This window comes from Meles meles, chromosome 11 (assembly GCF_922984935.1).
Source record: "Meles meles chromosome 11, mMelMel3.1 paternal haplotype, whole genome shotgun sequence".
NCBI lineage: Eukaryota > Metazoa > Chordata > Mammalia > Carnivora > Mustelidae > Meles > Meles meles.
This window is the reverse complement of record NC_060076.1, coordinates 11,939,094-12,005,617: the sequence shown is the minus strand read 5'-3', so window position 1 is coordinate 12,005,617 and position 66,524 is coordinate 11,939,094. Positions and strand designations below refer to the sequence as shown.

Below are 66,524 nucleotides of genomic sequence, written 5' to 3'. Positions count from 1 at the left end.
CAGTACCGAAGGCTAGGGATCTAATCAACACAGACATTGGTAATATGTCAGATCAAGAGTTCAGAATGACGATTCTGAACATTCTAGCCGGGCTCGAAAAAGGCATGGAAGATATTAGAGAAACCCTCCCTGGAGATATTAAAGCCCTTTCTGGAGAAATTAAAGAACGAAAATCTAACCAAGTTGAAATCAAAAAAGCTATTAATGAGGTGCAATCAAAAATGGACGCTCTCACTGCTAGGATCAATGAGGCAGAAGAAAGAATTAGTGATATAGAAGACCAAATGAAAGAGAATAAAGAAGCCGAACAAAAGAGGGACACACAGCTACTGGACCATGAGGGGAGAATTCGAGAGATAAGTGACACCATAAGACGAAACAACATTAGAATAATTGGGATTCCAGAAGAAGAAGAAACAGAGAGGGGAGCAGAAGGTCTATTGGAGAGAATTATTGGAGAGAATTTCCCTAATATGGCAAAGGGAACAAGCATCAAAATCCAGGAGATGCAGAGAACCCCCCTCAAAGTCAAAAAGAATAGGTCCACACCCCATCACCTAATAGTAAAATTTACAAGTCTTAGTGACAAAGAGAAAATCCTGAAAGCAGCCCGAGAAAAGAACTCTGTAACATACAATGGTAAAAATATTAGATTGGCAGCAGACTTATCCACAGAGACCTGGCAGGCCAGGAAGAGCTGGCATGATATATTCAGAGCACTAAACGAGAAAATCATGCAGCCAAGAATACTCTATCCAGCTAGGCTATCATTGAAAATAGAAGGAGGGATCAAAAGCTTCCAGGACAAACAAAAACTGAAAGAATTTGCGAACACCAAACCAGCTCTACAGGAAATATTGAAAGGGGTCCTCTAAGCAAAGAGAGAGCCTAAAAGTAGTAGATCAAAAAGGTACAGAGACAATATACAGTAACAGTCACCTTACAGACTAATAATGGCACTAAATTCATATCTCTCAATAGTTACCCTGAATGTTAATGGGCTAAATGCCCCAATCAAAAGACACAGGGTATCAGAATGGATAAAAAAACAAAACCCATCTATATGTTGCCTACAAGAAACTCATTTTAGACGCGAAGACACCTCCAGATTGAAAGTGAGGGGGTGGAAAACAATTTACCATGCTAATGGGCATCAGAAGAAAGCTGGGGTGGCAATCCTTATATCAGATCAATTAGATTTTAAGCCAAAGACTATAATAAGAGATGAGGAAGGACACTATATCCTACTCAAAGGGTCTGTCCAACAAGAAGATCTAACAATTTTAAATATCTATGCCCCTAACGTGGGAGCAGCCAACTATATCAACCAATTAATAACAAAATCAAAGAAACACATCAATAATAATACAATAATAGTAGGGGACTTGAACGCTCCCCTCACTGAAATGGACAGATCATCCAAGCAAAAGATCAACAAGGAAATAAAGGCCTTAAATGACACACTGGACCAGACGGACATCACAGATCTATTCAGAACATTTCATCCCAAAGCAACAGAATACACATTCTTCTCTAGTGCACATGGAACCTTCTCCAGAATACATCACATCCTGGGTCACAAATCATGTCTCAACTGGTATCAAAAGATTGGGATCATTCCCTGCATATTTTCAGACCACAATGCTCTGAAGCTAGAACTCAATCACAAGAGGAAAGCTGGAAAGAACCCAAATACATGGAGACTAAACAGCATCCTTCTAAAGAATGAATGGGTTAACCAGGAAATTAAAGAAGAATTGAAAAAATTCATGGAAACAAATGATAATGAAAACACAATGGTTCAAAATCTGTGGGACACAGCAAAGGCAGTCCTGAGAGGAAAATATATAGTGGTACAAGCCTTTCTCAAGAAACAAGAAAGGTCTCAAGTACACAACCAAACCCTACATGTAAAGGAGCTGGAGAAAGAACAAGAAAAAAACCCTAAACCCAGCAGGAGAAGAGAAATCATAAAGATCAGAGCAGAAATCAATGAAATAGAAACCAAAAGAAACAATAGAAAAAATCAATGAAACTAGGAGCTGGTTCTTGGAAAGAATCAATAAGATTGATAAACCCCTGGCCAGACTCATCAAAAAGAAAAGAGAAAGGACCCAAATAAATAAAATCATGAATGAAAGAGGAGAGATCACAACTAACACCAAAGAAATACAGACAATTCTAAGAACATACTATGAGCAACTCTACGCCAACAAATTTGACAATCTGGAAGAAATGGATGCATTCCTAGAGACATATAAACTACCACAACTGAACCAGGAAGAAAAAGAAAACCTGAACAGGCCCATAACCAGTAAGGAGATTGAAACAGTCATCAAAAATCTCCAAACATGGAGAAGCAACATGGGGAGTTAGGGGGATAGGAGAAGAATAAATGAAACAAAATGGGATTGGGAGGGAGACAAACCATAAATGACTCTTAATCTCACAAAACAAACTGGGGGTTGCTGGGGGGAGGTGGGATTGGGAGAGGGGGAGGGGGCTATGGACATTGGGGAGGGGAGGCGAACCATAAGAGACTATGTACTCTGAAAAACAACCTGAGGATTTTGAAGGGTCAGGGGTGGGAGGTTGGGGGAACAGGTGGTGGGTAATAAGGAGGGCACGTTTTGCATGGAGCACTGGGTGTTTTGCAAAAACAATGAATACTGTTACGCTGAAAAAAAATAAATAAAATGGGGGGAAAAATAAAAACTAACAAAAGAGTAAAAAAAAATGTGTATTACCTTGAAATAAAAATGTTTAAATTAAGAAAATAAGATTAGTGGAAAAAATATCAACATTCAATAAACTTTCAAAATTACTCTAAAAAAAAAAAAAATCTCCAAACAAACAAAAGCCCAGGGCCAGATGGCTTCTCAGGGGAATTCTACCAAACATTTAAAGAAGAACTAATTCCTATTTTCCTGAAACTGTTCCAAAAATTAGAAATGGAAGGAAAACTTCCAAACTCATTTTATGAGGCCAGCATCACCTTGATCCCAAAACCAGACAAGGATCCCACCAAAAAGGAGAACTACAGACCAATATCCTTGATGAACACAGATGCAAAAATTCTCGCCAAAATACTAGCCAATAGGATTCAACAGTACATTAAAATGATTATTCACCACGATCAAGTGGGATTTATTCCAGGGCTGCAGGGTTGGTTCAACATCCGCAAATCAATCAATGAGATAGAACACATTAATAAAAGAAAGAACAAGAACCATATGATACTCTCAATAGATGCTGAAAAAGCATTTGACAAAGTACAGCATCGCTTCCTGATCAAAACTCTTCAAAGTGTAGGGATAGAGGGCACATACCTCAATATTATCAAAGCCATCTATGAAAAACCCACCGCAAATATCATTCTCAATGGAGAAAAACTGAAAGCTTTTCCGCTAAGGTCAGGAACACGGCAGGGATGTCCATTATCACCACTGCTATTCAACATAGTACTAGAAGTCCTAGCCTCAGCAATCAGACAACAAAAAGAAATTAAAGGCATCCAAATTGGTAAAGAAGAAGTCAAACTATCACTCTTCACAGATGATATGATACTATATGTGGAAAACCCAAAAGACTCCACTCCAAAACTGCTAGAACTTGTCCAGGAATTCAGTAAAGTTTCAGGATATAAAATCAATGCACAGAAATCAGTTGCATTTCTGTACACCAACAACAAGACTGAAGAAAGAGAAATTAAGGAGTCAATCCCATTTACCATTGTACCCAAAACTATAAGATACCTAGGAATAAACCTAACCAAAGAGGCTAAGAATCTATACACAGAAAATTATAAAGTACTCATGAAAGAAATTGAGGAAGACACAAAGAAATGGAAAAATGTTCCATGCTCCTGGATTGGAAGAATAAATATTGTGAAAATGTCCATGCTACCTAAAGCAATCTACACATTTAATGCAATCCCTATCAAAATACCATCCATTTTTTTCAAAGAAATGGAACAAATAATCCTCAAATTGACATGGAACCAGAAAAGACCTCGAATAGCCAAAGGAATATTGAAAAAGAAAGCCAAAGTTGGTGGCATCACAATTCCGGACTTCAAGCTCTATTACAAAGCTGTCATCATCAAGACAGCATGGTACTGGCACAAAAACAGACACAGCGATCAGTGGAACAGAATAGAGAGCCCAGAAATTGACCCTCAACTCTATGGTCAACTAATCTTCGACAAAGCAGGAAAGAATGTCCAATGGAAAAAAGACAGCCTCTTCAATAAATGGTGCTGGGAAAATTGGACAGCCACATGCAGAAAAATGAAATTGGACCACTTCCTTACACCACACACGAAAATAGACCCCAAATGGATGAAGGACCTCAATGTGAGAAAGGAATCCATCAAAATCCTTGAGGAGAATGCAGGCAGCAACCTCTTCGACCTCAGCCGCAGCAACATCTTCCTAGAAACAACAGCAAAGGCAAGGGAAGCAAGGGCAAAAATGAACTATTGGGACTTCATCAAGATCAAAAGCTTTTGCACAGCAAAGGAAACAGTTAACAAAACCAAAAGACAACTGACAGAATGGGAGAAGATATTCGCAAATGACATATCAGATAAAGGGCTAGTATCCAAAATCTATAAGGAACTTAGCAAACTCAACACCCAAAGAACAAACAATCCAATCAAGAAATGGGCAGAGGACATGAACAGACATTTCTGCAAAGAAGACATCCAGATGGCCAACAGACACATGAAAAAGTGCTCCACGCCACTCGGCATCAGGGAAATACAAATCAAAACCACAATGAGATATCACCTCACACCAGTCAGAATGGCTAAAATGAACAAGTCAGGAAATGACAGATGCTGGCGAGGATGCGGAGAAAGGGGAACCCTCCTCCACTGTTGGTGGGAATGCAAGCTGGTGCAACCACTCTGGAAAACAGCATGGAGGTTCCTCAAAATGTTGAAAATAGAACTACCCTATGACCCAGCAATTGCACTACTGGGTATTTACCCTAAAGGTACAGACGTAGTGATCCAAAGGGGCACGTGCACCCGAATGTTTATAGCAGCAATGTCTACAATAGCCAAACTATGGAAAGAACCTAGATGTCCCTCAACAGATGAATGGATAAAGAAGAAGTGGTATATATACACAATGGAATACTATGCAGCCATCAAAAGAAATGAAATCTTGCCATTTGCGACGATGTGGATGGAACTAGAGCGTATCATGCTTAGTGAAATAAGTCAATCAGAGAAAGGCAACTATCATATGATCTCCCTGATATGAGGACATGGAGAAGCAACATGGGGGGTTAGGGGGATAGAAGAAGAATAAATGAAACAAGATGGGATTGGGAGGGAGACAAACCATAAATGACTCTTAATCTCACAAAACAAACTGGGGGTTGCTGGGGGGAGGTGGGACTGGGAGAGGGGGAGGGGGCTATGGACATTGGGGAGGGGAGGCGAACCATAAGAGACTATGGACTCTGAAAAACAACCTGAGGGTTTTGAAGGGTCAGGGGTGGGAGGTTGGCGGAACAGGTGGTGGGTAATAGGGAGGGCACGTTTTGCATGGAGCACTGGGTGTTGTGCAAAAACAATGAATACTGTTACGCTGAAAAAAAATAAAATGAAAAAAAAAACGAGTAAAATACAACAGATTTGGAAAAGACCCAATATGAATTATTAGAAAATACAAATATTCACATTCAAAGTAAAGACTCAATGAATGGTATGGACAGTAACTGAAGAGAGAGGCTAGTTCTGAGAAAAATACCCAGAAAACAGTACAGAGTGACTAAGATGTGAGGAGAGGAGTCAAGAGTTTTGGGGGGAAAAATAAGGAGACCCACCATATACCAAGTAAGTCCAAGAAAAAAACTTAACGAGAAAATAGAGAAGAGGAAACATTGAAGAAATGGACTGAGAATTTTCTAGACTTAATTAAAGAAATGAGGCCTCAGATTGAAGAATCACAATGACTCCCAAACAAGATAAATTTTTATAAATCCTTGCATAGATACTACATTAGGGGAATTGCTATACAACAAATACAAAGATAAAAATTTTTTTTTACCTAACTGCTTATTTTATTTTATTTTTTTCCAAGTTTTTATTTAAATTTCAGTTGGTTAACCTACAGTATAATATTAAAGTGTAGGATTTAGTGATCCATCATTACATACAAAGATAAAATATTAAAACCAAGCAGAGAGAAAGGAAAGATTATCTATGAAGGAAAGAGCATTAGACTTTCTGACATAAGACTTCTCAGCAACAATAGACTCTAGAAAACCTCATACATCCTTATCCCAATGGGTTCTGTAGAGGCAGGGCTTCTCCAACTGTCCTCCAACCATGGGCTCCCTTGCTCAAATTTTCTTGAAGGCCTTCAGGAATTCTTAGAGTTGCTCTTTTGTTTCCAAACCCTTTTTCTTAAACTATCTTTTCATTATTGAGTTTCAATTTAATAATTCCAGGGCCTGACAATGAAATCTGTATGAGATTAGTTCTCAAGCTTTTTGAAACTCACTTGGTGGCTAATATGTGGCTATGTAAGCCTGTGGAATACACAAAATGGAAGCCCCAAAGCAAACTCACAATGTCTAGAAACTGGGATATATGATAGAGATGACATTCTTGGTGTTTGAAGAAGAGGTTATTCAGTTAAAGGTAGTACCACAACTGTATACACCTCTTGTAGCTTGTGGTTTACTCATAGTACACATCAGTAGAAAATAGAGCCACATGCATCAATAAATATAAGTCTCCAAATGATAATATTAATATATCATATATAATAATAACAAAACATAATATTAACTTTAATATTTAACTTTAATAATAACTGAAAAAATTAAATTTAATTTAAAAATAAATAAATAAAAATTTTTTTAAAAAAGGAAAAATATCAGTTCAGAATGACAGGAAAATGACATATATGAAGATTTAAAACATGAAAATATTGTGTTCTTTTAGATGTATATTCTAAAAACATACAAGGATAATGAATATTTCATTTGGCATAGTGGTTACCTTTGGCAAAGAAGGAAAGGATAGAATAGAAAAGTAGTTTGGTTTTTTTTAAGACTTTATTTACTTATTTGAGAAAGAGAGGGTAGAGAGAGAGCATCAATGGGGTGAGGGGCAGAGAGAGAAACAGACCCTCACTGAGCAGGGAACCTGATGTGGGGCTCCATCACAGGACCCTGGTATCATGACCTGAGCTGAAGGCAGACACTTAACTAACTGAACCATCCAGGTGCCCAGTAGCTCAGGTTTTAAGTGTTATCTGTAGCTGTCTATTTTTTTTACAAAATAAGAACAGAAAAAAAAGTTGAAACCAAAAAAGGTGAATGTTAAGTACTTTTTTTTTAAAGTTGGATGTTGTATATATGTAATTGTATTGGTTTCCACACATTTTTCTATATTGTGAAAATTTTCTTACTAGAATATATAAACAGAAAGGCAAGAATAGAAACTGAAACATAAGAGCTTCTATTTTCTTATATTTCCGTTATTTATTCCTTTCTATCTCATTCTACCTCAAATTAACATCCAGCTCAGTTAATTCAATCACACACACAACACAGAATCTAGAATTAGGTAATATCTATCAAGAACTGGGAGAACCAGAGGTTTATTTCTGAAACAATTTTCCAAAACCTTGTGGAAAAAAGGAAATGCCAAAATACACATGAAATATCAACTATCAGAATTATAATGAGCCAATGAGCCTAGATGTTTCTCTAAATTATCTTTCCCTAACCCCAGCCATGTTCCATGTTTCTAGTTACCAATCCTATTTCTCCGTCTTGCTGTAGTAAATTCTATAGTAAGTTTCTAATGGAAGTTCTTTCATTTGGGACTGACTCTAGAACAGGACTCTGGAATAGAAGGGAGAAATCTTCAGCAAGACTATAATAGACAGAGATGCAGGGCTCATAACTGCCTATATTTCTCCAGCTTCAGAAGCCCAGGACTAGATTAATCATAATCCCTGATTCATGCTGCAGCCTATTCATTGTCCAAGTACACCTGCTTGCTTGTTCCCCTAGTTTTGGATACTATTATAAACACCCATTAACTTGATTTTAACACAGAAACTAAAATATTGATTTTAATTCATATATGTGTATACATCATCTCACCCCATCATTTTCTGCCTAAGGTAATCAGCCTCCTGAATCTTGAGTTAATCATTCCCTTCCTTTCATCAATACATGTTTAAATTTGATATATATTTACTATAGGTATTCCAAGAATATTGTTAAATCTGAGATGATCTGAAATTTATAAAAGAGTAACAATAAATGAAACAAGATGGGATTGGGAGGGAGACAAACCATAAATGACTCTTAATCTCACAAAACAAACTGGGGGTTGCTGCGGGGAGGTGGGATTGGGGGAGGGGGAGCGGGCTATGGACATTGGGGAGGGGAAGCGAACCATAAGAGACTATGGACTCTGAAAAACAACCTGAGGGTTTTGAAGGGTCAGGGGTGGGAGGTTGGGGCAACCTGAGGGTTTTGAAGGGTCAGGGGTGGGAGGTTGGGGGAACAGGTGGTGGGTAATGGAGAGGGCACGTTTTGCATGGAGCACTGGGTGTTGTGCAAAAAGAATGAATACTGTTACGCTGAAAAAAATAAAATGAGAAAAAAAAATTTAAGTAATTAGGGGTTATTTGATTTTATGATAATCACTGATATTATTGGATATAGCTGTGACTTACTTATTTGTCATTGCTACATAATAGTCCCTTGTATGACTATACCACAGTGTATTTATCCATTCTCTGTGATGTGTATTTGTGTTGCTTAGTTATTCTTGCTACAGAATATGGGTCAAAGAAGACACAGTTTATATTTCTGTGCTCCAAGCTACCAACTCTCTTATATGGGCAAGTTCTTGACTTGTCTGAGTCATGGATTTCTAAGATGGACATGGAAGCTATTTTCACAAAGTTGTCAGAAGAATTAAATAAAATGCCTACTAGTGTTTACAAAATTTTAAAAAATGTGATCACCTCAAAAGATTCAGAAATTTCATTTGATAGAATTTGATACCTACTCATAAACAAAATCTCTTAGCATACTGGAAAAAAACAATAAGCAAATAAGTTTCATATAGTATTAATCTCTAGTAAAAGTCATACTTGGTGCATCTCTAAAATAATTTCACTGAAGTTTAGGAACAAGGCAAGGATGACTACATAAAAAGTCCTTATTCAGGGGCTCCTGGGTGGCTCAGGGGGTTAAAGCCTCTTCCTTCGGCTCAGGTCATGATCTCAGGGTTCTGGGATCGAGCCCCACATCAGGCTCTCTGCTCTGCAGGGAGCCTGCTTCCTCCTCTCTCTCTGCCTGCCTCTCTGCCTACTTGTGATTTCTCTCTGTCAAATAAATAAAATATAAAAAAAAAGTCCTTATTCAACATAGCTTTGTAAGTCTTAGCCAGTGAAGTAATGACAAGAAAAAGAAACAAAATATTTATTCAAAATTAAAAATATATATAATTTGTATTTCATAATCTATCAACCACTTACTCTAATTTGTATATTTAGTAAATTAAGTATAGTTTCCTTATAAAGTAATTTATTCAAATTTTTGCTTCTAAGGTTATCAACAGACAGTCCTCACCATATACAATGACCTGTAACAATGGTAGTAATAGTAGTAGTAGTAGTAGTAAAATAGAGAACATTTGTGGACCCCTTGCTACATGACTAACTATACAAAACACTCTACATGCATGATTTTATTAATCCTGTAGAAATGCTATTTTATTCTTATTTTTACACATGGGGAAACAGAGACATAGAGAAATTAAGCAACTTGCTTAATATTGCACAGCAAGTCAGTGGAAAAACTGGAATTTTAACACAAAGAATGGTCTACATCTCAGCCACTGCGTCTCTCAAACCTTCATTTTCCTTCCCTATCAATGGAATTATTAACCAGTATCTCCCATATTCCTGATATTTGTTTTTTTACAATCTCCTGAATACTGTAAAATTGTGAATTTTATCCTCCTTTCAGTGGTTAGCTCTTTTCTAAACTTTTTTTCTCCCTTCTTTGCCCATTTCCTTCCCTGTGGAGACTCTGCAGGAGCAACCCTGAAGAACATATCCAGTCCTAGAGCCTCACTGACCAGCTTAATGCCGATTATTCACAAATCAACATCTTCAAACCTGGCCAACTTCACTGCTACAGTAAAGGGCTGAAGGATTCATCCTATAGTTCTGGTAAGAAATGAAGCACATGATGAACTAGAGTATATCATGGAGGGTTAATAATATAAGTGAAAGATTCAGAGAGAATATGAGGACTGGAAGAGAAAAGGAAATGGAAGGACACTCAAAAGAAAAGCAGGAAAGGATGTGGAGGAGTATGGAGTGGGGAACAAAATGTAGATCTCATTGCTACAAGTCATTCACACTGGGGATTTTTAATAATTTAAAGAATAATTGCCAAAGAATATTTTGCTCTCAAAATACAATTGTTACTCCAAGCAGGGATTAGCAACCTTGGAACCTGTGCCTCTGGAAATATCTGAGAGGAAACAGAAGGGATGAAATTTTTAAAAATTAATTTAAATACCTGAGTTTACTATGGTCTCCCCAAAATAATTTTGGCTAGACCAACTGCAGAAGGTAATCACAGGGTCCAGAAGATCACTCATTTATTTATTCATCCATTTGTCACTTAATTCATCTGTTCTACAAGTAATGATTTCTTACCTATGATGACACATTAAGACAAGCCACACAATAGTTCTGCATGAAGAAACCACAGGGTGGAAAGAAGGGAAGATAAACTTTGAATGACAAACAGTATGATAAGTGTTATGATAATATAAGGAAAGGAGTTTTGGAGCTTATTTGCAGGATATCCCATCTCAGTCTAGGTAAGATCAGGGATGGGCTGAGGTCATGAGAAGGTTTCTAGGAGAGAGCAAAATCACAAGAGGGTGTAACACATAAAGACTCCCTCAGCTGACATCAAAAGTGCCCTCCATTTTATTCAGAGAACAGATGGCATTCTGAATGAATAATGTGAAATAACTGTGTGCACACACATACGTGTGTGTGTGCACTGTGTATAAGCTCTAATTATATAATAAAATTTCAGAAAATAATTATTGAAAAGCAGAATTTACTCTCAGTTGAGAGTTTCTCTTAACCTTTACTTCAGGCATCTAAAAATAATTATGTACTGTCACAGAGAGATGACTGGGAAGAAAAGTGAGAGTCAGAAACATGGAAATAGAGACAGTAGAGGAAAGACAAATAGAAAGATAAAATGAAGAAAGAATGCAAATTGGTGGGGAGAGAGAAGAGAAATGCATGATGGAAAAAGAGTAGAGAGAATGGATGAATGAAAGAAACATAAGGAAAAATAGGAAGAATTTTGATGTGAGAAGAGCAGAATTAAGGGTGGGAGTTTTTTTAATGATTGTGGCATAGATAATGAGCAGAAAAAAGTTTTTGGTTTTTTTTAGAAGAAAGGAGAAAGGCATGTGGATAATGAGTGAGAGGAGGATAATGTGGGACAGGGCAGAAGGAGAGAAAAATAGAGTGTCATAAAATGATGGCTATAAAAGAAAAGTGAAGGCAAGTATGAAAAATGGAACACCAAGAATAGGAACAGAAAGGCGAGCTGGTAAAAGAGATTGTCAGCGTGGAGAGAGAGGAGAATGGCTGTGATGACATAAAGCACGAAGGATAATGTTAAACAAAATGGGTTCAGAGTGAGAGACATCTAAAAGACAGAGAAATACAAGAATAGGTCAAGGAGAGACGAGATGGAGAATGAAGGCTAGTTCCCACCCACACACTCACCTGTCAAGAAAGAACTGCTCTGATTCTGGACTTTGTAGTTCTAGCCTCAGTGGCCCACTCAGGGATGTGGCCATGGTGCTGAATCTCAGGACTTGAAGCCAGGGCTGGTGAGACTGGGTGAGATTTAGAGGCTGTGGGACCCCAGAGACCTTTCCCTTAGAGTCTCCTAGAAGGAGGTCAAGTACATCTGCCTCACATGAAGCAAGAAAGTGCGGACATGATATCAGGGGAACATTAAAAGCACTGTAAGCTCCTCCCAACAATTACACTGCACTCTTCCAAATGGAATAGGTAACGTCATTCAGTCTATGCTCAGGCAACCCCAAATAGTCAATACTGTGTATCCTCATCCCAGTCATTTACACCATCATCATCTCATTATTTCCCTAGAATAACCTATAATAATTAAAGTATTATGCAATGGCCAAGACCAGAACATTGGAGTCAAACAACAGAGTATAATTCTGGAACATACCATTTGCAAGTTCTGTGGATTTGGCAAACTATTTAGCCTCTCTGAGGTTTTAATTCCTTATCTATAAAGTATAATAATATCTAATTATTTTTAAGTGATTGATTTAAGGTTTAAAATGTTATATATAAGGTGCTGAGTATGTGTCTGCAATGACCCTGCAATTGCACTACTGGGTATTTACCCCAAAGATACAGATGTAGTGAAAAGAAGGGCCATATGTACCCCAATGTTCATAGCAGCAATGGCCACAATCACCAAACTGTGCAAAGAGTCAAGATGCCCTTCAGCAGATGAATGGATAAAGAAGATATGGTCCATATATACAGTGGAGTATTATGCCTCCATCAGAAAAGATCACTACAACTTTTGTATCAACATGGATGGGACTGGAGGAGATTATGCTTAGTGAAATAAGTTAAGCAGAGAGAGTCAATTATCACAAGGAATTTTCACTTCCTTGTGGATCATAAGGAATTACACAGAGGACATTGGGAGAAGGAGAGGTGAAGGGAGTTGGGAGAAATCAGAGGGGGAGAAAAATCAGGAGAGACTGTGGACTCCGAGAAACAAACTGTGGGTTTTGAAGGGGAGGGGAGGTGGGGGGTTGAGTGAGCCTGGTGGTGGGTATTAAGGAGGGCACATATTGCATGGAGCACTGGGTATGGTGCATAAATAATGAATCCTGGAACACTGAAAAAAAAATAAAATTACAAAAAAAAAGGAAAGAAATTCCAAAGCCTGGCTTAAACATTGAGTTTTCATAATTAGCAAGGGGAATCTCTGAAAAAGATGATGTAAAGGGCCTTTAACCTGATGACCAGTGGGAGAAATATCATTCTTTATTATAAAACTCATTCAAAGAATCTAATTTGGTAAAGTGTTAGATTGAAAACTTTCACAAGAACATCAAAGTTAAAGACTTGCCTGAATACTTATCACTGTTACCAATTTGTTCTATTTTGTGGTAATTAATTTACCTTATTATAATTCATTTATCCTTGCTATTAGTATTTGAAAAAAGTGATTTTTTTAAATTCCAAAGATTTTAGAAATCGTTATCATGTTCTGAGAAAGTAAGCTTTAAAGAGAAACCTGTAACTCTGATTGGTTGTCCCAATAATTTCTTGTCTTAGTAATAATAATAAAATTGAAAGATTGCTGTTTCTAAACAATATAAACACATTAAAAATTGTTCTGTTAAGACAAAGGAGGACCATCAGCACTTTCGTCTTTTCCGTCATGTACATTGCAAAAATAAAATCCTTCAATACTGCTTGATTTCTTACTCTTTAACACTTTTTAAAATGCTATTTACTAGCCTGTCTTCTTTTTCAGTGAAGTAAAATTAACATACAGTGTTTTATTAACTTCAGGCATACAATGTAATGATTCAACAATTCTATACATTACTCAGTGCTATCATGGCAACTGTACTCTTAACCTCCTTTATTTAACCCAACTTCCCACTCACCTTCCCTCTGGAAACCACTAGTTTGTTCTCCGCACTTAGAAGTCTGTTTTTTTGGTTTGCTCATTTGTTTTGTTTCTTAAATTCCATATATGAGTGAAATCAAGTAGTTTTTGTCTTTCTCTGTGTGACTTATTTCACTTACCATTATAACCTCTAGATCTATCCGTGTTGTTGCAGATAGCCAACAGAAAAAACACGTGAAAAGGTACCCAACATCACTCATCATCAGGTCAACGTAAGTCAAAACCACAAAACATAAAAGACTCTTAACTATAGGAAACAAACTGAGGGTTCCTGGAGAGGAGGTGGGAGGATGGGGCAACTAACGGGCATTAAGGAAGGCATGTGATGTAATGAGCACTGGGTGTTGTGTGCAACTGATGAATTACTGAACTCTACATCAGAAACAAATGATACAGTGTATGTTAACTAACTGAATTTAAATTAAGTTTTAAAAAACCCACAAAGATATATCACCTTACACCTGTCGGAAAGGCTGAAATCTAAAAGACAAGAAGTTGTCAATGAGTGTTGACAAGGATGTGGAGAAAAAGGAACCCTCATACATTGTTGGTGGGAATGCAAACTACAGTGCAGGTCTGTAGAAAACAGAGTGGTGGTTCCTCAAAAAACTAAAAATAAAATTACCACATGATCCAGGAATTCCACTACTGGGTACTTACTGAAGGAAAGCAAAAACACTAATTCAAAAAGATATATGCACCCCTATTATTGCAGCATTATTTACAATAGCTAAAATATGGAAACAACCCAACTGTCCATTGGTAGATGAACAGATAAAGAATATGTGGTATAAATATACACAGTGGAATATTACTCACTTATTCTGACAAACTTTTAGAGTTTTCTCACTTAAATTAATGTGTATTTTTAGGTATTATTTGGTTGGACTTAATGCATTTACTATTTCTTGGTTTGATTAGGTTTGTTAATAATAATAATATGGCCATGAGTCTACATTCTTAATCAGTTAGCTAATAGCACTGCTTAGAAAAATAGAAAGTTGAATCACTATGTTGTATACCTGAAACTAATGTAACACTGTGTGTCAACTAACTTCAAAAAGGGAAGAAGAAAGAGGAGGAGGAGGGGGGAGGGGGGGAGGAGGGGGAAGGGGAGGAGGAGGAGGAGGAAGAAGGAAAGAAGGAAAAAGAAGAGAAGGAAGCCAAAGTTTTAGAAAAGGAAACTAGTTTGAAAACTTGTTATTAAGAATTATTTTACAAACTGAGATGTATACATCTCTGGGGAACTGTGAACTTAGCCTCAGGAATCATCTCTACTAAAATTTAAAAATGCATTTTCATTCCAGTAATAATTTAAACTGATTCATGTAAAGCATATTCAGACTTACCCAGGTGAGCACATTATATTTGAGAACTGCCCCTCAAATTCAATGCTGACATTGTGTGTTTTATTTAAAATGACTGTATCTAATTTTTAATGTATAGTTAAGGAAATCTAATTACTCTTAAATGTCTTATTTTAAAGTAAACATGAAAACAACTCAACATCCTTCATTGTACATCTGTTGAATTACTTAAATTTTTGTTTCAGTTTCTAGAAATAAAGATGGCTATGCCACAAAAAAAACCTCTTAGAATTGAAGCATATTTTTTAAAGTAGTCTTAAGTTTCTTGAATTCTTTAAGACACTGAAACAACATTAAGCAATAACTGTTGTAACAGTGAAATTAACTTGTTATTATCACTTTTCTTTCTTTTTTTTTGAATTTTTTTTCAGCAAAACAGTGTTCATTGTATTTGCACAACACCCAGTGCTCCATGCAATATGTGCCCTCTCTACTACCCACCACCTGGTTCCCCCAACCTCCCACCCCCGCCCCTTCAAAACCCTCTGAACCCATTAGCTTATTCTCAAAGAAAGGTGTTCATATACTCTAATTTGAAGGAAAATGAAAATAATTGTAAGAAAATTTGATTTGTTGGGACACCTGGGTGGCTCAGTTGGTTAAGCAGCTGCGTTTGGTCCAAGTCATGATCCCAGGGTTCTGGGATCAAGTCCCACTTTGGGCTCCTTGCTCAGCGGGGAGCCTGCTTCTCCCTCTGCCTCCTTTGCCTGCTGCTTCCCCTGCTTGCGCTCTCTCTCTCTCTGATAAATAAATAAATAAAATATTTTAAGAAAATTTTAAAAAAGAAAAAGAAAAAAAGAAATCTGATTTGTTATGAATTCATTTTTGAAATTATCACTCCTTTTATCTATTTATTCCATTCAAGATTCATTGAAGAGTTAGCAAATCATGCTGAATTAAATACACGATGGAGTATTATGCCTCCATCAGAAAGGATGAATACCCAACTTTTGTAGCAACATGGACAGGACTGGAAGAGATTATGCTGAGTGAAATAAGTCAAGCAGAGAGAGTCAAGTATTATATGGTTTCACTTATTTGTGGAGCATAACAAAGAACATGGAAGACATGGGGAGATGGAGAGGAGAAGGGAGTTGTGGGAAATTGGAAGGGGAGGCGAACCATAAGAGACTATGGACTCTGAAAAACAACCTGAGGGTTCTGAAGGGGCAGGGGGTGGGAGGTTGGGGAACCAGGTGGAGGGTAATAGAGAGGGCATGTATTGCATGGAGCACTGGGTGTGGTGCAAAAACAATGAGTACTGTTACGCTGAAAATAAAGTTTAAAAAAAAAAGAGTTTTCAAAAAAATTTGACTACATCAAAAACTAATGATGTACTGTATGGTGATTAACATAACATAATAAAAAAATACAAAAAAGTCAAAATATACTTTAATAGAAAAAATTATATGATCTTTATATATATTTATATTCACATATATATGAATATATGCTGCATTGGTAAAGTTAAAAACAGTCAGACATTAAGTCATAACTGGAATTTAATTTTAAATCTGCACTGTTAAAGCTACCACTATATATTTGCCTCAAATACATAGTGTACAGTGTATTCATGGTATGATGGGGTCTGGCCCTTACTGAGGGAAGTTAAGCCTATTGTTACAAAGGTTAGGCTGAAGAAGAACAGTTCACTGAGGACATGGAAACTGATCAAAAGGAAAGAGGACTCTTTAATCAGGGACAGAAAAGTCTCTGAGGATTATGAGAGTGTAAAGATGATACAATACTAATTAATTTGTATCAAGTGATGACTGTATGACACACACCATTCTATTACAGGCTTTTGTTCATTCATACTCAAAATAGCACTTTTGTATTAGTACTAAGAAAACCAGTATAGCTTAGTGCTTGGGCTAACAGACTGTAAAGTTACCAGCTGTGAGATCCTGGGCAAATATCTTTACCTATATACACCTCAGTTTTCTAATCAGTAATGATAATTAATAATAGTCCACACCTTATAAGGTTGTTAATTGGTAAAAAATGAGATTATGTAAAATATTAAAACAACCCTCATACATATGAAACATTACATTAAAAATAGTATTCCTGTTGAAATATTTCAAAAGTAGGTAATTGAGGTTCTCTACAGTCTTAAAGTATTTGAACAAGATTCAGTTCCTAGTCTGTTTAAAATCAAACTTATGTTCTTATCATTCTCTTGTAGCCTTTTCCTATGGCAAGGCTAATTGAAGTAAAAAACACATTTCTCAACCTCTATAATCCTTCTCTTACTAATTTGTGAAGGAATATATTCTTGTTAAGGATAGAGAGTCTATTATGAGGATATTATTCAACCCATTCAGGGTCAATATACTCTTAGAAATTAGGGGATAGGAAGCTCTCATTTACCTGAAGGCTTACTTCATTCAAGACTCTGGACTAAATAATTCATTCGTCCATGTATTTTATTTAATTGATCATTAACTATATATAAAGAACTCTGATGGGCATTAAGGAGACAACAATAAAAAATATTTGATTATGTCCCTAATGGATCCTCATTCTAGTGAGGATGAAAGATAAGACATAATTTCAAGTGTCATGTGAACAAAAGAGAAGTACAGTTGAAGATGGGGGAAGTTTTATTCACTGTACTTTACATTTGGATGACTGAAACTATAAGAAGGAATAGGTTCTTCTCTGCATCCCCACAATTTGGAAGAAATACGTTGAGACATACTGTGAGTACAATATCTATCTGATTTCAATTTCTGCACTAGACCACACTATCTTCCACATGAAAACTCAGTGTCCTGATGCTTCAAGAATATCCCTCTTCTTTCTGCTTTAACCATATAGGGTCCATTTCTTGGATTTCTGACAATGTTTTTGTTTTGAAATTCCAATTATTCCTTAATATAGCAAATTCTCCATCATATCTTCTAACTATATCCTTCTTTTTTTTAGTTTTAATTTAAATTCTAGTTAACTAGCATACATGTAATATTAGTTTCATGTGCACTATTTAGTGATTCAATACTATGTACAATACCTGCTCCTCATCACAACCATACTCCTTAATCCCTACAACCTATTTAACCCATTCCCCTCCCAACTCCCCTTTGGTAACCATCAGTTTGTTCTCTATAGTTAAGAGTCTGTTTCTGATATGCCCCTTTCTCTCTTTTTTCCCTCCCCTTTGCTCATTTGTTTTGTTTCTTTTTTTTTTTTAATTTGACAGAGAGAGAGGTCACAAGTAGGCAGAGAGGCAGGCAGAGAGACAGGGAAAAACAGGCTCCCCACTGAGCAGAGAGCCCTATGCGGGGCTCGATCCCAGGACCCTGAGATCATGACCTGAGACGAACGCAGAGGCTTAAACCACTGAGCCACCCAGGCGCCCCTCATTTGTTTTGTTTCTTAAATCCCACATGAGTGAAATCATATGGCATTTGTCTTTCTCTGACTAACATTTTGCTCAGCGTAATAGTTTCTAGCTCTATCCATGTCATCACAAATGACAAAATTACATTTTTTTTTAATTATGTCATGTTAGTCACCGTACAATACATCATTAGTTATTGATGTAGTGTTCCATGATTCATAGTTTGCATGTAACAACCAGGGCTCGTTACAACACGTCCTCCTTAATACCCATCATCTGGTTACCCCATCCCCCCACCCACCTCCCTTCTGTAACCCACAGTTTGTTTCCTGGAGTCCAGAGTCTCTCATGGTTTATCTTATTCTCTGATTTCTTCCCATTCAGTTTTCCCTCCCTTCCCCCTTGGTCCTCCACCTATTCCTTATGTTCCAAGTATGAGTGAAACCAAATAGTAATTGTCTTTCTCTGCTTGACTTATTTCACTTAGCATATACCCTTCCAGTCCCATCCATTTCAGTGCAGATGGTGGATATTCATCCTTTCTGATGGCTGAGTAATATTCCATTGTATTTATGTACCATATCTTTAAAAAAAAAGTTTATGGGGCATCTGGGTGGCTCAGTCAGTTAAGCATCTGATTTTGGCTCAGGTCATGATCTCAGGGTCATGGTATTGAGCCCCATATTGGACTCCGTGATCAGTGGGAAGTCTGCTTCTCCCTCTCCCTCTACCCCTTCCTCCACGGGTACATGTGTGTGCTCTTTCTCTTTCTCAAATAAATTTTTTAAAAGTTTATAGGGGTGGGTGCCCGAGTGGCTCCCATTGGTTAAGCAACTGCCTTCAGTTCAGGTCATGATCCTGGAGTCCCAGGATCAAGTCCCACATCAGGCTCCCTGCTTAGCAGGGATTCTGCTTCTCCCTCTGACCTTTTCCCCTCTCATGCTCGCTCTCTCTCTCTCTCTCACACACACACAAACATATAAAACTTTTTTCTTTTTTTCTTTTTCTTTTTTTTCACTTTATTTCTTTTCAGCGTAACAGTATTCATTGTTTTTGCACCACACCCAGTGCTCCATGCAATATGTGCTCTCCCTATTACCCACTACCTGGTTCCCCAGCCTCCCACCCCCCGCCCCTTCAAAACTCTCAGGTTGTTTTTCAGAGTCCATAGTCTCTCATGGTTCATCTCCCCTTCCAATTTCCCTCAACTCCCTTCTCCTCTCCATCTCCCCATGTCCTCCATGTTTTTTGTCATGCTCCACAAATAAGTGAAACCATATGATACTTGACTCTCTCTGCTTGACTTATTTCACTCAGCATCATCTCTTCCAGTCCCGTCCATGTTGCTACAAAAGTTGGGTATTCGTCCTTTCTGATGGAGGCATAATACTCCATCGTGTTTATGGACATCTTCCTTATCCATTTGTCCGTTGAAGGACATCTTGGTTCTTTCCACAGTTTGGCGACCATGGCCATTGCTGCTATAAACATTGGGGTACACATGGCCCTTCTTTTCACTACATCTGTATCTTTGGGGTAAATACCCAGCAGTACAATTGCAGGGTCATAGGGAAGCTCTATTCTTAATTTCCTCAGGAATCTCCACACTGTTCTCCAAAGTGGCTGCATGAACTTGCATTCCCACCAACAGTGTAAGAGAATTCCCCTTTCTCCACATCCTCTCCAACGCACGTTGTTTCCTGTCTTGCTAATTTTGGCCATTCTAACTGGTGTCAGGTGATATCTCAATGTTGTTTTAATTTGAATCTCCCTGATGGCTAGTGATGATGAACATTTTTTCATGTGTCTGATAGCCATTTGTATGTCTTCGTTGGAGAAGTGTCTGTTCATATCTTCTGCCCATTTTTTGATATGATTATCTGTTTTGTGTGTGTTGAGTTTGAGGAGTTCTTTATAGATCCTGGATATCAACCTTTTGTCTGTACTGTCATTTACAAATATCTTCTCCCATTCCATGGGTTGCCTCTTTGTTTTGTTGACTGTTTCCTTTGCTGTGCAGAAGCTTTTGATCTTGATGAAGTCCCAAAAGTTCATTTTCGCTTTTGTTTCCTTGGCCTTTGGAGACTTATCTTGAAAGAAGTTGCTGTGGCTGATATCGAAGAGGTTACTGCCTATGTTCTCCTCTAGGATTCTGATGGATTCCTGTCTCACATTGAGGTCTTTTTTCCATTTCGAGTTTATCTTTGTGTACAGTGTAAGGGAATGGTTGAGTTTCATTATTCTACATATAGCTGTCCAGTTTTCCCAGCACCATTTATTGAAGAGACTGTCTTTTTTCCACTGGATATTTTTTCCTGTTTTGTCAAAGATTATTTGACCATAGAGTTGAGGGTCCATATCTGGGCTCTCTACTCTCTTCCACTGGTCTATGTGTCTGTTTTTATGCCAGTACCACGCTGTCTTGGTGATCACAGCTTTGTAGTAAAGCTTGAAATCTGGTAACGTGATGCCGCCAGTTTTGTTTTTGTTTTTCAACATTTCCTTAGCAATTCGGGGTCTCTTCTGATTCCATACAAATTTTAGGATTATTTGCTCCAGCTCTTTGAAAAATACCGGTGGAATTTTGATCGGAATGGCATTAAAAGTATAGATAGCTCTAGGCAGTATATACATTTTAACAATGTTTATTCTTCCAATCCAAGAGCATGGAATGCCCAGACAGCCACCACTGCCGTGGTTTTGGGTAAAAGGAGGAGATCCTTCATCCCCAGGGACCGTGACTCAGAACCTACTCTGCCAGCAGCTCTGCCGAGCATTCTGAGGCTTCTTTCTGAGAGGGAGGTCGGGGTGCAGTTTGCTCTCCTCTAAACCTCCAAAAACCATCAAAAGCTGTCAAGGCAAGAGAAAACAGATGAACAAATATAAAAACCTCCAGAGAACAAAAGCCTGAAAAAAAAAATGGTTTCCTCAGAGCCCACCCCCTTGATGGGGGCTGAAGGACTTAACTCAGGGAACATCATTGACTGAAAACCCACATAAAATTTTTTTTTATTCTTTAAAAAAAATAAAAGTTTATAGGGTGCTTGGGTGGCTGTCAGTTAAGCACCTGCCTTTGGCAGAGGTCATTATCTTGGGGTCTTGGGATCAAGCCCCACATTGGGCTCCCTGCTCTTTGGGAGTTTGCTTGAGATTCTCTCTCTCTCCCTCTGCCCCTCCCCCACATGTGTGCTCTTTCTCTCTCTCTCTCTCTCTCTGTCTTTCAAATAAACAAAATCTTTTTAAAAAAGTATATAAAGTTGGGTATTCATCCTTTCTGACGGCTGTGTAATATTCCATTGTATATATGGACCACATTTTTTTTAAGATTTTTTATTTATTTATTTGACAGAGATAACAAGTAGGCAGAGAGGCAGGCAGAGAGAGGAAGGGAAGCAGGCTCTCTGCTGAGCAGAGAGCCTGATGCGGGGCTCGATCCCAGGACCCTGGGATCATGACCTGAGCCGGGGGCAGAGGCTTTAACCCACTGAGCCACCCAGGTGCCCCTGGACCACATCTTCTTTATCCATTCATCTGTTGAAGGGCATCTTGGCTCTTTCCACAGTTTGGCTATTGTGGACATTGCTGCTATGAACACGGGGGTATATATGGCCCTTCTTTTCACTACATCTGTATATTTGTGGTAAATACCCAGTAATGCAATTGCAGAGTCATAGGGTAGCTCTAGTTTTAATTTTCTGAAGAAATTCCACAAGGAGGGGGAGACGAACCATGAGAGACTGTGGACTCCAAGAAACAAACTGAGAGTTTTAGAGGGGTGGGGAGTTGGGGGATGGGCGAGCCAGGCAGTGGGTATTAAGGAGAGCACATATGGCATGGAGCACTGGGTGTTGTACATAAGCAATGAATCTTCGAACACTGCATCAAAAACTAATGATGTATTTTATGGTGGCATAATAAAATAAAATTTTTTTAAGTATATAAGGTTTGTGAATAAGTGAAACAAAAGACTGAAGGAAAACAGAGCAAAAAGTGTTATTGTTGTCAACTATCCTGGGTGATAGGAACCTGGATTATTACTACTTTTTCTCTTTAAGCTTTTCTACTTTTTTATTTTTAATTACTATAAACAAAAAAGTGAAGAAATACTATGACTGCTTGGTGAGAAACTGCTATCTTGGATAAGGTACTAGAGGGGCCATATGTGGTAGGAACTGCTTGTTTTATATGCCACTGTATCTTCAGCACCTAGTGCAGTTCTGACATATAGCAGGGCTTCAAGAAATATTTATGAACAAATTGACTGGAGCAAGCAGATATTAATAGGCATGAGTGCTGATCTCTAGGATTATATAGTCCTATGGGAGGCAGCTTAACCTGATAATGTGCTTTAAAACTTCAATATTTCATTTTTTGAATGTTCATGTTTTGGGCAGCAGGATTTATTTCAGAATTGTAATTCAGTACATGATTCCCAAATCGTTTTCACTAGCATCATGAAAAAGCAGGAGAGTGTCAGGTTAAGAGGATGGAGTCAAGCAGAAACTAAATAACCTCATGAGATGTTTCAAAAACTGATTGTCACTAACTAGCTGTGTTACATTGGGCAGCCCACTTTACCTTTCTGATCTCAGACTCCTCATCTCTGAAGCAAAGAAAATAAGACCATCTATTTCATAAAGGTGACCCAATAATTAAATGAAAAACTACATTTGCTTTATTTAGCTAAGTGTCTATTATGGAGGAAGCACTCACTAAATTATTAATTTATGGCTCTTTGAATTAATGTATAAGCAATAAGACAAAGAAATTGAGACTTTGACTAGAGTGAAAGTCCAAAGCGTTAAAAGAGGTCATTAACAGACCCATTCCAACTGGTAGTCATCAAGAAAAGTGTCCTGGAGGAGGCTGAATTCAAACCTTACATTGTTAGCAAAGGCATGATAGTACAAATGGGTAAAGGGGCAATAAATCCTGAAGAATGGGATATTCTTGGGTGATGGTTATACTGGGAGACAGGAGGGTCTGAGTCTTAACTTGGGAATTCTGCAATACACACAAAGAGAGATGCCCCAAATGACCAGGAATTCGAGATTCCACAGAACAAAAAATATTCACCTGGTGGTTTTCCTGAGTGGAAAAACAAGGATCGTGCATCAGTGTTTTATGAGCAGACATAGGGATGCTTCAGAGAGAAGAGTAAAGAGTAAAGTCTGGTATCTAAAATCTTAACTCTATTAATTTTTATATTCTGAAGTTCTAAGAACGTTGGCCAACATTGACTTCTAAGCTTGAGAAATGGGGAAGTGGTGGCATCTGGCGTTCCAGCCTTCTTAGTTCAAAGTTATGTGGACTCTGAAAAAAGGTTGTCTGACTATGGACTGTCTTTCAGCATAAATAATACAGCTATGAGATAAATGCTCAGGAAGTCTGGGAGAGCCAGCACTGTGCATCTGTCACCACAGCCAACCTCACATAGGGTGTTCTTTTTGGCCTAAAGGAACCAGGTCAAGATGGTGATTGCAAAGAGAGAAAGAAAGCACAGATACTCCCCAGGATCCTTGGAGAGGAAAATCCAAAACTTCAATAATTGTTAGCTTGTTTTCTAATGTCTCCTCTACCTAAACTTCAGGGACTTCTTCACAGTCTCAAAGGATGCTCCCTTGACAGAGGGTGGAGTCTATGAATGTCTACATTACCCCCAGCATACAGAAGGTCCAGAGGAAGCAGGGAAGAAAACCTTCAGATTCATGAAGGTTGAAATCTTGTCTAGGAGCAGGTGCCTTCCCTCTGTATTTTTTCTGGGAAGCATATCTATGGCTAAACCAGAAATCTGGAAAAGAATTACAACATAAACAAGCACATACTATCAGCAACAATTTTAGATACAGGGATTGGGCACAAGGATGGAATCGATAGTAGCATTAAAAGAAATGTTTTCTCTGTCTGCCTATCTTTTATCCCTTCGTGCATATTGTTTTACTTCAACTTATTTTCACTAAAAATAAGGGGCATAGAGTAACTGTTGGATGAATTCATATTTCAATGTCTTTTCAGATAATTTTCAGTCTCCAGAAAAACTGACACAAAGAGAAACATCGGAGTTCACAGAAATCTTCATTCCATCAGCTGGCAATTAAATGGGAAGCAAACTGCTGATCTTCCTGCCATGAACTGATGACTGAAAATCCTCAATCAGAAGATAATTTCTCTAAGATTTCGCTCTTCTCCTTTCAGAAAATTCTCTCCTTCTCTTATTCTCTCTCCCTATCTCTTTTTTTTTCCATTTCTGTTTTCCCTGTATTAGTCTCCCTTTACAGCAAAAGATTGAAAGGAGGTTAAAATATAAATTAATTTCTGAATTCTGAACATTAATGGAAAGAAGTCACAACCCAGGTAATTGTAGTATTTTAGCTGTTTTAATTGCTGATAGGAAGAATAAATTTTTAAAAATCTTGGATAGACAATATCAAATGTTGGAAGTGTCTGTTATAATGACAGTTTATCTTTAGGTGAACCCAAGGCTATGGGAAGAAATAATCTAACAAGACCCTCTGAATTCATCCTCCTGGGACTTTCCTCTCGACCTGAAGATCAGAAGCCACTCTTTGCTGTGTTCCTCCCTATCTACCTCATCACAGTGGTAGGAAACCTGCTCATCATCCTAGCCATCCGCTCAGACACTCGCCTTCAGACACCCATGTACTTTTTCCTGAGTATTCTGTCCTTTGTTGACATTTGCTATGTGACAGTCATTATCCCCAAGATGCTGGTGAACTTCTTATCAGAGACAAAGGCCATCTCTTATGGTGAGTGTCTGACCCAGATGTACTTCTTCATAGCTTTTGGAAACACAGATAGTTACCTCTTAGCAGCCATGGCCATGGACCGCTATGTAGCCATATGTAATCCCTTTCACTATATCACCATCATGAACCACAGACGCTGTGTCCTCCTTCTGATCATCTCCTTCTGCATTCCACACCTCCACTCCCTCCTGCACATTCTCCTAACCAATCAACTCATCTTCTGTGCCTCCAATGTCATCCACCATTTTTTCTGTGATGACCAGCCAGTGCTAAAATTGTCCTGTTCCTCCCATTTTGTCAAAGAAATCACAGTAATGACAGAAGGATTGGCTGTCATAATGACACCCTTTGCATGCATCATCATCTCTTATTTGAGAATCCTTATCACTGTTCTAAAGATTCCTTCAGCTGCCGGGAAGCACAAAGCATTTTCCACCTGTGGCTCTCATCTCACAGTGGTGACCCTGTTTTATGGAAGCATCAGCTATGTCTATTTCCAGCCCCTGTCCAACTATACTGTCAAGGATCGAATAGCAACAATCATCTACACCATACTGACTCCCATGCTAAACCCATTTATCTATAGTCTGAGGAACAAAGACATGAAACAGGGCTTAGCAAAGCTGATGCACCGGGTGAAATGCCAATAAGAGGATCTGAGGTCTTAAGAGAATCCCATTAATTTCTTGCCCCTGGCTGCAGGTTTTTAATGTCTGTCATCCTATTCTGAAGGATGGTAACTTCACTGATGTGCTGCATCTCTGATAGAAAAACTTTTGTTGCCTGTGATGAAACTAATGTGTTGAAACTACTCCTAAATATGATGCTGACTTTCCAGTGGTCTCTAATATTATCTGCCTGGGGCAAGGTCTACTTGAATTTTGTTCTCTGTGCTCCAGTCTAAATTTCAGTCAGCCATATATCCTTTCCAGAAAATCACATGCATTTCACTTAATTTCAATCCTACGGAATTCCCTCATCCTTGAGTTTGATCACTAGAAACTCCTTATTCATAGGCATCCTGAATATAAGGCTGAGTGTTCTTATGTAGTCATTTAAAGCTGTTTGAATGACTTTAAGTGTGTGTGTGTGTGTGTGTGTGTGTGTGTGTGTGTGTAACTTACAACATTAGCCCAAGTGCTTTTTGACAGCAAGAGCTCTCTTTTCCCCCTTATAATGGCCATGACTCCTTCCTATGCATTGCTGCAAAGATTAAGGTCCTGATTGCTACAGTTATTACATAGTAAACAAATGAAATCAGCCCAGTAGATGACTTTTGGTGAATCAGTCCCAGGCCAGTTCCCCAAGAGCACAGCGTCTCAGCATTCTTTTCTGTTTCCCACCTGGCACAACTGACTTTGCACTCTCTTCTTATTAATTTCATATGACCCAAACTCAGATTCACCACTCTCTCAGGAGTCAAGTATTAGGTCCCAATAACCCTAGCAATGGATGCCACCAATTGCTAGGGATTCTTCTTCCTTAACAGATGTGACCCAACCTGCTTACCGTAAAAACAGAATTGGGCAGGAAAAATGCTTTGGTTCATTTGTGAGTTCTAGGAAATATTAAAGCCACTACTTATCTGGAAATTTTTTTGGCAACTCAGAGGTTTATGAATTCATTTTGTTCATGTAAAAAATGTCTATTTCTTATTCATCATGTGTCAGTCTTAAAAACAAAAGATTATGTGCTAGATGATAAGCCAACAATCTGATAGCCAAAAATCTGCAGGAGCAGAAGGAAACAAAATATCATTGGCAATACAAGATTTTGGAGTGAAATTTTGTGTTATTTGGGTCATTTTCAGTTATAAGGTATAGAAGCAAACATACATTTAAGTAACAGTTGTTACAAAAAAAATGACTCTGGGCTCGATCAAGGGAAGACTTCATTTGAAAGGATTATTGCAAGAGGAGGGACAGGGTCTATAGCAATAAAGGGGAGGGGCCTATTGTAACAGGAAGAATATCCCAACCATGAGATCTGCAAAGGTCTCAAAGGTCAGACAGAAAAGGGCTTTCTTTTATAGGTGAAAGTGATTGAGGCTAGAAAGAACCACATGTCATGAAGTGAAATGAGCTGGTGACAATGGTGAGATGGGATAGTTGATCAGGGAAAATATTCCCCTGACATCAGTGGACACTTCAGAGGAACCATGAAGAAGGGAAGGTACTCAGACTCTGGCTGAGGCTCAACATTCACCTATTTTTCAGAACACAAAAGGGTGGGATGATTTCTTCTCTAACCACTACTGTCTTCCAAGAGCACAGGGCTCAGGTAGGATTCAACACTGTCACAGGGATTTATTATAAGGATTCACAAGGAAAAAAGAGAAGACCTAAATCTCAGCTGCACAAACAAGTCTCATAAAAGAATGAGAACCAAAGAAGAACCAAAGCCTGGTCATGCTCTACAGAGCTGGCCCATGGTTCAGACACTGGACAGTTATTCAGGGAAAAATACAAAACTCATGAATATGTTATTTTGCTCCCCCTCCACAGTCAGTTCACAGAAAAGGGCAGTGGTCATGGGAAGCACACAAAAGAGGCTCTTCTCCATTATTCACATAGAAAGATGTACAGGGGAGAGGAGTCAACCAGCTGGGGTGAATCAGAGACTATGCAGGAATTGACCAGATGTGAAAATTTTGTCAAGACAAACCGGTCAAAGGGTATTTATAGCAGGTTGATGAAGAGTCCGTTAGAAACTGTTCCTTTTATGAAAATATCTATTTCACCCAAACACACACAAACACCTTTAGCAAAACCCCTTCCACACAAAACTACCTTGTGTGAGTCATTAGAAAAGGGCTTAGTTGTATATATGATCAGTGTGGAGAGTGATAGAAGCAGAAACTTAAAGAAAGAGATCACAATGAAATCACGAGCCTCTTGGAATTGTAGATATATTGAAATAGGATTACATTTCCACTGACTGGAATTGAGGGATTCTATCTGATCTTACCTGGATTTTCAGCCAAGAAACCCTGCCGATGCTTAGACCGTATAATAACAGTAACCATAAAGCACTTAACTGTGAAAGGGGCAAGACTAGGCACTTTACAATTATGATGAGACTAATTCTCTATTAACTCTTTGAAATAAACACAAATTCATTATTTCCATATCTCGGATGGGATACATGAGGATCAAAAAGTATAAATAACTCGTTGAAAATCAAACACTTAACATTGTTCTGGAAATTGAACTGTGTCTTCACAATTATAGTTTTTACTCTTAACCCCTGTCCTGCCTCCCAAAGGATGCATCAGTGACTGTAAAGACAAATTTCTCTGACTTATTAATTCTGCCTTCTGCAATTTTTGAAAAGAAAAAATCAATTCAAGGTCAAAGAGGTTGAGCCCCTATCTGGCATTCCTGGAAACAAGAACCCAGAGGCAGATATGGACCAAAAGGACATATACCTCTTAAAAATGTGCAGAAATCTCCAGGATAACTTAAACTTCTCCAGGTTGTGGAATGGAGTCATTGAGCCACACTAACCTAGATCTCAAGAGAAAGGGAGTCCCTCAGATCCATGCCCTTACCTATGACCTTATCCCTTATTCTAAGTGTCCAATATGACTGTGAGGAAAACTTTCTCAAACAAGCTAATTTTGCCTTAAGTCATTTCAAAAAAGGATCCATACTAAGAAGAGAGAGGGCTTGTAAGGAATTATAGAAGGTAGTTAGGAAATGCCAGGCTTCTGAGAACTGCTCAGGAGTTAAGAGGAGGAATTAATGGTTGGTGGTGATGGTTTCACAGCTGTATACATGTGTCCAAACACATCAAATTGTGTACATTAAATCTGTGCAGTTTGGGAATATCAATGATACCACAGTAAAGCTGGGTTTTTATAAATGAAAAGAAGTTTTTAATATTTGAATGCCAAATAAACACCAAGAACTAGTGTAGGCATCTTATGCATGTCAATTCTTCCCACCTGACAGCAACAAAAAGTTTTGAAAAAGATTTTATTGCCCATCATGTACAGAAGAGGAAATGGGAGAGCAGAGAGGTGGACTGACTGGCCTGAGAACATGAAACTACTAAGGGGCCAGAGCCACCATTTTAAGTTGGCCCAACTCAAAAGCCACACTATCATAACTAAACCAGTCTGTTCCACCCTGTCCCCATTACACCCACCACAGTCATTGTTGTCTGCAAACCTAATGATCTGTTGATTCAGTCCTCCTCAGAAAACATGACAGTTAACCTGAGGGATGAACAAGGAGACAGAGACAGCCGCAGAGAGCTTGGAGGGAAGGAATGTCATGTGCAAAGATCCTGACATGGAAAACCTTGAAACGTTCGAGGCACTGAAAAACAGGCAGCGTGGCTGGATTATAACAAGAGGGTTAGAATGGAGTTGCCTTTTAAAGCCCCGGTGAAGAACCTGCATTTTATTCCAAAGTGTGATGGAAGTTATTTGGTGTGGAAACATGACCTGGTTTACACTTCAGTGTGGATGGTGGAGTTCCTTTCCTGAGAACTATTGAAAATGTTCTGTTTTTATACTTTGTTCTCACTGTTTTCCTTCTTTTGGTAGCTAATCTAGGCTTTGAGATTTTGTTGTTTTTCATTTTCTTAGGTCCTCCTCAACTGGAGAGCATATATCCAAAATTTAAGTCTGTTGTTAAAATTTTAAGTATCAAAGGAATTATACTGTTATCCTGCATGCAAAGACCAGAAAATACAGACCTAGACAATAAAAACCAGGGAAGGGAGGACAGTGTAAGCCTTCACATGACATTTGCAACAGCAGTTTGTTATCAGATCGATCCTTACAAAAGCCCTATGTTCCTATCTTTGACCCAGGGAGGTCAAATCAGCATCAGAGGAGTCATGAATCCCCAGTATTAAATGGACCAGAAAATTTTCAGTGTTTTCCTCTTGGTAGAAGACGTTATCATGCAGCCTAGATCCCCAACCCTCTGGAGAGGTTGTGATGGCAAACTTTTCAATTCTCTCCTTCAGGGACTAATTAACCACTTGTGGTAGTCCCTTGAATCCCAGTGACATGAATTCCATTGGCAAAAATGTGTCTCCTTCTGAAAGAGTGCTGAGTGGACCTGTGCCCAAATGCTTCCAGCCCCAATCACACTACAGCCTCAGCCACTGTGGCAGACGACACAGAGCCCAGAGGGCTGCGCAGAGCCTCCTCTGTGGGACACCCACCCACTATGCAGTACTGACATAAAGCCATTTTTAAAAATTATATACTAGAAAAAGTGGAATCAGAACTAGAAATACACATTGAACACTACACCTGAAACTAATAAATTTTTTTAAAGGTCCTAAAAAAAAAAAAAAAAAAAACGAACTATAAATACAGAGGGGAAAAAAAAACTAATGGTTGCCAGAAGGGATGGGCTGGGGTATAGGAAAAAGTGGGTAAAGGGGAGTGCAAGATCCAAGCTTCTGGTTAAGGAATGAGTAAGTCACGGAAATAAAAGAGCGTAAGGAATATAGTCTGTGATATTTTAATAGTGTTGTGTGGTGACAGATGGTATCTATGCTTGTGGTGAGCACAGCATACATTTAGAATTATTGAATCACTATGCTATACACCTGAAACTAATGGAACACTGCATGTCAACTATATTCAAAAATTTTAATTAAATCGAATTTTTAAAAATTATGTATAGAAAACCATTCAGAAACAAGACATTACATTTAAAATAAACCAACCCCACCCTTAAAAAGGAGTATAACTTCCTACTCCTTTTTAATTTAAATTAATTTATTTAACATATAGTGTATTATTAGTTTCAGGGATAGAATTTAGTGATTCATCAGTTGCATATAACACCCAGGGCTTATTACATCAAGTGTCATCCTTAATGCCCATCACCCAGTTATCCCATCGCCCCACCCACCTCCCCTCAAGCAACCCTCAGTTTGTTTCCTAGAGTTATGAGTCTCTTACAGTTCACCTGCCTGTTTTTGTCTTATTTTTCCTTCCCTTTCCCTATGTTCATCTGTCTTGTTTAAATTCAACATGAGTGAGATCATATATTTGTCTTTCTATCACTGACTTATTTCACTTAGTATTATACCTTCTAGTTCTGTCCATGTCATTGCCAATGGCGAGATTTCATTTTTTATTATGTTATGTTAGTCACCATACAGTACATCATTAGTTTTTGATATAGTGTTCCATGATTCATTACTTGTGGATAATACCCAGTGCTCCATGCAATCCATGCCCTCCTTTATACCCATCACCAGGCTCACCCATCCCTCCACCCCTCTCCCTTCTAAAACCCTCAGCTGGTTTCCCAGAATCTATAGTCTCTTGTGGTTCGCCTTCCCCTCCAATGTCCCCCTCTTCATTTTTCCCTTCCTTCTCTTAATATCCTCCACAGTATTCCTTATGTTCCACAAGTAAGTGAAACCATATGATAATTGACTCTCTCTGCTTGACTTATTTCACTTAACATAATCTCCAGTCCCTCCATGTTGATGCAAATTTGAGTATTCATCCTTTCTGATGGCTGAGTAATATTCCATGGTGTATATGGACCACATCTTCTTTATCCATTCATCTGTTGAAGGGCATCTCGGCTCTTCCACAGTTTGGCTATTGTGGACATTGCTGCTATGAACATTAGAGTGCATGTGGCCCTTCTTTTCACCACATCTGTACCTTTGGGGTATATACCCAGTAGTGCAATTGCTGGGTCACAGAGTAGCTCTATTTTTAATTTCTTGAGGAATCTCCACACTGTTCTCCAGAGTGGCTGCACCAACTTGCATTCCCACCAAGAGTGTAAGAGAGTTTCCCTTTCTCCACATCCTCTCCAACATTTGTTGTTTCTTGCCTTGTTAATTTTTGCCATTTAACTGGTGTTAAGGTAGTATCTCAAAGTCATTTTGATTTGAATTTCCCTGATGGCTAATGATGATGAACATTTTTTCATGTACTTCCAGACTCTTTCTATGAGACCAGCATTACCTTGATCCCCAAACGAAGCAAAGACCCCATCAAAAAGGAGAATTTCAGACCAATATCCCTGATGAATATGGAAGCCAAGACTCTCAACACGATCCTAGCTAATAGGATCGAACAATACATTAAAAAGATTATCCATGGGGCGCCTGGGTGGCTCAGTTGGTTAAGTGACTGCCTTCTGCTCGTGTCATGATCCCAGAGCCCAGGGATGGAGTCCCTCATCAGGCTCCCAGCTCCATGTGGAGCCTGCTTCTCCCTCTGACCTTCTCCCCTCGCATGCTCTCACTCTCTCTCACAAATAAAAATTTAAAAAATCTTAAAGAAAATAAAAACAGATTATCCACCATGACCAGGTGGGATTTATCCCTGGGATGCAAGGGTGGTTCAACATTTGCAAATCAATGTGAAAGAACAAATTAATACAAGAAGAGAGAAGAACCACATGGTTCTCTCAACTGATGCAGAAAAAGCATTTGGTAAAATACAGCATCCTTTCCTGCTTAAAACTCTTCAGAGTATAGGGATAGAGGGAACATTCCTTAACTTCATAAAATCCATCTATGAAAAATCCACAGCGAATATCATTCTCAATGGGGAGAGCCTGAGATAGATTCCCACTGAGATAGAAACAAGGATTCTCACTCGGGCCACTAAACAATAGTGCTAGAAGTCCTAGCAACAGCAATCATTAAGAATTTTTGTGCACTTTTTCCTCTCTTTTTTAATTTTATTATGTTAGTCACCATACAGTACATTATTAGTTTTTGATGTACTGTTCCATGACTCATTGTTTGCATATAACTCCACTTTTTCTTGAAAACCCGGGTAGATAAGGGACACCTGGGTGGCTCACTCAGTTAAGCAGTTAAGTGTCATGATCCGCAGGTCCTGAGACTGAATGCCCAGTTGGACTCCCTGCTCAGCAGGGAGCCTGTTTCTCGCTCACCCTCTGCTGCTTCCCCTGCTTGTGCTCTCCTGCTCACTCTCTGTGTCAAATAAATAAATAAAATGTTGTAAAAAAAAAAACCCTCCAATAGATAAGAGCATTGTCCCAGCATTTATATCTTCTTGAGGTATTGACTCTTTTATCATTATATAACGTCCTTATCCCTTGTGACAACTTTTTTACTTAAAGTCTGTTTTGTCTGATATTTCTCTTGGTTACTATTTTCACTGAACATCTTTTCCATTTTTTCACTTTTATTTGTGCCTTTAGATCTAAAGTGAGTTTCCTGTAGGTAGTATATGGTTGGATTATGGTTTCTTTCCTAATCCATTCTTCCAGTCTCTCCTTTGAATTGAAGAGTTTAATCCATTCACATTTAAGTTAATTGCTGCAAAGGAAGGACTTATTTCTGCCATTTTATTTCTTATTTACTATATGAGTCGCATCATTTTTGGTTCCTCAAAAAAAACTTGTAAGACATATTACTTCCTTCTTTTGTGTTTTATCAATTTTTTTGTTTTGTTTCTTTCTCATTTGTTTTGTTTTGTTTCCCTTCTCATTTCTTTTCTAACTATAGATATATAATTACCATAAAAATATTATTATGCATTAGTAAATATATATATGTGTATACATATATATGTATATGTGTGGTGTATATATATGTGTGTATATATATATGTATATATATATATTAGCCATTTCCTTAATGGTTACCCTGAGGATTGTTATTAATATATTTATTACAATCTATTCTAAATTAATACCAATATATTTAGAATGTTGTCTTTAATGACAATAGTAATTAGCTAAACGCACATTATTTTGATGAAAGTTAAACCTACTTCCTCCATGGTTTCTCCTTCTCCAGAATAGCAAAATATTTTCTTTAGAATTAAAACCTACTCATTATACCTCTAATTAGAGTTCTCAGGAGAAACAGTGACTAACAGAATGAGTCAATTACAATAACCTGGTGGTTGTCATTCAGTAGGTCTCCTCTTTGATACAAATAGCATGATTAAAGTGAATATTTAATTTTTACATCCTAATAGTGTAAGAATAAGCATTGACATTTCATGATGGGAAGGAACTGAGTATGAAATAACTGTAGGGCAAGAGAATTAAGGGAATAATAGTTACTATCTTCTAACATTTGAAAATATATTACTTAGGTGTATTGCTTAGGTAGTTTGCTTTGTCCATGGTTAGGTCAATTTCATAAATATTGCCTGAGTACCCTCTGCAATATTGGCAGGGTGTTAAGTGCTATGCAAACCTAATACAAAGGGAAAAATAATACTTCTTTTCTCAAATTCTATATATTTCCAGTGAAAAACAAAGTGCAGATCATGGGAAATGCATAATTAATAAATATTTATAAACTGACCAGGACAAACATAGATGAAGGGAACATTTTTCTTGACTTCCTTGATTCCAAATTATTGTATTTAACTGAATCTAAAATACCATCACTTGTAAGATACATTATTTTAATGTACCATTGAGGAAAACAAGGCTACCAATTATTGTGAAATGCAAATATTTAAGCACATTCCAATATGAGATGTTAAAATGTAAAAAAAAGAAAAATGAGTCATATAATCCATAAAATACTGTATCATGAACAATTTAGCTCACAATGTCTAGAAACAGGCCTGGATTTGAATCAGGCCCCAAGGGATAGTAGATTTTATGCTGAAAGTCTATGCTTTCAAGTTTAATCTGGCAAAGAAAAAATAAGGCAAAATTTTGAGTCCATCAGTCATCTGAAATCTGTTTCTTAACATAAAATATATACAATGGAATATTACTCAGCCATCAAAAAGACTGAAATCTTGCCATTTGCAATGACATAGATGGAACTAGAGGGTATTATGCTAAGAGAAATGAGTCAGTCAGAGAATGACAAGTACCATATGGTTTCACCCATATATGGAATTCAAGAAACAAAACAGATGAACAGAGGGGAAGGAAAGGAAAAAAAATAGGATGAAAACTGAGAGGGAGGCAAACCACATGAGCCACTGAACTCTAGGAAACAAACAGTGTTGCTGGCAGGGCGGGCAGAAGGAATAATTGGGTGATGGGCATTAAGGTGGGCACTTGATGTAATGAGTGCTGGGTGTTATACACAACTAATAAATCACTGAACTACAACTCTGAAACTAATTTTAAAAATGTTTTTAATTTGTCAAAGCAAGACAGAGGGGCCTTTTTGTGAAGTGGATTGACTACATGGTTTGGCTTCAAACAACACTTGGTTCAAGTTATATTTTACCAGTTACCTTATTTTTCTAAGTTACCATAAGATGAACAAGTACACATGTTATGAAGTTGTTACTACATACATTAACTGAAAAATTATATGAAAATGAACATAATTTGTGTCTAATGGAAATTCAGGTACTAAGGGAATAGAGAAGTCAGATACTTCTTTCCAATCAACAGTCAAGAAATGCTCCTGTAAGGGGCTGCATTTGGACCTAGAGACCCAGGTGAAGGGAGAAATATCAAAGACTGAGGTACTGGATTGTAAGATGTGATCATAAAACAATTGACAGGAAATGGGCAATTTGTATCATGGCAGGCATGTTGGGACTCTGAGGTATAGAGTCTGTGTGCTTTCATGAACTGAGTAAAAGATCTAAAACTGATGGCCTTCCCAAGTGGTGGTTGCAAAGAATCATTATCAAATATCCAAGCAGCTGACTTGGGAATTGGCTAGCCAGGGAAGGGTGACCTAAAGTTGGGTTAAAGTCTATGACATTCCCATTCTTTAGAGGACACAGAGCAGTCATGGCCAGTCCCCTTAGCTACACAAACCAGGAGCCAGCCCCGCTCACCAGCATGCCTGTAAATACTGCCGCCAAGCCTTGCAGACTGCTGTGCCAGGGATGGCCCCCCATACCAGCAAAACACCAGCAAACCCACACCAACTATGACCCAACCACAACAGCATTCATCCCTCATAAGGGATACCCTGAAGGCACCTGGCTCAGGTATGTTTGTGCTACTGGGTGCCACAGGACACTTTCTACATAAAACTACTCCATTAAGACCAGGAAACACAACTGGCCAGACATATCTAATGCATAGAAACAAACACAGAGTTAGGCACAATGATGACACAGAAGAATCTGTTCCAAATGGAGGAACAAAAAACTTTCAGAAAAAGAGCTGAACAAAAAAAAGATATGAAATCTATATGAAATAAAAAGTTCAAAGTAATGGTAATAATGATGCTTATCAAACTCGGGAGGAAAATGGATGAATAGTATGAGAACTTCAACAGAGAGATAGAAAATGTAAAAAAAAAAATAACCAATCAGAGCTGAAGAATACAATAACTGAAATAAAAAATATATACCAGAAAAAATCATAGCAGATTAGATAATGCATAAGAATGGATCAGCAACTGGAAGACAGAGTAGTGGAAATCACAGTTGGAACAACAGAAAAATAATATTAAAAACAACAGTTTAAGGGACCTGTGAGGGGCACCTGGGTGGCTCAGTCATTAAGTGTCCGCCTTCGGCTCAGGTCACCATCGCAGAGCCCTAGGATCAAGCCCCACGTTGGGCTCTCTGCTCAGTGGGAAGCCTGCTTCTCCCTCTCCCACTTCCCCTGCTTGTGTTCCCTCTCTCGCCATGTCTCTCTGTGCCAAATAATAAATAAAATCTTTTTTTTTTTAAGGGACCTCTGAGACAACATCATGCATACTGACATTCACATTATAGGGGTTCCAGAAGGAGAAGAAAGAAAGGAACAGAAAACCAGTTGAAGAAATAATGGCTAAAAACATCCCTAACCTCGTGAAGGAAATAGACGTACAAGTCTAGGGAACACAGAGAGTCACAAATAGGATGAACCCAAAGAGACCAACACCAAAACTGACTATACTCAAAGTGTCGATAGCTAAATATGAAGTGAGAATTTTAAAAGCAGAAAGAGAAAAAAAAACCTAGTTATGTACAAAATAACCCCCATAATAGTACACTGGTAAGCATGGCTATTATCAAAAAGGTAAGATATAACTAGTCCCATAAGAATGCAGAAAAAAAATGCTCATGCACTGTTGGGGGAAGTGCAAAAAGGTAAAACCACTATTAAACACAGCATAGAGATTCCCCCAAAAATTAAAAATAAAACCACCATCAGATCCAGCAATTCTACGTCTATTTATCCGAAGACAATGAAAACACTAATTTGAAAATGATACGAGCCCCCTTGTGTTCAATGCAGCATTATTTACAATAATCAAGATATGGAAGCAACCCATCTATCAATAGATGAATAAAGAAGGGGAGATGAACCATGAGAGACTATGGACTCTGAAAAAAACACCCTGAGGGTTTTGAAGGGGGGGGGGTGGGAGGTTGGGGGAACCAGGGGGTGGGTAATAGGGCGGGCACGTATTGCATGGAGCACTGGGTGTGGCACAAAAACAATGAATACTGTTACACTGAAAAGAAATAAAAAATAAATAATAATTTTAAAAAAACTTTTAAAAAGTAGGTACAGTATGAGATTAGCAAAAATAAAAGTTATAATGATATAATACAAAAAAAGAATATATATATATATATATTTGTGTGTGTGTGCAACAAAATATTATTCACCCAATAAAAAGACTGAAATCTTGCCATTTGCAACAACTTGGACAAATCTAGAGGACGGTGCTAAGTGAAATAAGTCAGACAAAGAGAGACAAACACTGTATCACTTCATTTATACATGGAATCTAAAAAACAAAAGAAACAAAACAAAACATGAGCAGGATCATAATACAGAGAGCAATCAGGTAGTTCACGGAGGGTATTAGGGTGGGTGGGGAAGGGAAATGGTTGAAATAGGAGAAAAAGATTAAAAGGCTCAAACTTTCAGTTCTAAAGGGCATGAAAGTTACAGCTTAGGGAATATAGTTAACAATATTGTAACAGCTTTCTATGGTGACAGATGGTAGCCAGATTTATCCTGATGATCACTTTAGAATGTTCAAAAACTATGTCCTTGCATGAGCAGTTCACTAAATTAGCATGAAATTAATTATTGTATGTCAATGATATTTGGGCAACAAAATAAATCAAAATAAACTTGAGGGGAGAGAAGATATTCATGATGTTGGGGTGCTCTGAGATAGTTGTCTTTTAGACAAATGGAGGCACTAAGGGAGTGTCCAAATCAAAGCCTTATAGGTTCAAGGAAAGAAACTAGACCCAGATGTCCTTGCCTTGTACTCTATCCTCAGTGCTACATGGGACATAACAAGGTAAGCCCTCAGAGGGGTTGCAAAGCCAGGGACAGAAAATTATTATCTATCTGGACACCTACAAAAGGCTAAGGACATGTTGCACGATGCCCAGAATGTTGAGGACAGGGATGTGGGGCCACTTGGGGAGAGAGAAGATATGTAATTCCTCTGGATCCTTGGAGATAATCCTGCACAAAGTTAATGTGCTTTTCTTCTTATTCTCTCCCCCGAGAAAACACCAGAGATTTAGTGACACAGCATCAGAGGATACTCCCATGAGGGAAGCAAGGGTTGTAAGTATCTATAGCTTGGGAAGCATGGTAAGAATCCATGCAAAGGAGAATTCAGATTTAAGAAGCATTAGATTTTCTACAATCAGACACATTTTCTGTATGTGGCCTCTTGGCAGTTTGTCTTCTTTCTCACCAACCATTCCAGGGAGCAGAATACATGAGGCAAGACTTTAATGTCCTTCCCAGGTAAGAAATGAACTTTGAGAATGCCTGATAAGAAGGTGTGAATATCTGATCTCAGACAGATAATTTTTCATTACTGGACACTAAGAGAGCTAACTTATCTTTGAGCTAAATGTTGAGATCTCTCTCTCTCTCTCTCTCTCTAAGTATATATATATATATTTCTGCAGTTGAATCTTTCTTTACCCAGTCTACTTGTGAGTCACATTCCCCTGACCTCAAAATATGAAATATCAACCAAAGAACATGAAAATTCACTCCCTCTCTCTCACTTTCCTTTCCCCGTCTTTCTTTGCCCTGGACCTATTTACATTCAATTCAACAGTTTTGTATGCCTTTCTTACTTCCACTGCAAATTATATGGAAAGAAGCATCTTGATTTAAAAGAATGGTTCTTTCTCAAATTTTTCATTTAAATTCAATTTGGTTAACATACACTGTATTATTAGTTTCAAGGGTAGAATTTAGTGATTGATGAGTTGCATACAATACACAGTGCTCATTACATCAAGTGCCTTCCTTAATACCCATCATCCTATTATCCATTCCCCCCACCTTCCTCCCCTTCAGCAAACCTGTTTGTTTCCTAGAATTCAGCATCTCTTATGGTTTGCCTTCCTCTTTATTTTTTTTTTTAAGATTTTAGTTATTCATTTGACAGAAATCACAAGTAAGCAGAGAGGCAGGCAGAGAAAGAGGGGAAAGCAGGCTCCCACTGAGCAGAGAGCCCAATGCGGGGCTCTATGCCAGGACCCTGGGATCACGACCTGAGCCGAAGGCAGAGGCTTTAACCCACTGAGCCACCCAGATGCCCCTCCCTCTCTATTTTCATCTTACTTTATTTTTAAAAGGATGGTTCTTCATCAACCACAAACTAGGTGAAATAGCTATTTCATAATTATCTAGATGTACATTAGCCAACTAGCCAAGGATAATCTTTATGAGAAGCCAACCTGAATCTGATTCATAGACTGCATCTGTGTTTCCTGCGATTATCAGCAACAGACCAAGGAAGAGGAAACAGGAATCAAGCCTTCTCTCCTCCTTTTCCTCCTCCTTCTCCATCTCACCTTCAATCTGTTTGTTTTTTAATTAATTTATTTGTTTAAGAGCGAGTACATGCTCGGTGGGGAGAGGCAGAGGGAGAGGGAGTCAGAGTCTTTAGCAGACTCCAAGCTGAGGGTGGATCCCAATCTGGGGCTGAATCTCATGACTCCAAGATCATGACCTGAGCCAAATCCAAGAGTCAGACTCTTAACCAACTGTTTCACCCAGGTGCCACCACTTCAATCTGTTTTCTATAGATCTGTGTCTCAAAAATTCTGAAAGAACAAGTGAAAATACACCCTTGGCTCTGATTTGTTCATATTCAGGAAGAAAAACTTTAGAGTAAATGCCCTATTAGAACTGCTCATTCTAAGAACCAGATGGAAAGATGCATGTCCTAGAGGACATAAGAACCATTAACTGACAGGATCTTTTATCTGTAGGTGCATACAAGTCCATGGCAACATCCAACCTGACAAGACTCTCTGAATTCATCCTCGTAGGACTGTCCTCTCGCCCTGAGGACCAGAAGCCACTCTTTGCCCTCTTTCTTATCATGTACCTGGTCACCTTGGGGGGGAATCTGCTCATCATCTTGGCTATCCGCTCTGATCCTAAACTCCAAAACCCCATGTATTTCTTCCTGAGCATCTTGTCCTTTGCTGATATCTGCTACACAACAGTCATAATCCCCAAGATGTTAGTGAACTTCTTATCAGAGATAAGGACCATCTCCTATGCCGAATGTCTGGCACAGATGTATTTCTTCCTGGTCTTTGGAAACATAGACAGTTATCTCCTGGCAGCTATGGCCATTGACCGCTATGTAGCCGTTTGTAACCCTTTCCACTATGTCACTGTAATGAACCACAGACTCTGTCTGTTGCTAGTGGCCTTCTCCATAGCTTTCTCCTGCCTCCACTCCCTCCTACACGTCCTCCTGGTGAATCGGCTCACCTTCTGTGCATCAAATGTTATCCAACATTTCTTCTGTGATGTCAACCCTGTTCTCAAACTGGCCTGTTCTTCCACCTCTGTCAACGAAATTGTGGCCATGACAGAAGGACTGGCTTCTGTGATGGCCCCATGTATCTGCATTGTCATCTCTTACCTGAGAATCCTCATTGCTGTCTTCAATATTCCCTCAGTGGCTGGAAAATGCAAAGCTTTCTCCACCTGTAGCTCCCATCTCACTGTAGTGACTCTGTTTTATGGGAGTATTGGCTATGTCTATTTCCACCCTTTGTCCAGGTATACTGTCAAAGACCGAGTAGCAACAATCATCTACACTGTACTGACATCAATGTTGAATCCATTTATCTACAGTTTGAGAAACAAAGACATGAAACGGGGCTTAGAGAAACTGATAAGCAGGATTAAGGCTCAAATGGATATGCTTCCTACTACACGAGCCAACAAAATCCATGGATCCTGATTACAACGTGTGGGTGCGGGTGTATGTGCTCATGTACACACACCTGCACAAACTCACAGGGGCACACACATGCACACACACACCAGCATGTGAGAACTTTTTTTGGGAAAAATATACTCTTTGCTCAATTGTAGCTGTACCCCTGTACTTTTCTAACCTGTGGTCTCTGTCACACCATGGTTCATAGTACTTTCCATGTCTTGGTATGTATGCTACAATGTAGATCACCTCAATATTTCTCTATCCCAGAAAATCACATTCTCTTTATTCCTTCCGTATTTATATGGAACCCTCCATATTTCCTTCATTTAAAAATTAAATTATGCTGAGTGATATGTCAAGCAGAGAGAGTCAATTATCATATGGTTTCACTTATTTGTGGAGCATAACAAAGAACATGGAGGACATGGGGAAATGGAGAGGAGAAGGGAGTTGAGGGAAATTGGAAGGGGAGATGAACCATGAGAGACTATGGACTCTGAAAAACAACCTGAGGGTTTTGAAGGTGCAGGGGGTGGGAAGTTGGGGGGACCAGGTGGTGGGTAATAGGGAGGGCATGTATTGCATGGAGCACTGGGTGTAGTGCAAAAACAATGAATACAGTTATGCTGAAAAGAAATTTTAAAAAAAAAAGAATCACAAAAAAACAAAACAAAACAAAAAATTCATCCAAGTTTGGTCACTTGAATTACAAAAGAATTTTTGTACATTTATGTAGAAATCTATATATGTGCAAAAATGTTTTGCCTTTATAACCACTCTGTTCTATCTGAAATAGAAGTTTTTTTGTAAGTGGTTGGGTGAATGTGTGTGTGTTACCTCCCTACTGAACTAGGAACTTCCCAACTGCAGAGCCTGTGTCTTCTGATCATGCCATGATACAACAATAGTCCCTTTTATTAATTCTCTCAACAGCTGGATATCCTGGGCTCTGGAATCATTAGATTCACAAAACCTAACATCAATCACTTCACTATTAGTAAGCCAGCTCTGTGCCTCTGTATGGATGCTGTTCTCTATCTTCCTGCCTTTCATAAGCTCAGGTTGCATTCATCAAACAACACTTCCTGAAACTCCTTGCCTGTGTGCTCCTCTCTCTAAAGATGCCTGTATTTCCGTGTTTTCTATTTGTTACTTTTCTCAGAATGAAGGAAAATTTGTTCTATGTAATCAGAAATGCTTCCTATGTCTACTGATGACAGAGTCAAAAATCAATGGATGTATTATATGTTGGCTAACTGAACATAATAAAAAAAAAGAAAAGAAAAATCAATAGATGTAAACTACTAGTAGGAAGCTTTCAGTTTACAAAGCCTCATTAAAAAAAAAAAAAAGGTTCTCATAAGAGACTATGCACTCTGAAAAACAACCTGAGGGTTTTGAAGGAGCGGGGGTGGGAGGTTGGGGGAACCAGATGGTGGGTAATAGGGAGGGCACGTATTGCATGGAGCACTGGGTGTTGTGCAAAAACAAATGAATACTGTTACGCTGAAAAAAATAAATTAAAAAAAAAAGGTTCTCATTCAGTTGGAAAGAGAATTACCTAAGAAAGCAGTTCAATAAATTACTTTACACTTAAGAAATTTTTTTATACTTAAGAACAGCAACAAAGTGAGATTCTCTCTTTCTATCCAGGGTTTGCATTTTAGAGATGGAAATGTCTAAGTCAATCACATTAATCTCTCATGGTATTTCAGACAAAAAATAGATGGATATGATTATCTGTTTTGTGTGTGTTGAGTTTGAGAAGTTCTTTATAGATCCTGGATATCAACCTTTTGTCTGTACTGTCATTTGCAAATATCTTCTCCCATTCTGTGGGTTGCCTTTTTGTTTTGGTGACTGTTTCCCTTGCTGTGCAGAAGGTTTTGATCTTGATGAAGTCCCAAAAGTTCATTTTCACTTTTGTTTCCTTGGCCTTTGGAGACATATCTTGAAAGAAGTTGCTGTGGCTGATATCGAAGAGGTTACTGCCTATGTTCTCCTCTAGGATTCTGATAGATTCCTGTCTCACGTTGAGGTCTTTTATCCATTTCGAGTTTATCTTTGTGTATGGTGTAAGAGAATGGTCGAGTTTCATTCTTCTACATATCGCTGTCCAGTTTTCCCAGCACCATTTATTGAAGAGACTGTCTTCTTTCCATTGAATATTTTTTCCTGTTTTGTCGAACATTATTTCACCATAGAGTTGAGGGTCCATATCTGGGCTCTCCACTCTGTTCCACTGGTCTATGTGTCTGTTTTTATGCCAGTACCACGCTGTCTTGGTGATCACAGCTTTGTAGTAAAGCTTGAAATCGGGTAACGTGATCCTGCCAGTTTTGTTTTTGTTTTTCAACATTTCCTTAGCAATTCGGGGTCTCTTCTGATTCCATACAAATTTTAGGATTATTTGCTCCAGCTCTTTGAAAAATACCGGTGGGATTTTGATCGGAATGGCATTAAAAGTATAGATTGCTCTAGGCAGTATAGACATTTTAACAATGTTTATTCTTCCAATCCAAGAGCATGGAACAGTCTTCCATCTTTTTGTGTCTTCTTCAATTTCTTTCATGAGTGTTCTGTAGTTTCAAAAATGGGCAGAAGATATGAACAGACACTTCTCCAATGAAGACATACAAATGGCTATCAGACACATGAAAAATGTTCATCATCACTAGCCATCAGGGAGATTCAAATTAAAACCACATTGAGGGGCACCTGGGTGGCTCAGTGGATTAAGCCACTGCCTTTGGCTCAGGTCATGATCTCGGGATCCTGGGATCGAGCCCCGCATCGGGCTCTCTGCTCCGCAGGGAGCCTGCTTCCTCCTCTCTCTCTGCCTGCCTCTCTGCCTACTTGTGATCGTCTCTCTGTAAAATAAATAAATAAAATCTTAAAAAAATAAAAATAAAACCACATTGAGATACCACCTGACACCAGTGAGAATGGCCAAAATTAGCAAGACAGGAAACAACGTGTGTTGGAGAGGATGTGGAGAATGGGGAACCCTCTTACACTGTTGGTGGGAATGCAAGTTAGTGCAGCCACTTTGGAGAACAGTGTGGAGATTCCTCAAGAAATTAAGAATAGAGCTTCCCTATGACCCTGCAATTGCTCTGCTGGGTATTTACCCCAAAGATACAGATGTAGTGAAAAGAAGGGCCATTTGTACCCCAATGTTTATTGCAGCAATGGCTACGGTCACCAAACTGTGGAAAGAACCAAGATGCCCTTCAACAGATGAATGGATAAGGAAGATGTGGTCCATATACACAATGGAGTATTATGCCTCCATCAGAAAGGATGAATACCCAACTTTTGTAGCAACATGGATGGGACTGGAAGAGATTATGCTGAGTGAAATAAGTCAAGCAGAGAGAGTCAAGTATCATATGGTCTCACTTATTTGTGGAGCATAACAAAGAACATGGAGGACATGGGGAGATGGAGAGGAGAGGGAGTTGAGGGAAACTGGAAGGGGAGATGAACCATGAGAGACTATGGGCTCTGAAAAACAACTAGAGGGTTTTGAAGGGGCGGGGGGTTGGGAGGTTGAGGAACCAGGTGGTGGGTAATAGTGCACGTACTGCATGGAGCACTGGGTGTGATGCCAAAACAATGAACACTGTTATGCTGTAAATAAACAAATTTTAAAAAATAACATATAGAAAAACAAAACAAAAAAATAGATGGATAATTTTAATTTTAATAGATGGATAAGTTTTAAATAATGGAATAAGGAGCCTTTATATTCCTTTGATTTTGCCTAACCTGGGCAAGGCAGATTCTGCGTGAGGATATATTCCTCAATTTCATTCCTTTATTCCATGTATGGCAAATTAGTTTGACTTACATGCCAATTCTCAGTTAATAAGGACATCCTGTCTTGCTATAGTGAAAAAACTTGTGTCAAACTCTGGGCTGAATACAGAAGGATAAACAAAGATTGATTAGAGTGTCTGCTATGGCTGTGGGTACAAGAAGTACTGGTACATATATAACACGTGAATTTTCACAGTCATTGTAAGCCTCAGGCCTTAGCCATCTGTGAATGGATTTTTTTTCTGTATCTTCATTTCTATAGTTCAATTTATTTTTTGTTTTGGGCCTTCAGTCTGTCTAATTGTATCCCAATTCTGACTTTTCTCAACCCAATGTAGTATTTTCTCACTGAATTTTTATTTATACTTGAGCCGCATTCATCCATTTCCCACCTCTCATGGGTATCATTGCTCCTTCCAATTCCCATTTCTAAACTCTCAGGACTTACACAACTTCCCCCTGATGTCTTCAAAGACACAACAGAATTTTGGGGGGGTTTGTTTGTTTTTGTTTTTGTTTTTTTGTTTTGTTCAGATTAGTCTGTACTTTGGTACAGACTATGCTGACTCAGTTGCTGACATCTGAACTTTTGCCATTCATCTGTCACCATGAGTGATGGCTAGGCCTCGTTTATGAGATTGATGACTGCTGCACGTGACTTATTATGCTCTGTAATGATCCAATGGTGATATCAGCTGTGGACAACATGAAGGGTTCTTGCCACAGCCCTTTGATGTTAGTCTAGTCTCTCCACCAACCTGGATTCTTTTTCTCTCACTCATCTATTTGAGTTTTTTTTTTTAACTTACATTCAATAGATTAACATATAGTGTATTATTAGTTTCAGAGGTAGAGTTCAATGATTCATCCATTGTATATAACACCCATTGCTCATTACATCATGCACTCCCCTTAAGGCCCATCACTCATCTATTTGACTGAGTCACTCTAGCTCCTTGAAAAATGTTTAAATAACCTCCAGGAAAATACTGAGGGCAATGTCCAGTCCTCTGCTGTCTAAAACTACAGTGCCACCATTTTCTATTGCTCTTTTTTAATTTTGAGAGCTAAAGGAGCACAAGTACAATCCTCATATTGGGGTTAGAGCACATATCCAATCTACTATCAGATTCACAGACTTAAAGGATCTTGCAAGAAATTCTCTAGAGTTATCTAAATGTGTTCCACTGCTTCGATTTCTCTTTCATCTCTTCCCTGGGATATACGTGGATTCCAAGTGATGACTCTTAAGAGCTAAGAATTTGGTGCATAACACATTGGGGTTTTAGACGGAATTGTTCCCCATGATTTCATAAGTTGACATCCTAACCCTCTCATATCATCTCAATGTGACTTATTTGAGGATAGGGTCTTGAAAGAGGTAATTAAGTTAAAATGATGTCATTCGGGTGGTCCCCAATCCAAGATCACTGGCGTCCTTATACGGAGGAGAAGGTTAAAACACAGCAATGTCTACAATAGCCAAACTATGGAAAGAACCTAGATGTCCATCAACAGATGAATGGATAAAGAAGATGGGGTATATATACACAATGGAATACTATGCAGCCATCAAAAGAAATGAAATCTTGCCATTAGCGATGACATGGATGGAACTAGAGGGTATCATGCTTAGTGAAATAAGTCAATCAGAGAAAGACAACTATCATATGATCTCCCTGATATGAGGACATGGAGATGCAACATGGGGGGTTAGGGGGATAGGAGAAGAATAAATGAAACAAGATGGGATTGGGAGGGAGACAAACCATAAATGACTCTTAATCTCACAAAACAAACTGGGGGTTGCTGGGGGGAGGTGGGGTTGGGAGAGGGGGAGGGGGTTATGGACATTGGGGAGGATATGTGCTATCATGAGTCCTGTGAAGTGTGTAAACCTGGCGATTCACAGACCTGTACCCCTGGGGATAAAAATACATTATATGTTTATAAAAAAAAAATTGGAAGGGGAGGCAAACCATAAGAGACTATGGACTCTGAAAAACAACCTGAGGGTTTTGAAGGGGCGGGGGTGGGAGGTTGGGGGAATCAGGTGGTGGGTCATAGGGAGGGCACTTATTGCATGGAGCACTGGGTGTTGTGCAAAAACAATGAATACTGTTACGCTGAAAAAAATTAATTAAAAGTTCAAAAAAAAAAAAAAACACAGACACACACAGAGGTAAGATCTTGTGAAGATACAGATAGAAGACTATAAGCCAAAAAGAATGTCCTCAGAAGAAACCAACCCTACCAATACATTGCCCTCAGACTTCCAGTTTCCAGAACTGTGAGAAAATAAATTCCCACTGCTTATTCACCAAATCAATGGCACTTTGTCATGGCAGCCCCAGAAAACTAATATGATATATTTGATAATTCTGCTGCTGAGAACTGAAAAGTACTGGGGTGTGTGGGCAGCTCAGTTGGTTTAGCATCCAACTCTTGATTTGGGCTCAGGTAATGATCTCAGCGTTGTGGGACTAAGCCCCATACCAGGCTCCTTGCTCAGCTCAACATAGGGTCTGCTTATGATTCTCTTCTTTTTCCTCTGCTCATCTCCCTACTCATACTCTCTCTCTAAAAGAAATAAATTCTATTTTTTAAAAAAAGAAGTGGGTGGCTCAGTGGGTTAAAGCCTCTGCCTTCAGCTCAGGTCATGATCCCAGGGTCCTGGGATCGAGCCCCACATCGGGCTCTCTGCTCCATGAGGAGCCTGCTTTCTTCTCTCTCTCTGCCTGCCTCTCTGCCTGCTTGTGATCTCTGTCTGTCAAATAAATAAATAAAATCTAAAAAAATTAAAATAAAAATAAAAAAATTAAAAAAGAAGTGGAAAATAAGTGGTGCCTAATCCCCAAATTTTTAATTCAAAATATCTGTTTGCCATAAATCTTCCATTTTGGCAATGAAATCTGTTTTCAAAACCTGAAGGTCTCTGATTCATGGATTATCTCAGAGAACATAAAACTGGGAACTTACCATAACCTCCAGATCACCTAGAAATTAAGACCCAGAACTCAACTAGTGAGAGACGGGGGTGAAAAAGTCAACATTACAACAAAAAGACAAGGGAACACCAATTAAACTGAAGCCTCAAGTAGGTAAGGAATTAATGTGACCACAGGAGCTTTGAAGATGTCTCTGCCATTGGTCTCATGAGTTATGTGGGAAATCTAAGAGGGTCTTACCTTCCTGTTAAGCTTTGAAAGAGAAGAATCTGTGACAGCTCATTATCCTGCCTTCTTCTAACACAGGTTAAGGTCAAAGCTGAATAGCCAGTTTCTCCCTAGTAAGATTTTACTTGACCTGACTTGAATTTAACTCAATTGCCTTTCCATTCATTTCTAACATTAATAATTAGAAGTCTAATTAGAAACATTAATAACTAAAAACTATAGAGAACAAACAGATGGGTACCAGGGGAGAGGTGGGTGGGGTCATGGGTTCAATAGGTGATGGGGATTAAAGAGTACACTTGTGATAAGCACTGGGTGTTGTATAGAAGTGCTGAATCATTATATTATATACGTGAAACTAACATTACACGGTCTGTTAACTAACTGGAATTCCAATAAAAACTCTCCAAAAAGAAAAAAATAATTAGTGTACCACCTTAATTTATAAGAAAAACAAAGAAAGATAAGGCCCTTAGATGCACTGCTAAATCCACAAAAAAAGAAGGAACCAAGTACAACCAAGATGTAAAAAGAAGTTAAAGAAATAGCAAATCATTCTTCATACAGTTTAACTACTGTACTGATATCTATATGTCATACAAAGGGAATATAAATGCTACGTATGAGTATCTGCTTAGGGTTCCTCTCGCTACAGGAGATTTCAGACAGGATCATTTTGCACAAAAGAAAACTGTGGGTGTTTCAGGGGCCCCAAATTTTCACCAGTACATTCTTTTTTTTTTAATATTTTATTTATTTGACAGAGAGAAGTCACAACCAGGCAGAGAGGCAGGCAGAGAGAGAGAGGAGGAAGCAGGCTCCCCGCGGAGCAGAGAGCCTGATGTGGGGCTCAATCCCAGGACCCTGAGATCATGACCTGAGCCGAAGGCAGAGGCTTTAACCCACTGAGCCACCCAGGCGCCCCTTCCCCAGTACATTCTTGATGAGTTTTAAAGGGAAGAGGAGTCCTGAGATGAGATGAGACTGGGGACTGTGAGGCTGAAGGTGCCCGTGGGAATTCATCTGTGCTGGGCTGGCCAAAGTGCACCTAGACATGGGACTTCCACTGGGAAGTTAATCTGTTGTACCAGAAAAGCAGCTAAGGTCTAAAGCCAAGGATAAAGGTTCTAATCCCTACATTCTAAAGAATGTTCTAGCACTGATAATCCAAACCCCACCCATCAGGGCTCTTGAAAATCACCTAGCACAAGCTCTACTACCACCAACCACCACCCAAACCTCCTGCTTCCATTTTGCCATTTTTCCTCAGGTGGCATTTTCATTAATAACCTCACAGAAAGAGGCAGCTGAGTTGTAGAAGGAGAGACCCAAATTTTCTTGTGTTCCCTGGTCATAATGCCTTCATAATTTCCATCATCTTGTGGGTTAACACTGACCTTTTATCATACATTTTTAATAGATTTAAAAATACCAACCAATGTACACCAAGTTATCATGGTAATGTGAGGATAACTAGCATAAATCAATCACCTACAATTATGACTGATAGGAATTAATGACCTCATCTTAAAGAAGAGGAAACTGAAATTCAAAGAGGTGAAATGACTTGCCCAAAGTCACCAACAACTAAAAGGTAAACAGAATTCAAACTCAGAACTGACTAATTCTGAATCCCAAGTGCCTACCCAACAGCATGGGAAGAAATGGGAGCTATTTGTGACCCCACCTTAACTTTTGTGAGGATATCCTCAAGAATAGCCATAACTTCCCCCAGAATCCTTTCTTGGCTCTTATTCCAGAAGAGTTCTGAACCAGATGACTAATATTCTGACTAGGATATCAACACTTTTATTCTCAATGTACAGCATGTTTCTCTGACTACACAACAAAATGGATGTGGCTGGGTAGTCTGTTTCTTTGACTAGGGAACAGTGCTGTGATCAGCTTTGGCCATGGTTATATTGAGAATGACCTAATGTGCTGAGAGGATCCAAGCTTAATTCCCAAGCAACTAATCACAAGAAGACAAACTTTTACCCCAGAACTCTATTTAATTAGGCTGTAAGAAGTTACCCTCAGTGGTTAATTAGCATCAAAATAAAGGATCCTGGAGGTTCACCAGAAAGATCTCCCCAGAGCCTCATTAGTAAAGCTGAGATTGGACCCCGTCCCTCTGAGGGAGCTTCTACCATGATAGTCATTCAGAAACTTTTCAGGCACAATGTCATTAGTGAGTTCTCCTGCTTTCCCCTGGGCTCCTATCAAGGGGCCACATTCTGCTCTGATTCTAGAAATGTAATTGAGGATGCCATAACTCGAAGCCTTTGCCTCCTCCCATCTGCGCCCATTCATGTAAGGGCAACACTGGAAGGAGCTACTGAGTAATCAGTTTAAGAGGGAAACAATGTTTAAACCAGTTCTAGCCAGAACTTTTCCCTTATATGCTTTGAAGAAAATTATCTTGAGGCTTAGAAATCAACTCCCCCAATCCTTTTGGTCTCCCAATTAAAAACCTTTGCAAATAGTGTCTACTTTATCTAAAGCTGTGGTTCTCAGCCTCCTCTGCATGTGAAGCATCACCTGGGGAGCTTTCAAAATGATCCTGATGCCCAGGACCACACCCCAGGACAACTAAATCAAAATCTCTAAGATGTAACCCAGGTATCAGTGGTTTTAAAGCTCCCAGGTGATGCCAATGAACACCCAAGGTTGTGAACCACTGATCTCTTTAGGGGAACCCAGTTGGCTTGAGAAATTTGGTAGTGCCACTGTTGTGATTTTAAGGTTTAGCATATTAATGACCTTTTTCCCCTGTCTCCTAGATATGTTTTTATATATCATGAGGTATTTATTTAAGGTTTTTATATGTCATTATGTGATGCTAAGAGAGGACACAAAGAAGGCACTGTGTTAAAAATACTTTAACTCTATTTTTCACCTCCCACATTTCTTTCTGCTTTTTTTTAATCTTCTGAGGATACAGATAATACATGAATACAGTCTAGTTGTGAAATATCCAAACAATGAATCCTGGAACACTACATCAAAAATTAATTATGTACTGTATGGTGATTAACATAACATAATAAAAAGAGAGAGAAATTTAAACATTAGTTATAATGTACAAACTAAAAATCTCTCCTGAGTTTCACCCACAAACCTGTTAGAGAAAGATATCTTTACATATACAAATATAAAGGTTAAGAGCACTTGTTGTGATGAGCACCAGGCTTTGTGTGGAAATACTGAATCACTATATTATCACTATATTATATCACTATATAACACTAACTAGCATTAAAGTTTTAATTTAAATTTGAGTTAATGTTAGTATAATATTAGTTGATGAGCACCAGATGTTATATACAACTAATGAATCACTGAACACTACATCAAAAGCTAATGATGTACTATATGGTGGCTAACTGAACATAATAAAAAAAAACTTTAAAAAAAATTTTTAATACTCTTTAAATAGAAAAAAATTAAGAGGATTGAAATCACACTAGAAAAATATATTACCTTTGAACTTGACTTTCTGTCTAACAAGATGTCTTAAGGATGCTTCCAGGTCATTACTATCTACAATACACTATTTTTTTTTTTTGACTCTATGGTCAACTAAACTTTGACAAAGCAGGAAAAAATATCCAGTGGAAAAAAGTCTCTTCAGTAAGTGGTGCTGGGAAAATTGGACAGCTACATATAGAAGAATGAAACTGAACCATTCCCTTATACCATAAACAAAGATAAACTCAAAATGGAAGAAAGACTTCACTATGCGACAAGAATCCATCAAAATCCTAGAGGAGAACATGGGCAGTTACCTCTTCAACATCGGCCACAGTAACTTCCTTCAAGACTTGTGCCCAAAGGCAAGTGAAACAAAAGCAAAAATGAACTTTTGGGACTTCATCAAGATAAAAATCTTCACAGCAAAGGGAACAGTCAACAAAACTAAGAGGCAGCCCACAGAATGGTAGAAGATATTTCCAAATGACATTACAGATAAAGGGCTGATATTCAAGATCTTTGAAGAACTTCACAAACTCCACACTCAAAAAACTAATAACCCAGTCAAAAAATGGGCAGAAGACATGAACAGACTCTATCCAAAAAAGACATACAAATGGCTAACAGACACATGAGAAAATGTTCAACATCACTAGCCAGCAGGGAAATACAAATCAAAACCACAATGAGATACTACTTTACACCAGTTAGAATAGCAAAAATTAATAAGGAAGGAAACAACAAATGTTGGTGAGGATGTGGAGAAAGGGTAACCCTCTTACACTGCTGGTGGGAATGTAAGTTGATACTGCCAGTCCGTTAAACAATATGGAGGTTCCTCAAGATGTTAAGAATAGAACTACCCTATGACCCAGCAATTGCACTACTGGGCATTTACCCCAAAGATACAGAGGTAGTGAAAAGAAGTGGAATCTGTACCCCAATGTTCATAGCAGCAATGTCCACAATAGTCAAACTGTGGAAGAGTTGAGATGCCTTTCAACAGATGAATGGAAAGAAGACATGGTCCATGTACACAATGGAATATTACTCAGCCATCAGAAAGGATGAATACCCACCATTTGCATTGACATGGATGGAACTGGAGGGGATTATGTTAAGTGAAGTAAGTCAAAGAGAGAAAGACAATTATCATATGGTTTCTCTCATGTGGAGAACATAAGCAATAGCAAAGAGAACTATAGGGGAAGGGAGAGAAATCCAAAGGGGTAGAAATCAGAGAGGGAGATGAACCAAGAGAGACTATGGACCCTGAGAAACAATCTGGGGGTTTCATAGAGGAGAAGGATGGGGGGTAGGGGGGTAAGAGGGTGATGGGTATTGAGAAGGGCATGTGCTGTGATGAACACTGGGTGTTATGCTTAACTAATGAATCATCAACACTGCATCAAGGACTAATTATGTACTATAGAGTGGCTAACTGAAAAATAATACAATATATTATCATATTTAACTTGTTTGTATTTTTTAAATAATAGTTTATAATATGAAGCCACCATAAATTTATTCAACCATTTCTTTTTCCTGAGTATTTAAACAGTTTCTATTTTCTCTTGTATCTATTACAAATAATAATACTATGAACACCTTGTATACATAAATTGTTCAAATGTGTACACATACATTGTTCAAATGCCTTATATACATAAAAGTGGAATTTGAGACATACTGTCAAGCTTTCTCCAAAATGGCTGTGTTTATTTCTGGGCCTATCCGTACTACATAAAGCACCTTTTTCCTCGCACATTAAATACCACGTAGTACCAACATCTTCTATGTTTGCTAATATACTGGTCAAAATAAATAATACTTTATTTCCTTTATATGTTAATTGTTCCTTTTTATTTCTTCCACTGTGAATTACCTGTCTATATCCTTTTCTCATTTTTCTACTGAAGTATTAGTCAGAATGGATTTCTACACTGCAACAGTAAATAAATCCCCAAATTCCAATTGGGGAGATTTGCTTCACACAGCAAAACTTTATTTCTTGCTTGCACAATACATCTATTACAGGTCACCAGGGCTGTTCTATGGATAGTGATTCAAAGAAAACCACACTGACAGAGGTCACCACAGCTTATCAAAAACCTATGGTCTCCTTGGCAGGGAAAGACAGATTGGAGAATTTCATGTGGTTTCCATTGCCTTAATCCAGAAATAACACACATCACTTAAACTCATATTTGTTTGGACAGAAGTTGTCATGTGTTCATATCAAACTGCAAGGAGTGGGAAATATAAGTTGTTGTATGGAATATTTGATAAATATTACTGTTCCTGTCACAATTGGAGTATATGTCATTTTCTAACTGATTTTTTGGAATCCTTTCTATTATATGAATACTAATCCTTTCTATTATATGAATACATATATATACATCATCAGTATTTTCTCCAAATCCTCTCTTTTAACCTTATTCATGACATCATTGGTCACACACACATTTTCATTCTTATATAGTCAAATCTGCCCATCTTTTCCTTTACAGCTTCACGGTTTATATTTTGCTGAGAAGGGTTATTCCATCCATAAAATTATAAAAATATCCTCCTGTATTTCCACATTATAGTTTTAGGGATTTTTACTTTTAAATCTTCAAATCCATCTGGAATTTTTCATACGTGGTATAATGTCAAGATCTAAATTCATTAAATTAATCTTTTAATTGAATACACATTTGTCCCACAATTTTCTTTTTTGCCACATCCACAAAAACTAAGTGCCTTTTCAGTTAGGCCTATTTCTGGATTCTATTCTGTTCCATCAGCTAGATCTTACATTCCTTCACTAAAACTATGCTGTTATACTAGCAAAGCTTTGTTGTATGTTTTTCTAACTGGCAAGACAAACCCATCATTATTGTTTTGCTTTGTTTTTGAAATTATATTGTTACTTTTGTACATTTTCTCTCATTAACAAGTTTTAGAGTACACTTGACCTATTCTATAAAGAACACTTTTAAAATGTTGTGAGTCTATTGAATATATGTGTTAATTTGGGAAAACTGACATTTTTTCCCATTTTATTTATTTTTTCAGCGTAACAGTATTCATTCTTTTTGCACAACACCCAGTGCTCCATGCAAAACGTGCCCTCCCCATTACCCACCACCTGTTCCCCCAACCTCCCACCCCTGACCCTTCAAAACCCTCAGGTTGTTTTTCAGAGTCCATAGTCTCTTATGGTTCGCCTCCCCTTCCAAATTTTTTTTTTAATAAACATATAATGTATTTTTATCCCCAGGGGTACAGGTCTGTGAATCGCCAGGTTTACACACTTCACAGCACTCACGATAGCACTTGCACTACTGGGTATTTACCCTAAAGATACAAACATAGTGATCCGAAGGGGCACGTGTACCCGAATGTTTATAGCAGCAATGTCTACAATAGCCAAACTATGGAAAGAACCTAGATGTCCATCAACAGATGAATGGATAAAGAAGAAGTGGTATGTATACACAATGGAATACTATGCAGCCATCAAAAGAAATGAAATCATGCCATTTGTGACGACGTGGATGGAACTAGAGCATACCATGCTTAGTGAAATAAGTCAATCGGAGAAAGACAACTATCATATGATCACCCTGATATGAGGACATGGAGAAGCAACATGGGGGGGGTAGGGGGATAGGAGAAGAATAAATGAAACAAGATGGGATTGGGAGGGAGACAAACCATAAATGACTCTTAATATCACAAAACAAACTGGGGGTTGCTGGGGGGAGGTGGGATTGGGAGAGGGGGAGGGGGCTATGGACATTGGGGAGGGTAAAAACTGACATTTTTTTGCTATAATGTTCAATGATTCATTAGTTGAGTCTATCAACCAGTGCCCATCATATTGCATTTTTACTATATTATTTTCCCATCCAGGAATATGGATTATGTGACCAACTGGTCACCCTCTATCCACTACTTACAGGTCTTTGCTGTCAGTTTTCTTTAGGGAAAGATCATTCCTAGTGAGATTTTTTTTTAATATCACAACATTGTAAACAGAATACCTTTTCACTGTTCTGGAGGAGGCCCCCAGCCAGGATATTATCATTGCAGAGTTTCAGATTGAGATAGCATGCATTTTGTTACAAGGGTGAATGACTGTCTTCATTGGACGATATCATCTCTGGGGAGATTACTGGTATTAGTTCCTCATAGAGTTGCCAAATCTGGCAGCCCTACAGTCTTCTGGTGTGTCCAGAAGTACGTGGTTAGGGACTTGAACTTGGGAAAATGAGAACATGGAAAAGGGGACTTTCCTCTGGGAGAGATAAATTTGCCATAAGATTATGCTGCCAGGATAAGGAAAGAAAAGATCAGAAGGGAAGCCCCTTAAAAAAGAGTACACAGCCAATGGCATCTCGGGACAGTAAGATCAGCCATCTACTTTTATAGTTTTCTCCACTGGTATTTCTTTGTGTTACCTTCAAGTTTTGGTAGACACAGCCTTGAGCACTGTGTGTTTTGAGAAATAATGAGAGAGGATCTAATCAAACTTTGCAGTGAAACAGATCAGAGCTAAGAGCAGCAGCATAGATAAACTCATAGGAGGACAAGAAAGGATATTCTGACTTGAGCATAGGCGTATGGCTCAGTACCACTAACTTTTCTTCTTCTTCTTTTTTAAGTTCTTATTTTGGTTCCCGTTCGTTAACATACTGTGTTATATCGGTTTCAGGTGTACAATACAGTAACTCGACACTTCCATATATCACCCAGTGAGAGGTGAGTTTTCAAGGGAGAAGCAACTCTCCTGAAGGATGAAGAACTTGTACACATTCAGGTTATATATGTTCTATTGCTAAGATTCATGCAAAGCTCTCATTCCATGCCATAAATATAGAATAACGCTCCTCTTCTTCCTCTTAAAAAATGAGTAAAGTGGACATTACTCCATGTTAATTCTAATTACATATCATGACAAACCACTTAGAAAACACAGACTGCCAGCAAGGGCACCCTTTGAAATATGTAGACCAGAGAAGTAATGAAATAGTTACTTGTATTTTATATGTATTTTATAGTTGCTTGTAATTTATAGCGATCATTCTGGTCGCCAGATGGGGTTGTGATGGAAAGCTTCCATTTGTCCATTTACGCTTCTCTCCACTCTTGTCCACCCTACTCTGTGCTCCCTGCAGCCGAGATATGTATCAAAAGATTCCTTTTCAAAAACTTAACAATAAGAAAATAAATAACCCTAACAAAATAGGACAAAGACTTTAAAGGCGCCTCACTGAAGAAGATATACAGATAGAAAATAAGCATAGGAAACATGACATTAGGGAAATGCAAAATAAAACCACAGTGTGATACCACAGCACATCCATTATAATGGCCAAAATTCAAAAATATCGACAATACCAAATGCTGACAAAAATGTGGAAAAACAAGAGTTCTCATTCATTACTGATGGAAATTCAAAAGGTACAGTCTGGCAGTTTCTTATAGAACTAAACATACTCTTACTATAGGAACCAGCAGTCACACTCCTCAGTATTACCTAAAGGAGTTGAATACTCGTATCCACCCAAAACCCTACATATGGACATTTATAGTAACTTTACTCATAATAGCCAAACTTGAAAACACCAAGTATGTTGCTAGGTGAGTGGATAAATAAATAGTGGACTATCCAGACAATGAAATATTAATCAGTACAAAAAAAGAAATGAGCTACTAAGACTGGAAAACACATGGAGAAATCTTAAATGCATATTCCTAAATGAAAAATCTTGGAACACTGTACCAAAAACTAACGATGTATTTTATGGTGACTAACATAACTATATAATTAAAAAATGGAAAAAAAAAAGAAAAAGAAAGAAAGAAGCCAATCTGAAAAAGCTACATGCTATATGATTCCATTAAATGACATTCTGGAAAAGGAAAAACTATGGAGACAGTAAAAGATCAGTGGATGCCTGGGAATAGGTGGGAGGGAGGAATGACTAGGTGGAACACCAAGGACTTTAGGGCTATTGAAACTACTCTCTGTGATACCATAATGGTGTCAATGGACATTTGTCATAAGGTACAACTCCAAGAATGAACCCTAATGTAAACTATGGATTTGAGTGATGATGATGATGATGTGTCAGTGGCTTCATCAATTATGACAACTGCAGCATTCTAGTGGGAATGCTGATAATCGGGAGGTCAGTGCATGTGGGGGACTGTGGCTATGTGGGAACTCTGTAACCATGTGATCAATTTTGCTATGAACTTACAACTGCTCTAAAAAAATTAAGACTATTGGGGGGGGAGAAAATTACCTAAAGTTGTGATTGCCATGCATTTATAGATGAGGACAACATGATTTAGTGTAGCTAAACAACTTGCCCAAGTTCCCCCATTTAGTCATTAGTGAAACTGGGATATCTTCTTTAAGAAACTGACGCAATAAAATGTTTAAGAAAGACAACCAAAATCACACACACACACACACACACACACACACACACACACACACACACACTCTGAGGCTCAAAAAAGTTAAGTATTGCAAAAGCTACACAGCCTGTAGGAGGCAGAGCCAGCATCTGAATCTCTCCAACTGGCTCCAGAATCCGCATCTTAATCCCTTCCCCAGAACACCACACCTGCACCTAGACACAGTCATGCATGCACACACAGAACTTCAGGGATGTCAGACGCCATCCCCTCTCCTTCCAGGTAGGCACACGTAAGTCTACACACAGACATGCATAGGAGCCCATGCATAAACAGAGAGCATGCATGTGTGCATGAACTCACATGTTCATGTACATACATCACATACAGGTGCATGAAAACCTCCAACCCTGTTGCTGCATGGCCCTAATTCCCTTCCCGGGGATATGAGGCTACCCCTCTAGAGCCCCAGGTTCCCCAGGGCGCAGAGCACTGAGCTCAGTGAGGACATCAGTAATGTTCTTCTCTTCTGAGAAGACCACAGGGCCAATGCCCCCAGGGCTCTGGCATTCACAGAGGACAGGCCCCTGGGTCTCCCTTTCCATCACCAACGCCCACAGTAAGGTAAAGAGAAGAGAGAGCACTTTTCTGAGAGTAGATCTGCACCTGCCCTGGCCTGCTGCCTCACGGATTCAGAGTCTGATCTTAACTCCCTGGCAGGCCCCCCAGCATGAACCTCCTCTGTCAGGCCCACAGGTAGGCAGGCTGATGGGTCTGGGAACAGAGACTGGGTGTCAACCTCTTCATATGATCTTCCTCCCTTTTCCTATCTTCTCTCCTCCATCTCAAAGACCAGAGACAAGTGAATGAGAAAGCCAGGAAAATGCAGGGGATAAGAGCACACATTCTAAAGCCGGACTCCCCCACCTTCTAGCTGTGTGGACTTAGGCAAGTCACTTCAGTTCCTTGCATCCCACTTTCCTTATCTGTAAAATGAGGTGTTGTGAAGACAAACTGACTTTATGTATGTAGAATTCCTAGAGCAATTTCTGGCACACATAAGCACTATGTCATTGCTAGCTATTCTATTACCCTGACTGAGGATATCCACAGGAAGGGGCTGTAATGAAGTGGGTGTCTCTTGTTGGAGACGTGTGGGTGAGGTACTCAGCGCAGCAGAGGGATACTAGGGACTGGGTTTCAGCAAAAGTCCTACTCGAAGCACACCTGGCCCATCAGTCAGGTGGACACTGAAAGTATGCTGAGACAGAGAGAAGACGATTATTTACAAAAAAGGAATTCTAGGGGACGCCTGGGTGGCTCGGTGGGTTGGGGCCTCTGCCTTCGGCTCAGGTCATGATCTCGGGGTCCTGAGATCGAGCCCCACATCGGACTCTCTGCTCAGCATGGAGCCTGCTTCCCTTCCTCTCTGCCTGCCTCTCTGTCTACTTGTGATCTCTGTCTGTCAAGTAAATGAATAAAATCTTAAAAAAAAAAAAAAAAGGAGGGCGCCTGGGTGGCTCAGTGGGTTAAGCTCTGCCTTTGGCTCGGGTCATGATCTCAGGGTCCTGGGATTGAGTCCCGCATCAGGCTCTCTGCTCCGCAGGGAGCCTGCTTCCTCCTCTCTCTCTCTCTCTCTCTCTGCCTGCCTCTCCGCCTACTTGTGATCTCTGTCTGTCAGATAAATAAATAAAATATTTAAAAAAAAAAAAAAGGAATTCTAGGGGGCATATTTCCCATGTCCACTTGTAATCTACACTTTAACAGCTGGGAATGGCTAGGTCAACCTCTAATCTGCTGTAGGAGTGAACACTAGGCATGAAGGAAGGCTTTTGGAGAACTGGGAAGAGCCATATGGGATCCCTAAGCAGGACTCTATCTCCACACAAAGAAATATGGAAGGAATTCCTCATTCCATCCATATAATCCTGCTTCAGAAGGCAACTACACCTACATAAACACACACGCCACCACAACACAAACAAATATAAAGGAAATATATTTCTTTACAGAAAATGGAATTTTTCTATAGGCATTGCTCTGCAACTTGCTTTTATCACTTAACAAAATGTCATGGACCATAGTATCCCCTTGATAATCTAGTTTACCAATGAATACCTTCTTCTCTACCATCAGACTGCCGCAATTAAAATCCCAGCTCCACCACTTACTAACTGTGGGATCTGGTAAATTATTTTGCTAAACTTTTTTTTTTTATTGAAAATGAGGGTATTGTGCTAAGCCAAACAGTCAGTGAGAGAAAGACAAATACCATATGATTTCACTCATATGTGGAATTTAAGAAACAAAACATCTGAACATAGGGGAAGGGAAGGAAAAATAAAATAAGATTAAAAAACTGAGAGGGAGGCAAACCATAAGAGATGCTGAACTCTAGGAAACCAGCTGAGGGTTCCTGGAGGGGAGGTAGATGGAGAATTCGGTAACTGGGTGATGGCCATTAAGGAGGGCATTTGATGTAATGAGTGCTGGGTGTTATACGTAAATAACAAATCACTAAATTCTATCTCTGAAGCTAATAAGAAAATAAAGAAAGGAAAAGAAAAGGAAAGAGGACAGGACAGGACAGGAAAGGAAAGGAAAAAGAAATGAAGAGAAAAAGGATAATAACAGTGCCTATCTAGAATCTGGGGAGAAAATAAAATCATAAAATACATGAAAAGCACTTATCTCAGGGTGGAATAAACTGAGTACTAATAAATGTTGACTATCATTAGCCATCTTATTTCTTTAGAGGATGGGTGCTATTGAGTAATGAGAATGCACTATTAATTATTTTAATAATTTATGGATATTTAGGTTGTTTCCTCTGTTGTTTTGTTTGTTCTTTTCTTTTAATCTGGTATTATAAGTAATTCTGCAAAAATGTGTGTATGTATCTTTGTGCCACACATGTATGAATATTTTTAAAGGACAGATTTTTATAAGTGGAATTACTAGACAAAGAGATGTAGATTTTCTTTTTTTTTTAAAGATCTTTACTTTTGTTTGTTTGTTTGTTTATTTTCAGCGTAACAGTGTTCATTGTTTTTGCACCACACCCAGTGCTCCACGCAGTATGTGCCCTCCCTATTACCCATCACCTGGTTCCTCAACCTCCCACCCCTGCCCCTTCAAAACCCTCTGGTTTTTTTCAGAGTCCATAGTCTCTCATGGTTCATCTCCCCTTCCAGTTTCCCTCAGATTTTCTTTTTTTTAAACTATGTAACATTAGTCACCATACAGTACATCATTAGTTTTTTGATATAGTGTTCCAAGATTCATTTTTGCATATAACACCCAGTGCTCCATGCAATCCATGTCCTCCTTAATACCTACTACTGGGCTAACCCATCCCCCCACCCCTCCCTTCTAAAACCCTCAGTTTGCATCCTGGAGTCCATAGTCTCTCATGGTTCATCTCCCCCTCCAATTTCCTCCTCTCATTTTTTCCTTCCTTCTCCTAATGTCCTCCATGCTATTCCTTATGTTCCAGGGGGCATATTTCCAATGTCCACTTGCCTTAGAATCTAGAATTTAACATATCAGTAAAACCATATGATAAATGACTTTCAAAGAGATGTAGATTTTCAATTCCGGTATAGACTGTCAAAAAGCCTATACTGATTATCCTCTCATAACCAGTGTATGTGAGGGTCCTTTTTGTTTTCAATATTGCCAAAAATATTTATTGACAATCCAATGAGTAAAAATTATGTTTCAGTCTAATTTACATTTTCTGATTACCAACCAGGTTGGCACGTTTTCTTTGGTAAATGTGTTGTAGATATTTTCTTTGAGCCAATAGTTAATATTCTAGTTTAGTTTAAGATCTCTTTTGGTGTCATGTTCACATTTTTGAGTACTTGGGTTTTGTCATTCTTGCCTCTACATTTTTTTCTCAATTGGAATGGCATCCACATCCTGAGACTATATAACTATGCCCTTTATTTTTGGCCGATAGTTTACGATGTGGATTTTTTACTTCTAGTTGTTCATATGGGTTTTATTTCTATGTGGGTTTAAAAAAATCTAGCCTTATTTTTTACAAAGGTGTAGCATGTCTATTGACTAGGATCTACATATATTTATAAATATAGGCATACAGAATTCTTTATGTTGGTTCATTGATTTTTTTTTTCCTCTGTGTACAATTATCATATTTTTTTCATTATTACATACTTTGATTTTTGGTTAGAAAAACTCTGTTGGGGTGCCTGGATGGCTCAGTCAGTTGAGTGTCTAACTCCTGATTTCTACTTAGGTTGTGATCTCAGGGTCATGAGATCAAGCCCTATGTTGGGCTCAGCGCTAGGCATGGACACTGCTTAAGATTCTCTTTCTCCTTCTCCCTCTGCCCCTCCCCTGCCAAAAAATGGAAAAGAAAAACTCTCTGTCATGTTCTAATTTTTTTTAAAACTGTCTTTCCCAGGCTATTTGTTCCTTTAGATGAATTTTAGAATGACCTTCTTAAGCCCTATTAAAAATGCCCTGGGAGGGCACATGACTGGGTAAGTCAGTTAGGTGTCTTGTCCTAATCCCAAAGATCCCTCCTCAGCAGGGAAACTGCTTCTCCATCTCCTGCCCGCTCCTCTTGCTATCTTTTGCTATCTCTATCACTATCTCTACCACTCTTGTTCAACATAGTACTAGAAGTCCTAGCAACAGCAATCAGACAACAAAAAGAAATAAAAGGTATTCAGACTGGCAAAGAAGTCAAACTCTCTCTTCACAGAAGATAAGATACTCTATGTGGAAAACCCAAAAGCCTCCATCCCCAAATTACTAGAACTCATATTGCAATTCAGTAATGTGGCATGATACATAATCAAAATCAATGCACAGAAATCAGCTGCTTTCTTATACACTAACAATGAAACTGCAGAAAGAAAAATTAAAGAACTGATTCTATTTACAATAGCACCAAAAACCATAAGATACCTTGAAATAAACCTATCACTATCTCTGTCTCTCTTTCTCTCAAATAAATAAATAAAATCTTTTTTAAAAAATACCCTTGGGAGGGTATGGGCTATCGTGAGTGCTGTGAAGTGTGTAAACCTGGCGATTCACAGACCTGTACCCCTGGGGATAAAAATACATTATATGTTTATTAAAAAAAAAAATTTGGAAGGGGAGGCGAACCATAAGAGACTATGAACTCTGGAAAACAACCTGAGGGTTTTGAAGGGTCAGGGGTGGGAGGTTGGGGGAACAGGTGGTGGGTAATGGGGAGGGCACGTTTTGCATGGAGCACTGGGTGTTGTGCAATAACAATGAATACTGTTACGCTGAAAAAATAAATAAAATGGGGGGAAAAAAGAAAAAGAAAAGAAAAAGAAACAAGTGTGAAAAAAAAATACCCTTGGGAAAAGAAATGCTCTTGGGGCATTATCATCAGGTACACTAATTTTATTAATTCCAAAAGAATTTTCTTACATCTAGGTTCTTTCCATAGTCTGGCTATTGTAGACATTGCTGCTATAAACATTCGGGTACACGTGCCCCTTCGGATCACTATGTTTGTATCTTTAGGGTAAATACCCAGTAGTGCAATTGCTGGGTCATAGGGTAGTTCTATTTTCAACATTTTGAGGAACCTCCATGCTGTTTTCCAGAGTGGTTGCACCAGCTTGCATTCCCACCAACAGTGGAGGAGGGTTCCCCTTTCTCCACATCCTCTCCAGCATCTGTCATTTCCTGACTTGTTCATTTTAGCCATTCTGACTGGTGTGAGGTGATATCTCATTGTGGTTTTGATTTGTATTTCCCTGATGCCGAGTGACGTGGAGCACTTTTTCATGTGTCTGTTGGCCATCTGGATGTCTTCTTTGCAGAAATGTCTGTTCATGTCCTCTGCCCATTTCTTGATTGGATTGTTTGTTCTTTGGGTGTTGAGTTTGCTAAGTTCCTTATAGATTTTGGATACTAGCCCTTTATCTGATATGTCGTTTGCAAATATCTTCTCCCATTCTGTCAGTTGTCTTTTGGTTTTGTTAACTGTTTCCTTTGCTGTGCAAAAGCTTTTGATCTTGATGAAATCCCAATAGTTCATTTTTGCCCTTGCTTCCCTTGCCTTTGCCGTTGTTCCTAGGAAGATGTTGCTGCGGCTGAGGTCGAAGAGGTTGCTGCCTGCATTCTCCTCAAGGATTTTGATGGATTCCTTTCTCACATTGAGGTCCTTCATCCATTTGGAGTCTATTTTCGTGTGTGGTGTAAGGAAGTGGTCCAATTTCATTTTTCTGCATGTGGCTGTCCAATTTTCCCAGCACCATTTATTGAAGAGGCTGTCTTTTTTCCATTGGACATTCTTTCCTGCTTTGTCGAAGATGAGTTGGCCATAGAGTTGAGGGTCGATTTCTGGGCTCTCTATTCTGTTCCACTGATCTATGTGTCTGTTTTTGTGCCAGTACCATGCTGTCTTGATGATGACAGCTTTGTAATAGAGCTTGAAGTCCGGAATTGTGATGCCACCAACTTTGGCTTTGTTCTTCAATATTCCTTTGGCTATTCGAGGTCTTTTCTGGTTCCATATAAATTTTAGGATTATTTGTTCCATTTCTTTGAAAAAAATGGATGGTATTTTGATAGGGATTGCATTAAATGTGTAGATTGCTTTAGGTAGCATAGACATTTTCACAATATTTATTCTTCCAATCCAGGAGCATGGAACATTTTTCCATTTTTTTGTGTCTTCCTCAATTTCTTTCATGAGTACTTTATAATTTTCTGTGTATAGATTCTTAGTCTCTTTGGTTAGGTTTATTCCTAGGTATCTTATAGTTTTGGGTACAATTGTGAATGGGATTGACTCCTTAATTTCTCTTTCTTCAGTCTTGTTGTTGGTGTACAGAAATGCAACTGATTTCTGTGCATTGATTTTATATCCTGACACTTTACTGAATTCCTGGACAAGTTCTAGCAGTTTTGGAGTGGAGTCTTTTGGGTTTTCCACATATAGTATCATATCATCTGTGAAGAGTGATAGTTTGACTTCTTCTTTACCAATTTGGATGCCTTTAATTTCTTTTTGTTGTCTGATTGCTGAGGCTAGGACTTCTAGTACTATGTTGAATAGCAGTGGTGATAATGGACATCCCTGCCGTGTTCCTGACCTTAACGGAAAAGCTTTCAGTTTTTCTCCATTGAGAATGATATTTGCGGTGGGTTTTTCATAGATGGCTTTGATAATATTGAGGTATGTGCCCTCTATCCCTACACTTTGAAGAGTTTTGATCAGGAAGGGATGCTGTACTTTGTCAAATGCTTTTTCAGCATCTATTGAGAGTATCATATGGTTCTTGTTCTTTCTTTTATTAATGTGTTCTATCTCATTGATTGATTTGCGGATGTTGAACCAACCCTGCAGCCCTGGAATAAATCCCACTTGATCGTGGTGAATAATCCTTTTAATGTACTGTTGAATCCTATTGGCTAGTATTTTGGCGAGAATTTTTGCGTCTGTGTTCATCAAGGATATTGGTCTGTAGTTCTCTTTTTTGGTGGGATCCTTGTCTGGTTTTGGGATCAAGGTGATGCTGGCCTCATAGAATGAGTTTGGAAGTTTTCCTTCCATTTCTATTTTTTGGAACAGTTTCAGGAGAATAGGAATGAGTTCTTCTTTAAATGTTTGGTAGAATTCCCCTGGGAAGCCATCTGGCCCTGGGCTTTTGTTTGTTTGGAGACTTTTGATGACTGTTTCAATCTCCTTACTGGTTATGGGCCTGTTCAGGTTTTCTATTTCTTCCTGGTTCAGTTGTGGTAGTTTATATGTCTCTAGGAATGCATCCATTTCTTCCAGATTGTCCAATTTGTTGGCGTAGAGTTGCTCATAGTATGTTCTTATAATTGTCTGTATTTCTTTGGTGTTAGTTGTGATCTCTCCTCTTTCATTCATGATTTTATTGATTTGGGTCCTTTCTCTTTTCTTTTTGATGAGTCTGGCCAGGGGTTTATCAATCCTATTGATTCTTTCAAAGAACCAGCTCCTAGTTTCATTGATTTTTTCTATTGTTTTTTTGGTTTCTATTTCATTGATTTCTGCTCTGATCTTTATGATTTCTCTTCTCCTGCTGGGTTTAGGGTTTCTTTCTTGTTCTTTCTCCAGCTCCTTTACGCGTAGGGTTAGGTTGTGTACTTGAGACCTTTCTTGTTTCTTGAGAAAGGCTTGTACCGCTATATATTTTCCTCTCAGGACTGCCTTTGCTGTGTCCCACAGATTTTGAACTGTTGTGTTTTCATTATCATTTGTTTCCATGAATTT

At 38.6% G+C, this 66,524-nt stretch overlaps 2 protein-coding genes across 2 annotated transcripts; both read left to right on the top strand.

Moving 5' to 3' along the window:
* The first annotated feature begins 24,836 nt into the window (after positions 1-24,836).
* On the top strand, positions 24,837-25,921 carry LOC123953376 (olfactory receptor 1L1). The gene has a single exon (XM_046023560.1). The coding sequence runs from the start codon at positions 24,989-24,991 to the stop codon at positions 25,919-25,921; it is 933 nt and encodes a 310-aa protein (XP_045879516.1). The 5' UTR covers positions 24,837-24,988.
* Positions 25,922-40,409: 14,488 nt separating this feature from the next.
* LOC123952530 (olfactory receptor 1L3-like) lies at positions 40,410-41,387 on the top strand. Its single transcript, XM_046021810.1, has one exon. It carries the CDS (start codon positions 40,410-40,412, stop codon positions 41,385-41,387), a length of 978 nt encoding a protein of 325 aa, XP_045877766.1.
* Positions 41,388-66,524: the final 25,137 nt, after the last annotated feature.

What these genes read in the sequence shown, in the direction of transcription:
- LOC123953376 (XM_046023560.1), top strand. Translation starts at nt 24,989, where the DNA reads ATGGGAAGAAATAATCTAACAAGACCCTCTGAATTCATCCTCCTGGGA.
- LOC123952530 (XM_046021810.1), top strand. Translation starts at nt 40,410, where the DNA reads ATGGCAACATCCAACCTGACAAGACTCTCTGAATTCATCCTCGTAGGA.